At 45.6% G+C, this 72,089-nt stretch overlaps 3 protein-coding genes across 4 annotated transcripts; 1 reads left to right on the top strand and 2 right to left on the bottom strand.

Annotated features, from left to right (window-relative positions):
* Window positions 1-19,392: 19,392 nt before the first annotated feature.
* Window positions 19,393-26,717, bottom strand: LOC109732008 (tau-cadinol synthase). 2 transcript variants are annotated; one of them, XM_020291193.4, is made up of 7 exons: window positions 26,439-26,709; window positions 22,958-23,216; window positions 22,429-22,801; window positions 22,025-22,243; window positions 21,742-21,877; window positions 19,936-20,184; window positions 19,393-19,812 (listed from the first exon to the last, which is right to left on the bottom strand). In XM_020291193.4, exons 1-7 carry the CDS (start codon window positions 26,661-26,663, stop codon window positions 19,522-19,524), a joined length of 1,752 nt encoding a protein of 583 aa, XP_020146782.2. In that variant the 5' UTR covers window positions 26,664-26,709; the 3' UTR covers window positions 19,393-19,521. The 2 variants fall into 2 exon arrangements, with proteins under 2 accessions (XP_020146782.2, XP_073361476.1); XM_073505375.1 differs by having other exon boundaries at window positions 21,742-22,243; window positions 26,439-26,717.
* A 3,022-nt stretch (window positions 26,718-29,739) lies between these two features.
* LOC109732007 (desmethyl-deoxy-podophyllotoxin synthase) lies at window positions 29,740-32,802 on the bottom strand. Its single transcript, XM_020291190.4, has 2 exons — window positions 31,821-32,802; window positions 29,740-30,635 (listed from the first exon to the last, which is right to left on the bottom strand). The coding sequence occupies exons 1-2, from the start codon at window positions 32,712-32,714 to the stop codon at window positions 30,003-30,005; spliced, it is 1,527 nt and encodes a 508-aa protein (XP_020146779.1). The 5' UTR covers window positions 32,715-32,802; the 3' UTR covers window positions 29,740-30,002.
* Window positions 32,803-34,102: 1,300 nt separating this feature from the next.
* Window positions 34,103-35,856, top strand: LOC109731999 (acyl transferase 15). The gene has a single exon (XM_020291180.3). The coding sequence runs from the start codon at window positions 34,246-34,248 to the stop codon at window positions 35,527-35,529; it is 1,284 nt and encodes a 427-aa protein (XP_020146769.1). The 5' UTR covers window positions 34,103-34,245; the 3' UTR covers window positions 35,530-35,856.
* Window positions 35,857-72,089: the final 36,233 nt, after the last annotated feature.

Here is a 72,089-nt window from a genome sequence, read left to right as displayed (position 1 = left end):
TTAATAAAAAGCAAATCTACAAATGACAGTCACTATTTTCAGCCAGTATGATGTAGTACCAAGATTCAATTCGAACTTGTCCACTATATGAGCCCAGTTAAAAAAATATAATTATCCGGTTAAGAAGTTTAGGGAAAATACACAATGAGAATTTTTAGCCTTCCCTCATATAAAATAGTATGACACTTTAGTTTGGATGTTCTTTTCCTCTACTGCAGTACACATGATGTAAATTATACAGCAATTGTAGGGTGTTCATAACCACTGAAAACTTATGTTTTTTTTCCTTTTATTCAGAGATTGAATTAATATTTGGCATGAGGCGGTGGAGGTGATGTTGATCCCTAGAGGCCTACTATCCTTCTAATTTGGGAAAGGATGAACTTGAAGATTCCTATTTATTTCTCTTCTGGTATGTGTTTTTTGGGTCAAACTTTAACTTGATTTTATGCACTGTGTGATTTATTTGAGATTATATTCTACAGGTTTAACCATTCCAACTAACATGTACTACAAGATGCTTATTGGATGGACTAGCCAAAAGATCAAGGATAGCTATAGTTCAGAACCTATTAACTTCAAGCAAGGTACTTTCTTGAAAAAGCTTCTCAGTCTACCATATGCAAAAATTATAAATGTTCAGTCAGCCCTTCAGAAGAAGACCCACACTTCAATCTTTGGCATGAGAAGAAAATTTAGTTTTCTTATAAGAAAATTTCTAGATAGATCTACTGGATATTATGTCTGCTTGTCCATTGTGTTGCTTCTGAGCGAATGTTCTTATTTGTAGTGTTGAAGAAAAACTTTTGTGAGACCTATGCACTTTTAATAAATATGATATTTTGCTTCATTTGTAGTTCCTTTACCGGAACGACATTGAAGGTTTTCTCACATTGCAGTTTGCCCCTTTGACCGTTATTCATTAACGATCCCGAACTTGTGCACTTTTTTGAACACCTGGTATGATTAGCAGTGGGCTCCATAAAAAATATTGGTTACACTTCCAGGGTATTGCCCTCTCAGAATTTGTGTTCTTTTTTCATGTTTGCTAATGGTGTAAGAATATATATATTTTGTCGCTAAATAAATTGCTCCTGTTGGCTTGTTAGTGCTTAGCACTTGTTCTGCTATAGTGGAGAACATGAGATGTCTACCCTTTCTTATGCTTTAGTGAATGCTTACCTGCTTGGAGATGATGTCTTTCTCTTGGAGTTGAATGTTGCTTTATAGTTTGTACTTTGTACTCATCGCTTTATGTGCCCTATGCTCATTGGCCTTTTCCTGACCATTCCTTAAATTATCATAAGCATGTTTTCTTTTCGTTCATTCTATGTGCCTTTGTTTGTCGCTTCACTATCTTCTGTCATATGACGCTCCAGGTTCATCTAGCATCTAGGATGGTTTGGTTATAAATTAAAATTTTGTTTTCCATAATCTGAATTTCCTCCTTATACTTGTATCTTATAGAAAGTCACTCCTAACTCGGTTAATTATGTATATAGTTGCATTGATACTAAACTATGACATCCCTTGTCTTGACTACCATGAACTGTTTGTATTGAATCAGAAACATCGTTGGCAATTCACCGCTTGCATTTCCCATCGCATTTAACTTATCAACGCTATTATTTTCATGAGCTGACTCCACAACAATTCAGTTCTTTTACAGACCACTTATTGTACAAAACAAGAGATTCCTAGCCTATGCAGAAGCGGACCGGAAGTCACAAGAAGTGCATGGGCTAAAGGACCCTCCCCTTGCATACAGTGTTTCCAGATAGGTTCCCCTCTTACTTCCATGAAGCTACCATCCCAGGTCAGGCGCCGCCATGGATGACAAATCCTCTGCAATGGCTGCCTCGTTTCTCAAGGTACTAACACATGATGACCTGCTGGTGAAGGGCCTTCCTCCAGTTAGTTTTCAGCTCTTTCTCATTTCATGGTCCTGTTAGGTACTCAGTTTCATGACCCATAGCGTACCGATATGGATATTTTACCTCTCCTTGAATCAGAGCTATCTCCCATCTGTGTCACCATTAGCAAATAGTTCATACTTGAGCGAGCCATAGAAATAACTGGTGGCACAACCCATCAGTTCACCTTCACCAACATAGGCAGCGACGACCTGGACGTCTCTGTCTCCATTGACCTACCCCAGCACAGCAAAACCATATCAGCCACAAAAAAGAAATTTCACGGACAATGCGTTGAATCTACGTGTGTTGCGGCCCTCATATACCTGCAGAACACATGTATAGTCATGTGATGCAGAAGCAGAGCCGCGCCGTCCTGGAGGAGGCACAAGGAGGGTTGCGCCTCCTTGGAGGCGGATCCACGCCTCTGTCGGACGGGGCCGTCTCCTCCATTACCGACCCCGTCGCGAGCGGGCGCAGAAGAGGGCCGCGTTGCCTTGGATAAGGCACCGAAGGAGGCTGCTGTTACCAGGTATGTGTGTCTCTCCTCATCTCTCTCAGTTCCATCATTCTTAATGTTCTGAACTGCAGTAGAGGAGAAGAACCTATACTGTTTCTCAGTCAACCACATGCAAAATGATTTTTAAAAAGTACATTTGATTGAGCAAAAAATCTAAATGTTCAGTTCAGCCTTGAAAAGAAGACCTGCACTTCAACCTTTGGCGCCGGGTGTGCTCTCTTTCAATTGGATTGTTCGTGTCTAATTTATTTCAGATCTCATTGCCTGCAGGTCGCTTGTTCTTGCCGTTGCTCCGTCGGATCTGTTGTTGACGATGGTTGATCTGTGGGTAGGCCTTTATTTTGACCCGTTCTTTCTTGTTTGATATAGTTCTAGTTGTGATTTTGACATTGCTTTTGTTGGCAAAAATAAAAAATAAACACACGGCCTTGCAGGTAGGCATGATTTGCTTGATCAGCCATCTTATTTAGTTTTACATACCGCTGTTAATACGGTCGGTTGTTTTTCCAGCTTCCCACCATCGTTACAACGGAATGGAGGAAAGCACTGCCTCAAACTTTAATGGATTTAGGATCAGACACATTTGTACCGCCACATAACTTGTTCTTGCCCGGTGTATGTATTGTGATCATATCAGCTCCGCCACTTTTATAACACCACATGATCTGTTCTTGCCCCGTGTATGTATTGTGATCATATCAACTCCCTATGAACGTGAAATAAATTAATTACTGTGTATGTCTACATGGAACCCCTCTGCTATGCTACTTTACATAGAACCTTCATGAACTGAGGTTCCCACACTTTTGTAGCTCCACCAGACTTGTAGTCACACAATCGATGTATTGTGATCATATCATCTCTCTATGTATACCAGATAGAGTAATTCCTATATGTAACTACATGCATTTTACATTAAAACTTTATTAGCTCTAAACAATTAACGGTACGATGTATGTTTACAAGACGCTGAGGTCATCTCCATTAACATCTCAATTTCCTGTCCCTTGCCCCGCCGTTCGGCGGGCAATGCGTGGCAAGCCGCGCCTCCTATCTAGCTACTAGTAACTACTCCCTCCATTCCATAATATAAGAGTGTTTTCTTCGTTTCATAATATAAGAGCGTTTAACACTAGGGAGTAATAACTAACCAATCATACTAGACAACTACTCAAGAAAAGTCATCTTCCTTTTTCCGCCATCGTCATCACCGGTCCACCCCACCTCCGATGGCCTTCGGCTCGTGGAGGTGCGGAGGATCTCGGCATAGTTTAGGAAGGAGGTCTAAAAAAGAGAAAACAATTAATAATCAGACTATATATACGTGGCCGACATCAGAGCGACGTAATGACTAATTAACGAGGAGGTCGTTCCATTTGTTCGTTTCAAAAAAGAAACGTGTACGCATCGGAGCGAGGGGATTGGAAATGTGCATACTGAGCGAGTCAACAAACAAACAAATGTGCGTGCTTTCTTCGGTTCGTTCGTTCGTTTTCGATCGCAGGCAGGTGGATCAGTTCCTCGTCAATGCCCGCTGGCATGGAAGATCGTTCATGAAAGAAAGGACGACAATCAGGTAAGAATTCTTACAACACATAGATCATTTTCCAAAATCCTTCAACGGGGTCGACAATGCTCTCTCTACCTTCTTCACAAAATGAAAAGAAAAAGGACAACACTCTGTGTTGATAGTAGCTACTCTCCTCAAAATCAGTGAAAAAATAGCACGCTATAGCGCCGCTAATAGCACGCCATAGTGTTCTGAGCAACGCCCTCGCTAAAAAAATCGATATATAATGTCTCGTTAATAGTACACGCTATTTTCATTTTGTGAAGAAGGTAGAGAGAGTGTTGTCGCGAGGGCCACGCTAAAATAGCATGATAATTTTTTATTTTAAGGGCCACGCTATTTTGCCTTGCATAGCATGCTATTTTTTCATTTCTCAAAATTGGTTTAAGTATATTTTTAGTAGTTATTAAGACGACAACATTACTCATTTCTGAATTGACATTTACGATGGCAGCTTGCATTGGCTGCTTAGGCTGCTTGTAATTGGTAGTATCATACGTTATTGTATCATGCATAGGATGCTAGTGTGTGATACTACCTCCCTAGTGCATAGTATCATAGTATATAATATAGTATAATATGTGTCATGCATAACAATAAATAAAGTCATCTACTAGTAGCATAGCATTTATTATGATACAGTATTATGATATAATACTCAACTATCTCTTTCTTTATTTAATTCTAAGCTACCTCTTTAAAATTGTCTAGTTGGCATACATGATACTATATATGATACTCTTACTGCGACCAGACTTATTATTTTAAGCGGAGCACTATTATTCAAGAATTTCGCCACCACAACAGTACATGCAAAACAGAAAGATGATTCAAGAAAATTAAAGCTCAACGCAATACTATGTTGACTCTGTACTTCCAAAGATGCAGAGGCCAGGAGGTTTGCCCTTCCTTTTTCTGTAAACAAAATCTAGGATCTATGTGCGAGCTGCAAACTCTGATTTTGCCGATGAGTTTGGTCGGCGCGTTCATCACATGTGTGCATCCCCCGGAACTGGGATCATATATTTGTAGCTCCTGCGCCATCGTCGAATCGTCATAGTAATAGCAGAAGAGCAGCCTCCCACTAGGATGCATCATTCTCAATGGCATCAGGAAGTGGATGGGCTTATAACCCATCTGGATTGCGTAAGCATTGATCCAGGTCACCCGGCTAGGGTCAGTCAAGAGCCACATACGGACCACGTCCGGCGTCTTTTGAACCACGCACACGGATCCGTTGAGCTCGGCTATGCTGATCTTCTCCCCCGCCGCGTGGCTGGAAACCTCCGGTGGCCCTTGGATAACCTTCCACTCCTCTGCCTCGAGGTAGAAGCACAGCACGAGCACACCGTCCTCGTCCAGGGACAAGAAGTGCACGTAGCCGTTGAAGGTGAATGCTTCGCTGTAACCGTCGTAGACGGCAGAGATCGAGTACGGTGGCGGCTGCGTCGGCCTCCATTGGGCGCCTTCTCCTGCTGTGAGAACCACACAGTGGTAGAGGCCGGTTATCGTTGACTCGAGGACGACGCCCAAGATATTTGGCGCGCCCGACTTGATGGCGCGTCCCACGCCGGTGCACCTGTCTATCTGTTAGCTCAGTAAGCTCCAGGTGACGTTGGTAGTTCTTTCGTTTGAATAAGCTGTGTGTGTGTGTTGATGTGACGCGCGCATGCAGCATGCACGTAGGATTAGCCAGGGGGACGAGTCGTGAGCACGATCGCCCCGCACTTGTTTTCTGTTTGCCTTTGCCCGGTCAGTGTGGCGAGCTAGCGATGTGGACATCGTGGGATGGCGCGGTGAATCCGGATCGCAGCATGCTGGCCGGGCTAGATAGTTATGCTTCCTTGTAAACAGAATAACAGATGAGATAACAGAGAGAACGGAAAAGCTGGGTTTCCGCCCGGCGACCAAAACTACTGTCTTGTTCATCCTCCTCTCGCTCGCTCGGTTCGATCGCATTGACTAAGACACTATCCACCTGCCGGCGAACTCAGCCGGTGTGTTGCACGTCATGAGCTTCTCCACGGCGGCTAGATCAATCAGCTGGTTCTGGGAACATTTGTGGGAGAAGGTGAGACAGGCGAGGCCATCGTAGCTCAGGCAGAAACTCCGGAACCAGCCTCGGGCCTGCCCCACCCGAATCACATTGCCCTCCGTGTCCATCAGCTGCAGCAGCACTCTTGGCGTACCGCCCATACCGGTGGAGGCGCGGGTCATGGCGATGAGGAGCGGCTCAGCGCGGGAACTGTGCGCGGCGATGAAGGCCGGGTTGGAGATGAGGGCGCGCCACTTGTTGGACACACACCCGGTTCGGCACAGGGACTTGGCCGGCAGCCAGGAGAGGATCTCGAAGATGACGTCATCCGGTAGAAACGAGACGTTATTGGCGTCGTATTCCGTCGGCGTAGTCGCGCCGGTTGTGGCGAAGGCTAAGCAAGGATCAAGGCAGCCTTGTCCAGGCATGGGCGGAACCTGAAACGGTGGCGACGCCATGGCAGCGCGCGCCTCTGACAAGCTGAGCGCTAAGAGGCCTTCTCGGTTGTCTCGGTTGATATATTGCTCCGAGATCAGCAGGCAAAGATGGATCGCTCTTTCGCCGAGTTATTTATGGTGGTACTTAAATACTCAAGCCCAACGATCGAGATCAACGTGGATACGGGATGCAGCAACGATGCGATTTCGACCCTTGTCCTATTACCTTCGTCCCTATTTTGATCGGGCACAACTTACTCGTCCGATGTCTGTCTAAGCATTTACCCAAACAATGTTGAACAGTTCTCAATGAATAGTACTCCCCCCTTCCTAAATATATTATGGAAAATGTATTTGGCAATCCTGTGACAGATTGCAAAAACGCCACACCACCTGGATGCCGTCGATTTGAATCCAACGCGCGAAATTGCCACACGCTCTCGTCGTTGTTCGATCCAAATCGCTCGAGCACGCCTCGCCCCTGAGCGACGCACAATACCGATACGCCGTCCCCTGCAGCGCTCGAGCGCGCGCCGCCCGTCTTCGTCGTTCAGCGTCGCTGCCTTCTCCTTCGACGAGTCGTCGCCGCTGCCGCCCCCTCGGCTCCTTTTTATTCCCTTCATCCTCCTTCCTCCCTCGTCCTCTCTCGTCTTTTTCTACTCGCTGCTATCACCTTTGAAAGGAGCTCCTCTGCTGTACCCCTTTCGCCCAGATGGCCACGACCTCCGGCGACTTCCTGAAGACCGCCGCTGACCATCGCCTGCACCTCTTCGCCGGCCGGACGGCTCGATCTGGTACTCGCTGCGGCAGGAAACGCAGCTCTGCCTGACGACTATGACCACTGGTGCCTCCATGACGACTGTCATCGACCCTGCCTGCACCACTCCGTCGGCCGTGTGGCTCGCTGGTGTGGATTTTGCTCCCGTCGAGCTGCATCGAATCAGAGCTACTGTTTAGAGCAGAAGATGGAATTCTTCAGAACTGCAGTTCAGGTATTTAACTGGATGCTTGTGTGGATCAATTGGCTGTTACAAATGGAGACTGTGTTGCAAACTAATGTTGGTTGTCAATAGCTACACTTCTAAATCAAAGAGGTAAATAGCAAGACAGAGAAAAGAGAGCATACTATGGTGGCCAAGATGAAGACTAACGGTGACAGTAGCCTCTTGAACGACCAAAATGGCGATGAAATCCAAGACAACAAACACAACCATGGAGCCGTCAGCCAAACTTGATAGATCTGCTCGGACAAACCAGAAAGATATAATTTTGAAGAGTTTACGAGCATGGTTAGTAAATGGCCAAATGCTCCAATGAAGATGGGTCATAACAGGATAATAAGGACAACAAAACTTGAGAGATCAAGAACAATCCAGGCAAAGCAAAACAACAACGAAATTACCAGGACAAAGGGTTGTAACCAAGCTGAACGCCTTCTACTTCAAAGTGGAGAGCCATAATGCATAACTCAAGCACATGCAGAACCACAATGGTGAAAAAGGAGATAATGGTGCATTTGCTTCTAAGAAAAAGTGGAACCAAATGCGAGTACCTTGGCACTAAAGGTGGAGAGCGAGTCGATAAACACGGATAATCGGAGTTGTTGTGCAGAGTGGTGAATGATGTGTCATTACTAACTTCAAAATACATAAGAAAATTATGGTGTAAGCAAGCTTGCAGAATTGCCCTCAGCTACAATGACGCCGAGGACATGTGTCTAATAACTTGCTTTCCCCCACTCTCTTTTTACTTTCTTCAGTTTATTCAGGGAATGGTAGACATCCTACTGTTTTTGTGTTGTGCCTTTTTTAACGGTTGATAGCTGATCAAACGAGTTCAAGTAGAATAGTTGCCACCATATTTAGGTTATAGTTATCACCGTGCCGTTAGCTCGGTTAAATTTACCACTATGGTGAATATTAGTTATCTTGCCGTCGATACTATTCAGTTACAAATTTATTCATGTTAAGGTTATCATCACATAATTGTGTACCTATCCAACTTTTATTGTAAACCGTTTATGTACAAGGAAAAATTCAACAAAAATTCTAAAATTTCACAAATTTTCGATTATTTCGAGGGTGAGCGAAATATTTGTATTTTCTTCAATGGGGGATGTATATATTCTTCTTGTACAAACCAAATAAGTCATGGGTCAATAATTTCTATTGCATGTAAGAATACTATTTTGTTTTTTTTCTATAGTAGGAACTTGAGCAAGTTGTGGAAAAATTTATTCAACAATAACCGGTAACTTATGTGTAAATAACATGATAATATACACACTGCAGACGTGATAACTTACATACAAACATTGTGGTAATTTTTGACCGGAGAGAAAATATTTGACCTGAGAGGAAAGGTTGTTGAAAACATACCCTCAGTAACTTCTATGTAAATAGCATGGTAATATACGGACCGTAGATCTGACAGCACTTACAAACACCGCGGTAACATTGACAAAAGGGGAATTTTTTTTTTTTGAAAAACATTCCCCTGGTAACTTCAGTGAAAATTCCACGATAACTAACATGTCACAGGTGTGGTAACTTATGTAGCCCACGTGCGGGACCTTTAGCCCGGAAGAAACAAGTTGTTGAAAATATACCCAAATAACATGGTAACATATGCACCACGGGCATGATAACTTATCCACAAATACCTCGATAACTTTTACCCATGAGAAAAAAGTTTTTGAAAAATATACACCGGTAACTTATGTGAAAATAGCACGGTAATATATGAACTGCATACACGATAAATTACGTACAAAGACAACGGTAAATTTTACCAAGAAGCAAGAAAATGGTTGAAAAACATATCATTGATAAATTATGTGAAAATAGCATGATAGTACGTATACGAACCACATACCCGATAACTTACGTAGAAACACTACGGTAACTTTTTTGATTGAAATAAAAAGTTGTTGAAAACATACCCCCGTAACTTATGTGAAAATAGTACGGTAATATGCGACCCGTTGTCCCGATAACTTACGTACAACCACCTCGGTAATTAACTTTTTTGACCGCGAGGAAAAAGTTGTCGAAAACATATCTCGATAATTAATGTGAAAATAACACGGTAATATACGAAACACATACTTGATAACTTACATAGAAACACCGCAGTAACTTTTTGACCAGGAGAAAAAGTTGTTGAAGAATATAACCTCAGAAACTTATGTAGAAATAGCACGATAATATACAAATCACATACATGATAACTTAGGGCCCGTTCGGAAGTGCTCTGGCTTCCCAAACGAGCCAGCTTCTCCAGGAGCCAGCGCTAGCTAGCTTCTCGGGGGAGCCAGCGATCGTTCGGTAGCAGAAAACGCTTCGCCGGGCCCTGTAGCGAGAAAAACGGTTCACCGCGCCCTGCAGCGAGAGGAAAACGCTTCGACTCGAGGCACTTCGGGAGGGCATTCCATGTAATATCCGGCAACTCCCGCTTCTCGTATTCCAGGAGCTAGGCGAGTGTCGCTTCTGTTTTTTGCACTGCGGGCCGAGCGGATTCCAGGAGCGGGCTTCTCGAAGCTGCAGCATTCGGCCAGCTCCTCGCCCGCTTCCGGAGAAGCGCGGAGCCGGAGCACTTCTGAGCGGGCCCTTAGTACAAATATTGTGGTAACTTTTTAGACCGGGAGAAAAAGTTGTTGAAAACAATTTATGTGAAAATAACACGGTAATATATGAACTGCATGTCCGATAACTTACGAATAAATACCGCAATAAATTTGACCAACGGGAAACAAAGTTGTTGAAAAACATACTCCAATCCTCGAGGTAACTTGTGCGAAAATAGCACGGTAATATGTGAACCGCATACCCGACAACTTACCAGAAACACCACGGTAACTTTTTTGACCGGGAGAAAGAACATACCCCGATAACTAATGTGAAAATAATATGGTAAATACGAACCGCATACCGTATAACTTATGTACAAATACCGCGGAAAGTTTTAACCAAGGGGAAAAAGATTTTGAGAAACATCCCCCGATAACTTATGTGAAAATAGCACGGTAATGCATGAACCACGTACCTACTAAATTAAGTACAAACACCTGCGGTAACTTTTGACCCGGGGTGGGGGGTTGCTGAAAAATATAACCCCGGTAACTTATGTGGAAATAGCACGGTAAGTTGCATACCACAGGCTTGGTAACTTATGTAGCCGAGGCACGGTAACTTTTGACCCGAAAAAAAGATTCGTTAGAACACACCAACATGGGATCTAGTTTCGAAGATCTCATCGCGACCAATCTTTTATGTGAAAACGGTTTTTGCATCGGACCAACGGTTTAAGCTATAAAACATTTTGAATTTTTGAAATATGAGAGAATCTAGGATGACATCAGCTTTTTTGTCCTCTAGTGCATGTATGTAATTAGAGAGAGGGATGGACGTGGAAAGAGAGTTAGTCACACCCTAATTTATATCCTAATGCATGCATGCATGTATTTATATGGGAGGAAGGAGGAGTGTGGTAGTTTTGCTATCGACCACACATGTGCCAAATATCACGGTCCATATATTATTACTAGAAAATTGTTGACAAGTCCTGACATTTTGGAGCCAACACCCTAAAGTTTATCTTTTCTTACAAACAAGGCCTAAATTTTGACGGGAAATTTCGACAACATAACGGGTGGGGCGGGGTGGGGAAGAATCGCAGGCACGACACCGCTACTATCGCTCCACGACCATCTCATCTATTTTGTTCTTCACCCGGAAGGGAAACACCGCATGTCTTCCTAGCTGGCCATTTTAATTATATCGAGTGTTAGAGGGTTGACTTAAAGATGGTGTTACATCCAAATATATATGGCTACAATTACGAAAGGGAAAGTCTACTCTTTTCTGAAAACACCAAATTCTTTCATTATATTCTTGATATAGCAATTACACACAATTTTTCTTTCATTAGAATTAAATACTACTCTGACAGAGTGGCACTGACTTTACTGTTAATCTTTAAAAGAAAATTGTTTTTGTTGGTAACAAGAGATAAGGTCTTATAGGAACCCCTTTAAGACTATATCATGATTTTGTGTGTGTCCATGATGAGAATCAAACCATGCAGCACATAACTTAGCTAAGCGCACGCTTTCGTTATCTGAGGGGTGCCACCCGTGGCTCATTCATCTCCATGATTCTGTACTTGTTCTTAGAAGCATTGAATTAGAGCAATAAAGCAATGTGTTTTACCCTAAAAATGCAAGATTATCATCATGATGTACGCTAAAAAAATATCATCGCGACGTCATATTCTCCCGAAACAAATTCACAACGTCATAGTCACATATCACCTTTTGTTTGAAGGTCACAATGTCACTTAGTACAGTAACCACAAGGAGGATTTTTTTTCAACCATATATTGGAACATAGAATAGTAAACTTGTTAACTATATGCTCGAGTTCCTTCCACGTGCATGGTTATTTCGACGCACCCCAGTAGACTATATGGCCAGTTCACTCGAAAGATCACCCCTCCTCAATTCGAAGTTTCATCTTGCTAATTTCAGCCTTTGTTAGAGACTTGGAGTAGAGAAAATGCTCCAAGTGAAATCTGCAGAGCCCGACTCCGCCGAAGATGTCATGTACTTTATCCATCACTTTGGTACATCTCTTAGTTTGGGGATCATAAACTTGTAGCACCGGCGTCACTCTGTGCTGGAGAAAGCAGTAGAAGAGCAATTTTCCATCATCACGTGTCACCATCAACGGCGTCATGTTATTGGCGGTTGGGGCCATAAGGATTGTGTATGCTTTCTCCCACACGTCGTCATAATCATCGAAGATCCAAATGTCTGTGCGGGCATGGTTAGTCGTTTGTCCATGTGCATGCACCATGCACAGAGCCCCGTTGAGCTTGGCTATGCGGATTTTCCCGATGTTGCGACTCTCTTCCAGTGGACCTCTCAACACCCCCCACTTCTCGCTCTCAAGGTCAAAGAAGGTCAAATGACACGGGTAGGCGAGGGAATGCACGATGCCATTGACCGTGACGATGAAGCTGTCGTGATCTGTGTTTTGGTTTTCGTTTTGCAATTTTTTTCGCCCCTGGACGAGATGAACGAAATTCGGCCATTTCAAAAATTTCGGTCAAATCTCGGACGAAATTACAAAATCAAAATTTGAATTTTAAATGAAATTTGACCAAAATCTGGCCGAAATTCGGCCAAAAATTTGAAAACAAGCAGAGCAAAAGTATAGCAGTAGAACAACACTAAGGAGTACGTCTATACGTATATGTTTACCAAACTTTGCATCAGTCCAACATCACCATCAGCTCCACAAAGATTGAAACAAGGACGGGGAGATGTGCTGCAGAGTTGAGGAGGAGTTGCCGCTGGATTCACCTGCAGCCCGCAGTCGGCAGAGGTCAGCAACAGGGGCCGGGCCGCCGGGACGACGCGAACGGGCAGGAGCGGCACACTCGAGCGGGGAGGCAGGCGGCGACGAGTGGAGGAGCCGCGAGCCCGCGACTTGGCGCAGCGCCGCCGCCGCCGCACACGGGGGGAGCGGGGATCGTGAATCGTTTAGGGTTCAGGCGTGGTTCGATAGGCAAACCGTGGGGAGGCCTCAGAAGTTGGATTGGGCCAAAAACAAGTTCAAACTGGGCCGAAAATTTCGGCCGACGCAGACAATTGTCGGACCCAGGCGAGATGGACCAAATTCGGCCGAAAATTGTTTTTTTCGGCCGAAAATCAAAACACATCGTGATAGGAGACAGAGACTCACTTTGCTTCCATCCGGCATTGCCTCCTAACTCCAAGACCTCGCAGGTCTGCGGGAGACCGCTGTTCCTGCCATGGTCAATGAGGCGGATCACTTTGTATGTGCCGGACGGAGTGGCACGCCCAAAGCCGAAGGTGTAGTGTGTTGTTAGTGATCTCTCCTCAGATTTCGGGCAGTTCACGAGGACTGGCCCCGTGGCCAGGTCAATTATGTTGGCGCTGCATGAATTTTTTACTTTCCGTCACGCATACAAGGTCGTCAATCGTCGGGCAGGGCGTCCAGAAGCCACCGGCGTCCTTGATCTCCCTGACCACGTTCCCGGCCAGGTCCATGACCCGCAGGCCGCTTTCCTGGACGGGTTCCTCTCGGTAGTAGCGGGCGACGAGGAGGGGCTACGGCTCGGCGCGGGACCTGTGTGCGGCATGGAAGGCCGGGTGGGAGACGATGGAGTGCCACTCCCTGCACACCCACCGGAGCCGCCACAGGGACTTCACCGTCATCTGGGAGATTATGTCGAACACGACGTCCCTCGGCAGCGACGGAACAGCGGCGGGGGCAGCTCCGGCCTGTGGAGACCACGTGCTGGTCGAGGCGGCAGGACGGCAGCGGCGACCATGATGGCGGTGGCCGCTACGGGAGGGCGGAACCCTCGGCGGCCGCGTCATGGCAGGGCAGGCAGCGCGCGGCTTCGGTTGTACTCCGTACGTGCAAACAGACGGGCCGATCGGTGGAGATCGAGCTAGGGTTTCTTCAACCGGATGGTTTTCTATTGGATTCCAAACTCTGGTTTTGGAAGGGTCTATCGTATTCGGCTGGAAGTCTGGACTCCATCAACTTGCGACATGTTTATGTTCGGATGGATTCAATCGCATCGTGTTATACTGTAACACAATTTATTTATTTTGCGGGAAACTACTTTGTAACTTAATTAATTATTATCCCACTTCCAGATAGAAAGGATCTATCAGCGTCTGGACCACTGATTGAGAATATCAAGAAAAGGCTTCGGACGTTTCATCAGGAATCAAAGGGTAAAATGTTCAGCAAATGAGGCTGCACATTTGCTAGCTAGAGAGGGACTTTGTTTAGATGGACATATGATTTGGGACAATGGTCATCCACACTGTATTTTTTAAACGAAGGCACCCGGCTTTGAATTAACGAAGCCATCAACCGGCCAGGATTACACACACTGGCGGAGGACCCCAGTGGGCAAGGTATGGCAGCCGCCACACCTTGATTCCGAGCAAAAGAAAATTTATACGTATGTATACGCTCGATCAACGGCTAGCTAGAGCCGGAAATAATCACTGATAAATGAAGAAGGCCGTCGCTGCTTTATATGGGCCACCCAGCCACATATAATTGGGCCTAACCTAAGCGGCTAAGCGAGCGACTTCACGGCCAGCAAGACACGAACGAATCGAGCGCAGCCAGCGCCCCAGTCCAGTACACGCACCCACACAGCCAGTCGCCAAGAACCCTAGCTAGAGCAGCGGCGGCGACGACCAAGACCAAGCGGAGTGGCGGACGGTGGGACGGCGGAGCCGCAGAGGGCGGCTGTGGATGTCGAACAAGCGACAGGGGCGGCTGGGCACAGCCGCGCAAGGCGCAGGCGGCGGCACGGTCGCCAGCTCCGCGTCCTTCATATTGTTTTTGAGACCAAAAAATTCGTTGTTTCATTGTTTCTTATTATTTTTGACACAGACAAATTCATCAGAAGGTTGAAAGCAGGGTGGTTCTTTTCATACAAAGCTAAAAAAGGATAAGCTTGTAGCCTACCATCTTTTAATAAAGTGCAAGCCAGTAGAAGATGGAGAGGAAGGGGAAGGGCTAGCAAAGGGGAGAGGTATATTTTCTGAATTTTAGTAGCATTTTAGATCTTAGAATAGCTTCTAATATGTAATGTAGTGATTTTAGTGACAATTTAATGTTGTGAATTGCAGATTTGACAAGATATTTTTGAAGTACTTGGTAGTGGCAGTGGCTCTAATCCAGGTACTCCATCAAGATCAAGTGAATTCCGTGAAAGAAGAGAATGCAAATTTTATGCCAGCCGAACAAGTGGAAGAATAGATTGCAGATTCAGTTGAAGCTATAGAGGAAGAGAATGTTGAGGTTCTAGGAGCTGAAGGTATAACTGTTTTTCGTCTAGATTACATAAATGATGATCCACGACTTTGCATTCCAATTGATAGATTTGTCCCCAACATTAGAGATGATGTTAAATTTGCTTTTGCATAAAGAAAAAAAATTATGCTTAAGAGTTCGCCACACCTTAATTTTTTTCCGTCCTCCGCCTCTGATTACACGAGGCCACCAAGCAACAGCGACCGAAAGATACAATGGAGTTGAGTGAACAACTAACAATGCCACACACATTACAGCTGCAAGAAAAATTACATGAAGAGCCCTGCTAGTAATGTTGAAGCCTACTGCACATAGCCAGCAGAGAGAGGAGCAACAGAGAAGCCTTGATGATCAGCCGATAACCAGAGAGAGTTGAGCACTGTCTGAAAACAGGGACAAGGGAAGAACATCGCTCCCAACGCTGAAGAGGAACCCTTTCCTCTCGCCTAGGCTCGAAGGCGCCGCACCGTCGGATCGTTGGCGCTCACCCGAGAACTAGAGCAGATGCCAGCCGGATCCCCATCGCAGACAAGAAGCACTACCCCCTCCACGCCGCTGGCACACACCACAGCTGCACTGCCACCTCTCCTGAGCCACCATGAGCAGAAGGATAGCCGTTGTTGGGAGGTCGCTGGAGAAGAAAGCCGCAGACGCCGAGAGGCGGAGCATGGGGAGCACCAGGTCCCGTCCCAATGTCCGCAGAGAACACTTGCAGGAACGAGCACCGTCCATAGAAAAAACGCAACCTTGGCTTCGCAGCCGACAGACACCCACCATCCACCTCGCCCCACTCCCGAAGAACCAGACACCCCAGACGGCGCCTCCAACGAGGACGCGACGCGCTAGGCGCCGCCGCCGGCCAGCCCGAGACGGGCTTTGGGTTTTCACCCGGGGTCTGGGACGGGGGTGAAGAGGAGAGCCCTCAACGACGCCTCCAGGGAAGTACACGACGCGCACACGCGCCGCCGCCGTCGTTGCCGGAGGACCGGCCAAGGGTTTCCCCCGGGCTCAAACCTGAGCACCCGCACCCCACCAGCACCGGATCCGGCGACCAAAGTCACAGAAGGGCACAACCTGAGGGGAGGAGAGAGCAGGGGAGGGGGACGCCTGACCTTTAGATCTGGGACAGAGGAAAATTCGCGCCGCGACCGCCCACCGAATCCTCGCTGCCCGGGCAGCCGAGGATGTCGGCCACCACTTCCTGCGCGCGCCGCCCGTCGCGGAGGCAGCGCCGCCTCGCCGACCGGGGCCGCCGCCCCGGCTTCCAGGTCCTTCGCGGGGGCACGAAGCGACGCAGCACCTCACCGCCCAGACTGTATTTTGCATAGTATTGCCTCAGAGATTTCTGAGAACTTTGTTTAAACCTTTACCTAATAATAAAAGGGCTATCGCTTCGTTTTTCGTACGTTCGCTCGTCCTGTTTGCAGGTTTGTAAGTCAGATGAGCCAGAATTTAAATTTTGTTATGGGCCGCGAAAAAAATAACGCTTGGGAATCGATCTCACGGCCTGCCCTCCCCACCTTATGGCTGAAGCAAACTAAATTTTCTTTTGCCTATGCTAAAATTCCAGATTCTAATTAATAGTCCCACCCTGCTTTTTTACATCAAATCATACCAAGTTATATACGTTTAGGAGTTATGATAATCAATAAGCCAACAAAAAAAGGGTGATATAAGCATGGGTGCGCTAATTTGCCATTTGAGCAAATAAAATTCTAAAGAAGGAGACAGAGTCCAGGTTGAAGATAATGAAAAGATTCACGCCAACCTTTGATGGGCGCGCCTAGCCTAATAGAAAAAGGTCGAGAGAGAAAAGACGGTTACAGAGATGGACGAGCCCGGTAGCAAAGCGCCCCTGGATGGGGCTGGACAACGACCACGCCGGATCCGAACCCCTGGTGCAGCGCCCCCGCCAAGTAGCCAACCACCCTGAGCAGGCCGACCGCCAGGTGCCCATAGCCGCACACCGGCCCCGCAGCCCCCGTCGCCCAGCCACCCACCGGAGAGAACTTTGTTTAAATAAAATACTAATCCAATTTGGCTCCCGCGAGCACGTGCTCCTGCGCGTGAAAATGATTTTTGAAATGTTAAAAAAATCCCAACAATTTTTTTATATATTAATAGTCACATCCAAATGCTACCTTGCAATTTTTTTAGGAAAAAGGTTAAACCTTTTGAAATGTGCAAATAAAACAAATTGAACACCAAATGTTACCCCAAATTTGCTTTTTTCACCGACGAAACACTACTGCTCCGTTTCACATGAAAATTGTCAAGCATGCTTGCAACACTAACATGAACATGCACAAGAAAATTCAGATTTTTTTAAAAACATTTTGCTATTTTTTTAAGTTACTACTCATGCAGGAGCAAATGCTCCCGGGAGCCAAAACACCACCCCTATTTTCCCTCAAAAAGATAAAATAGATCATATGGTGACATACTTACTCCTTCCCAAAATGTTTTATGCAATCATAATAAACACAATTCAAGAATAAAGTGTGTACAGTATACCCGCAAAAAAAGGTGTGTATAAACTGTTTCGGGTTTAGTTCCTTTATTTGTCCATGCTGTAAGATGTCAAATTACTAAATGCAGTTATATGATGTGCTCCCTCCGTCAAATCATATAAGAGTGTTTTTGACACTACACTAGTGTAAAAAACGCTCTTATATTATGAGATGGAGGGAGTAGTGTTCTAGCTTGAAGTCTTCATCTCTTTTTTCTTTTTTGCGAAAACCATCTTTCATCTTCATCAATCAAGACTGTGTTTAGGGCTAGCGGTCATGTTCGAAGCCTTCCCTCGCGAGGTCCGGGCGTTAGTATTCATCCAAGCTCTAGAGTGTGTATCTTCATCAGCGACGCCTTCCATCGAGGACAAGGGTACATGGGCCTCAGTTGGGATTCGAAAAGGATGATATACCGTTGTGCCGGTGTGCCAAGGAGTTGGCAAGGAAATTTTATATTTTAAACATAATACATGCCCAATGATATTATGTTAGTTATACATGAAAAACAATCTGCTGATTAGTGATCCTCAGTACTAGATCAGACTGTCGAGTTTCTTCGGCATGCGCATCCTTGCCCGTGGGTTTTCACCTCTTGACTGAGTCGACATGTTCCTCTGCTTTGGTGATCCGTTCACGAAAGAAGGCCCCGATGCCTTCATGTTTCGCGTCAATTTTACTTACTGTTGTTTATTTGTAGTTGCCTTGTTAGCCGTTCTGGGGCACCTTTGTATCCAACTATTTGGGGCTTTATTGTTAGTATAAGCAGGATTTTCACGCTCTGTCTAAAAAACATCAGAGATTTAACTTTTCTAGAAATATAGGAGCTGACAAAAAAACATTTCGCATTATATGTATTATCCACAGAATGCATATCCACTGCCATTGTGTGCTAGTTATCTCTACTACTTAAGAAAATGTAAGGTTCCATGTTTCACTTTTGTTCTCACCATCCTTTCGTCCAACCATCCTCGAAGGATAATCAATCACCTTAATTTACATACCTTCAGAACCAATTTCATTTTAAATTACTTACCAAAATTCTTATCAAAATATAAGGAAATCACAGGTAGGATTTGATTTTACACAATCACATTAATATGGGCAGGTAAATCACTAGATAACGTTAACGTACTAGAATATTTATATCCCGTTGCAACGCATGGGCATTATCCTAATAAAAATGCCTAAATACAGTGATGATTTAGCTAGTTGGTGACGGCTAGATCAGAATACTAAGTTCCTTCGACATACTTCTTTCGGGACTCCCAGTCATATTGCTAGCACTCGGAGGATAGCTCCTATCAATTCTAAGCTTTACCTTTTAATTTTAGCAGCTCTCTGAGATTCGGACTAGAGAAAATGCTCCAAGTGAAATTAGCAAACCCCGACTCCGCCGAAGAGTGTAGAAAAATATCCAAGAGTCAGCATTGGAGATGCCCTAATAGAAAAATATCCAAGAGTGTAGGATGGCAAGCATTGGAAAGGTTTTGTCTTTAAACAACGGTTGTTGCCAACAGTTACTGAAACGACCATGGTCATGTGTTTGGAACTGCCTCTGATCATGGTTTTCTTAAGCAAATAACAATATTTATCTAAAAAATGAAGCAAATAAAATTTTGGTGTATGTACAAGTTTATTTGCTACAGTGTATCAAATCCCTAAATTACATAGGAATTGGATTCACAAAGAGGATCTCAATAGTTTCACGAAGACGTGTGCTGACTGTGAATGCATCGTTTCCCCCGCCATAATATAGAGGGAAGCTTAGAGCAAGGTTGATAACCCTCTGCACCGCTGGGAGCAACGCTCGATCTCCAAAACGTGCTTGGTTCAGACTTTTCCAACCATCTTCAATTAGTGACCCGATCTTTGCAATGGCAACCTCCCTTGTGACCCCATGCTCTGCCATGTAACACTCCACGGAGCTCGCCGCGCCCCCCTTGCTCTTTACACGCTACATTCACGTATGTTTAGCAATTTCAGACCAAAATACGAATTAGATATGCATTTCCATATGGTTGCTATATATCCTTTCCTACTAGAAACAAAGCTTAGTTAAATCCAAGGGGACACGTACATTAAAGGCAGCAATGTCATTCATGAAGCGGGCAATCTTCCCACTTGCTATGATGGCATCAGGGAGACCAACTACCCAGTCCAGCGCCTCCTTTGGCATTGCATCGCCCATGGCAGCCATGCCACACACAGATACTGTTGGAACACATATGGTCATGACACCCAGATTCACCTGCTCGTCAAAGCTTGGTTTGTGACACTTGTGTGTCCATTGGGCTTCTTGAAGATAGTAACTGAATTGATTTTGGAACTGTACACAATGAAGCAAAATTGCTCCACAAAATTATCAACTAATTAATTCAGAAATAACGACATTAATTGTCTTGTAGTACAAGAGTACTATTAAAGCATCTCAATTACAACGCTTTAATAAATTTACCCATCAGAGTATTAAAACATGGCTAAAAATATAGCCATGGGATGGTTACCCGATGTATAAGAACATGGCTAATTTACAAGTTGTATTCTTGAATTATTTTCCAATGCGTATGTGCTTAGTTTGGTGTAGCTCAACTTATTTCATTTAGTTGGATCTTACGTGGACACTTAAGGGGCAACAAGGGGAAAATTAAAAGGGATGAGGATGAGGGATCCACATATGATGAGAATATGCATAGGACTATGTGCCTAGCACCGGTTCTTTCTGGAGACACCAAAATCATCTCTCTCTCTCTCTCTCTTAATTGCCCTATCGCATCATTTTTTACATACCATGGCTTAGCACCGGTACAAGCTTAACAAAAGCTTAGGCAATTTGACCCTGTAAATAATTCAAGAATAGAAAGTAGATGCAAGAAATAAAATCAACTAGAGTATTTTGTTAGAGCATGTATAGTGGTTTCTGAACCTAAAAATGATGAAATCATAGTAGTATGCACTCCCTCTATTAAAGAATATAAGGTGTATTAATATTCAAAAAATTCAAACTATTCTATGTTGCACAGAATATAGAGAGGAAAATATCAATAACTACGGTACCAAATCAGTACCATTAGATTCACTTCACATATATTTTCATATTTTGTTTATTTGGTAGTGTAGATGTTGATATAATTTTCTATACACTCGTTCAAACATAGAAATGTTTGACTTTGTAAAAACTAATACACCTTATATTTTGGAATGAAGGGGGTAATCAGTTACTCCTATTATTTTATGTTACTTTGTTAAAAAACAATTTTGCGGCTCTTAAAATATATGATATTTAATTTAATTTTGAGAAGCCAAACCTTTTTCTTCTCTATCTTCCAGGTGAGTAGTTATGTTAGTGGCATCGCTAAAGGGGGGATGATATATATGAACCCACTATGTGTGCCTTATGTCTCTCCTATAGGTCAAACATGTTCAGAATCGATTGGATATATACCATATCATAAAATAAACTTGTCAGAATCACCCTAATAATCATACTAAAATTTCAATCTCAAATTAATCTAACTAGAACACAAGTTTTGATTTTCAAAGTATTTCAATTATTTAAACTATGTTTTTTATTCTATTTTTATGGGGCTTGGTCTAAATATAGGTATTAGTGAACCTAAAATATTTGATCAATTGTATGCCTATTTTAACGTTATATATATTGACTTATATACTAATATTTAATATATTTTTGTCATGCATATATCTTCCTAGAAAATTATGTCTGGTCAAACTGTAAAAGACATGTAAGATTCCCTACCAAGGTGAACTGTTCTTAATATATTATGCACACAAGGTAAACATGATAACCTATTAAATGAGAGTGTTTAGAATGTCTGAACTTGCAAAACCTGCTAGTACTAGAGATGAGATACCTATGGCGTACCTGCTTCTTGATGTAGGCGATTTTGTAGTTGCCACTGGTTGCCATTTCATCGCCAATCTCCTTAATGTTCCCCAACAATTCTTTATAGAACCTTTTCAGGTACTCTGGTAGAAGAGAAATAGCACTCCCATCCCATCTATGTACATGGTAAATTGCAATGCATGCAAATAAGCCAGAGAAGCGAGTTAGACCACTGCAAATACTTAGTAGTGCAAGAGAGTTCAACACTTTCATCGATAATTGGGCATTAGCCCATCTAGGAATCAGAATAGGAAAATCCAACCTTTGTGCGGCTTCATGTAGCATTTGGCATTCCTCTATGGTCGCATGGTCATCATGTGTGTCATCCATGATGGTAAGTAGTACATTAATTTTGGCAGAGATAACTCGTGCAAGCCCAAAATGCTCCTCGTAGTGCACCACAAAGGACCAAAGGTAGTTCTCCACCACACGATCTCGAACATAACTAAGCCCGATGAATTCAGAAAGTTCCTTCCACCACCTGTGAATAAATTAAATAGTTACTTGGGGTTAGATTTTTTTAGCTGGATTTAGGTGAACTGAAACACATTGTTTATAGGTTCTACTATTTGGTGAGTATGCCTGTGAAGGAGCCACGATGAGTCCTCAACATTTTAAGAAATTAATTGCTTATTGGATATAAATGAAGATCAGGCTAGCATGTACTTTGTCATAGACTTGAGTTCCTTCAAGTGGAGATGTTGGTGAAGGTTGAAATCAAGCTTAGCAAGCTCTAGTAGAATTGGGTTATGCCCTTCATCTTCTTTGTATTCGGAGATAAAATGCACTGTTTCTACCCTCCTGTATGTCCTTGGCAGTGGAAGGTGCAGAGCACGTTTGACTTGCTTCGCTAACGGGGACTTGAGACTACCCCTCATTGATTTAAGATGATGCCTTGCAAAAGCGATAGCTTCTTCCAATGATGTCTCACCATGTACCAGAAGATGAGCCGCGTTGTATAAACTTAATAGTCCTCTTGGTTCTTTAGTAATATCCTCTCTAAGGCTTCCATTTTCATCCTTGAATTTGTCAAAAACATCTACATGATGGACACAATTAATTAATGCTAACATTGTCAAGTATACATGCCAAAAATGGCTGATGCTTGCTCTGAATCACCTAAGGGCTAAAATGCATGTTGCATCCTCAAGGTTTCTTTTATCATTGAGTATTGCATTATATAGCAGGTAGATACCTGGAGATATCCAACATCCATGCTCCCTAAGCAGGCGAAACCTAAGAGCAACATCGTGGAGATTGTAGCTGCTAAATTCACTCTCGAGGATTTCGCTTAATGCTGTGTTGATCTGTTCTTCAAAGTGGTGATCTAGTCCAAGATGTTGGAGTACATCCACTAACATCATTTTCCGCACCGCCCGGTTGCAACCCTTAAAGAGCATGCATACCTCCTCCTTCAACTTTATGACCCTCACTCTCATCCATTCCTCACAACTCTGCATGCATGAATGTAATAGCCGAGACTGCTTAACCAAAGAGATCACTTAATCAAAAGATACAATAACATGTAAATATAAACTTATGTAGCATACTACAGAAAACTAATATTGGATGGCACATGGAGTATCTGCTCCCGGGTGCATATGCACCTGGCCTCATAACGAAAGGTTTATCAAACCACCAGTGTTGAATATAATATATCAAAGTTTGAAATTTTGACCGTATTCCCTTACAGAAAACTATATCTAGTCAAAGGAAGATTGCAAATTGCATAGCCGTTCATTACACTCCGACAAATTTATTGTTTCTTAATCTAATTCTTTTACAAGACATAATCAAATATGACATGCTTGTACTCGGACAAAACAGCTTAACAGAGCTCAATAATCACACCTGTTACAGTATATGTGGATTGCACTAGCCCTTTCCATCAGTTCGGACTTTTGGTTGCGTTGGCTAGTGCATGAAGCTTAACATGGTATCGGAGCTAAGGTCTTGAGTTCAAGTCCTGGTTTGCGCAATTTATTAAAAATTGTTGTTGCCCCCCTTTGTGTCCACGTATAGGCCTCTTGAGTCATACGTGAGTTCCGCGCGCCGTCGCTCTCTTCCGGTTGCACTTGTTGACTTGTCTTCCCCGTCACACGTGAGAGGGGGGGTTACAGTATATGTGGATTGCACTAGCCCTTCCCATCAGTTCGGACTTTTGGTTGCGTTGGCTAGTGCATGAAGCTTAACAACACCGACCTAGAACACCTACAGACATAAAGAACCAAAGACGTTGGACTCTAGGTGTGTACTACATTTTTTCAATCGGACTTAGGCCCCTGTGCAGCAGTAGCGATAAGTTCTAGCATTGCATAGTGCTGGTGTGTGTACTTGCGGGTCCCATCCAGCAAACAAAATAACCTAGATTTGTTGACAAGAATAATTCTGGCCGACGGGAATATGCAACAAAGACTTTGCTTCATATACAAAAAAGGATATTGCTTCAAAAACTGTGTTCCATAAAAATTACAAGTAAACAATTTTTCTCCTTTTACTGCAATAATTAGAAGCCGGATTCAATTCTAAAGACACATTTGATTAAATTGAATTTGTAATGTCCAATGTTCGTCCTTACTGTTTTAACTGATTTTCATTGAATGATACTCCCTAAGCTATCGTTTAGTGTTGACCAACTTTGGACCAAAAAACCGAGTTGTCTACCAGAAAAGGGTAATACGATTAGATTCGGATTTGAACGATATTTTCAACAGTATACTTACTACAAAACATATACCTCGTCTTTTCTTAGTTAAATCAGCGACCAAAGTTAGACTTCAAATCGACAGGGCCTTGTATATGTTTACAATTCTCCAGTGGTATTAGTATTTTTTTTTGTTGAGCATGTATAGATACTACTTCCTCCGTAAAGAAATATAAGTAATGATCTAAACACTCTTATATTTCTATATAAGAGGGAATACTCACTAACGGGACCTTCATGGTTTACCTAAATTGTGGTGCCCAAAACCAGGTGACCCAGGAATTCCGAATTATTTTTCTCAACAGATGAATTAAATAAGCACCAACTTGCACTTGCCGCCCGGCAAGTACTGTGCATTTGTCTTGGAGCAAAAAGCATCGTTGCCCTGTATAGAATACATGCAGCCTAGTGACCGTCCAAATTTTTTAATTGCAAATGGTCTCTTGGACTAGGGCTAGTGACCATGTCAAAAGCTAGTACAACTGCTACCAGCAAACAAGCTGCAGCTGGCACCCTAATTAAAAAGAACAAACAACTTATTGCAAGTAAATAATACTACTAACAAATAATGGTTGGCCGCCGTAGTAGATTCGCATGCATCACGGAGAACATTATTTTAGCATAGTGACCAAATATAGTAGCATACTGGTACTCGGACAAAACAGCTGAACGGAGCTCAATAATCGCACCGGCCGAGAACACAAACAGGCATAAGGAACCAAAGATGATGGACTCTAGGTGGAGAATGCAGAGACTATAAATTTTCAATTTGACTTGGGCCCCTGTGCACCTACCAACAGTGATAGGTTCTAGGCTTACATGGGGGAGGTATGTGTACTTGCGGGTTCCACCCAGCGAACAGAACATATATAGATTGTGTGATCAGAATAAGTTTGATCCACTTCCATATGCAACAAGACATTTCTTCATTTAAAAATAAATAAATAAACAGGATATTGTTTCAAGAACTGTGTTCCATAAAAATACCCTTTAACCTATTTGTCTTTTTACTGCAATAATAGGAAGCAGGTCTCAATCCTAAGTAGACACATTTGATGGAAATGAATTATCATCTTTCCATGTTAAGCGTCATCATATATCAGGTCTAACTTTGACCACCAATTCAACAAAAAGATACGGGTTATATACCACAAATAGTATGACATTAAATTATATTCGCATATGAAAGGTGTTTCCAATCGTATACTTACTGCAAAACACGAGGCTAATTATCTTAGTTAAATCGGTAAAAAGTTAGACTTGAAATTGCCAGGGCCTTGTACACCGATTCGGAGGGGACTAATGTTGTTTATGTTTTGCTAATGTTATTGGTAATATTTTGTTAAGATGTATATATTACTTTCAAATGGGACCTACATGCTTCACTATAAATTTTTATGCCTAAAACCAGCTGATCCCAGAGTTCCCAAAGAACAAATTAGGGTTTTTTAGGGGTAAAGAACAAATTAGGTGAGAACCAGCTTTCACTAGCGGGCCGGCAAGTAACGTGCATTTGTCTTATAGCAAAAAGCGTCATCGCTCTGTAGAAAAGCATGCCGCCAGAGACTGTCCACAATTTTTTTATTACAAATGGTCTCTTGAACTAGGGCTAGTGACGTGTCAAATTAAAAGCTTAGTACTCCCTCCGTAAACTAATATAAGAGCGTTTAGATCACTAAAATAATGATCTAAACACTCTTATAGGAGTATTAGTTTACAGAGGGAGTACCACGAAACAAACTGCAGCTAGCACCCTAAGAGAGCAAAATAACTTATTGGAAGTAAACAACTGCAAATCATGGCTATCCAGGGCGAACAGAAGAGGTTCGCCCTCACGAAGATCAAATATACACTAAAAATCATCGCAAAAAAATACAGAGTATAAACTATGTTTTGGAGCACTTACGTCAATCAGTTTGAGCGAGGAGTGAAATGTGAACTTCAAACCCTAGATTCGAGAGGTCTCTCTTACCTGCAGTGGTTGTGGCTCATAGTTGATGAAGAAGTCACCCCAGACTGAGGGCTCAAAGCTGGACGGCTTCCCTGGAGTGGTTGCACCTCTTGACGCCATGAAGTATATGTTTGCCGTGTTCGCTAGATTGTTTCGCCAAGGACAAGGCAACCTGCAGCCTTTAAATAGAACATGTGTACCTGCAGCTGCAGTAGTAGCCAGCGAGCTAGAGATTAAATTTATCATGAAAGAGACACTAGATAGGCATAAGCATTTCAACAACTGAAAAACAAAGTCTCCCGGGTGGCTCTCGGGCAACTCCGGAGGCCATCCCCGACACCCCAAAAAAATGACCTTACAGCCGCCCTGCCCCTCGCAGTTGCGAGTGGTAGCCGTCGGTACTGACGTTAGTGGCGGGGCCCTCTTGCCTTCGCACTCCCCTGTTGTGATCAATGAAGCCTATCAATTTAACTTGTCGTGGTGCAAACAGATGAGCGACAAGGGATGATCTACAATGAGTCAAGATCGGAGAAGCACTGAAGACAAGGGTCAAGATTAGAAAGAGATTGTTAGAGATAATCTTGAGAAGTTTAATTAGTCTTGTAATTAGCTGGGTACGTGAGTTAGTATGGGGCTATGTGTCCAGCCCGTTTGTACTAGGATGCATGTCCGGCTAGGATTAGCAGCTGGCAATGGTCTACGTGATAGGAATTAGTATTTGACATGTTGTGGTAGGAGTCCGGTTTGGAGTCTTCGGTCGTAGCTAGCAGTGTCCGTGTGTGGGCTAGTACGTCTAGGTTGTCAAAGGTCGGTGGCTGCCTATGCATATATATGTAGCAGGGAGACATCAGATTGCATCACCGAGTAAAGAGGGAAGAGTAAGGCACGACAGGTGCCTTTGGCGAAAGTTTTTATGTGCGTGTGTTCTCGTGATTTGATGTGATCGATCCTGTGGGTGAGTTCCAACATCCCCACCCTTCTTCACCACTGCCAACCTTACTTGTATGGTTGTCTCCTCCTCTCTTGTCGCCACTCAACGCGGCGTGGCCATGGATCCGCTTTCCTTTGTGCTCCATGCAGGGTTTGTTGGTGATCCTTGCTCGGGCGACCAATATATATGGCATTCCACCTTCAATTCGGGATGGCCCTCCTCCCCTTTGTGTTATTGTTGTGTTAGTTGTCGGTGCTAGTTTCCCTCGCCATGCCCATGACATGTCGGATCTAGTTTGTTCAATGCAATCAACACTTTGTATCCTCACATTCATAAATATACAGCTATAAGAATGATGTATGTCTATTATCCATTCGGGGGACTAAACATGTGTCAAACAGATGTGCGTTGTCCTCCACGATGTCCCTACGGGCACCACAATTTCTTCTAGTCTCCACGACCCTAACTTTCATCAAAGACCAATATGTCGTGAATCCCGTCGACGGTATACATGGACAATGAGTCCTTCTACAAGGCTCTACCCGAGGTTTTACATGGTCGGAAATCAAGAGTGGTTGTAGGAGACATCACGATAAATTCGGTATTCCAACCAAATAGGGGATCTCTTTCGTTAATCAATGCGAACTTGGAGTCCAATATGGTTCATCCTGGCCTGGTGGCCAAGAAATTACACAAATAACGAGATGTATGGCTATGCAAAAAGACATCTCTCAAGCAACTCACAAGCTTTGGCAAATTACGGTTTTAACATCTTCAACCACAAATTCGTCTTGTAATCCTTTTGATATTATAAAAAGATCAACACAAGGTATAGTAAGCATGGTTGCTACCCACGTTATGGGCATGTAGTTGGGTAAGAAGTGTCTTGCTTCTCTTTGTTCACATCAAACTATCCCTGACATAATCCCTGTATCTCCACACAAACATGTTTTATGTATACCCTTGTACACATGATCGACGCGATTTGTGGTTTAGTCATGGATGTGAGCGTAGGAAGTCAGACTCCAATGTCATGTATTCCAACATTAGTTGAGTTGGTGCCTCCATCTACCTCTCATACTCTACACATCGGGAACATGCAGATGGACGATGGATCGATGTGCACCACGCTACTGATGGGTCTTCCCGGGTGGCAACACCATAAATCATATGAGCCGGATGAATACAAAGATCATGCTAGTTCCATAAATCACATGATATTCATTATATTATGAGAAAAGTATATTTTTTCCCATCAAGTTTACCGAAAGTCTGCATCTAGTCCATCGGCTTTGTTAGGGCTACATTTCTTCCCACAAGTATCAAAAACGGAAAAATGTATTCCAAAACCAGATTAGAGGACAAAATCAGCCACCTCTGAGCTGTTTTCTCTCTCCTAATTGCCACGCTGGATGCATCGTCGGTCCAGTGACATACTAGTTCAAAGGAATGCCACTGCTATGCACCAAGCTCCTCAACCCCGTCCAGAGAGGCAGGGAGCACCGTCTCAGGTGCACCACTGCCATGGACGTTGGCATGGCTTCCCTCGATCCATGGGGAGGTGGTTGCGGCCATACATACCACGGGCACGGCTGATCCCGCCCTTTCCTCATGGTAGCAACACTTCCATTACGACAGAGGCGAGGTCATCACAGCCTAAATATCACCCTCCTCATCTCCAGCGACGAGGACGATGGAGCGGATGCCGCTACCACAAATATGTCATTGTTTGTGTTGGTTAGCGGCAGCAGGGATGCAATGAGATCCTCCTCCGTGGCTCCACTGGCGCTCTACCGTTGACCCCATATATGTCCATGCCACCCTCGCTAATGCACTCCTTCACGTATTTCATCTCCAACATTGCCTACTCTTGTTCCAGTCCTGGCAGAGGTAGAGATGGAACTACGCCCCCGTCACCCCGAGCTGCATGATGTTGCCGCGTGTCACCCCTTGTCATTTTCCTCCTCCGACTCCTGCACGATGACCGTATTCGGAGGCAAAGCATGCCGCTCTAGGCTTTTCCCCGCATGGCAACGGCGGTGGAGATCGACGAGGTGGTCGGCTTGGTATCGTAGAACACACACACACACACACACACACACACACACACGGAGAGAGAGAGAGAGAGAGAGAGAGAGAGAGAGCAGAGCCAAAATAACCTAACGGAAATGTCCAATATGGCAAATGAGGAGCCATAACACCGGTGGCACGTACGCGGTTTTCTCCTCATTTCTGGTTTCGAAAGTGTGTATGGTTTTGAAACATGAGGGAGTAATTCTCATCCAAATAAGATTAGGGCCTGGTTGTCAACTTCTGGTAAACTTCTAATAACGTTATTTAGACAGGCCAGCGGCTCTTATTATGCTGCATAAAGAATTGAAGATGTATTGTAGTCAATGTTTTAAATAGCGGGCTATTGCCAAATAGCGGCGGACCTCAAAATCAGCTATAGCGGAGCTATAGCGGGCTATAGCAGGCTATAGCGGGCTATTTGTATATGGGACCATTTAGCGGCACCCTAGTGAAAAGGCTATATAGCGGGCTATAGCGGAGCTATAGCCGGCTATTTAAAACATTGACTGTAGTATATACACATGCTGAAGATTCGCATATGTTATCATACATTGCTACATGGATATTACATGCTTTCTGTATCACTGCGAGCCCATAGTTTTCAAGCTCCCATGTGGAATAGCTCTGAGTTGCAAGTCACACCTTCTACTTACCGCCAGCCCAAATTTCTCGGACATATCAAATGTATCAAGGTTAGTCCCAATAGGAAACATCCACTCTAAGTGATAAAGAAGATATGCCAATGTGATGTTTACAGTCGATGTTCCGAACAACATGCCAGGGCACTGTCGTCGTCCAGCTCCGAAGGGAATGAACTCAGAGTATGTTCCGTTGTAATTTATGTTGTTGTTCTCAAACCTTTCTGGCTTAAACTCCTCAGGATTTTCCCAAGATCTTGGATCTCTGGAAATTGCGAAGACATTAACATATACATTGGTACCTTTAAACATGTCATAACCCATGATCGTACAGTCCTCCCTAGTCATGCGGGGGACTAGAGGACCGGGCGGATGCAATCTAAGGACCTCCTTGATGACCATCTGCATGTAGTGTAGGTCACCAAGGACGTTGTTCGTAATGACAGCTCCATGTTGACCTACCACCTCTCGGACCTCTAATTGTGCCTTAGCCATAGCTCCGGGATTGTTCATGAGCTCTGACATAGCCCACTCTAAAACAGTTGATGTGGTATGCGTGGCTGCCGCAAACATGTCCTGGAAACCACAGTATGGACAACAAAAAATTAGTATGAAACAATAGCACCCACGTTTCATGCATTTCCGGATATGCCATATATGCTACATCAACACTAATAGTTGCCTTGCCAGGAGCCCGGGGCATGGTTTTGAGAGACCAATTTTAAGATCCAGGATGCGCTTAATATTTATTTTTCTATCATGTTGGGTTGGTTTTCTAGACTGTCCGGTTTGTGTATGGGTACTCCATAGACCATACATTATTTCTCCCAGTTTCTAATAAATACCCACTTTTCTTCCTTTTTATGAAATCCCGGGGGGGGGGGGGGGGGGGGGGGGGGGGGGGGGATGGGGTTCGGGTAAAATCTACAATACATATTAATTTGACATGCCTCATTCAGATCGATTCCAGTCGCCGCTACGGTCACATCAATCCGTTATGGCTCGGACCCTCTTAGCAGCTGGATCCTTCGGGAAGCCATTGAATGGTTCATATTTTACCAGTAAGTCTTCCTACTTATTGTCACATTCAGGATCTGAAGTGCTCAGAATTTCAAAAAAATCTGCCTCACAAGAAAACCGTCCAAACATTTGATGTGGTCATCCCAGTCAGAAATGTGTATCTAATAAGGTCATACATATAGTTCATTTCTGCTTCGCAAAGAAAAAGCATAGTTCATTTTTGTCAATTTTTATTTAATTTTTATGCTCTGTGGAATGTGAATGAAACAAATAATTACCCGCGTTGATATATTTGGTGGTATAAGAAATTGGAAGGTTTAATTGCGCTCATAAAAAGTTAAAAGTCACTTGTTATGTAGTCCCTACGTCGCCAAAAAAGTATCGTAAGTTTAGTTCAAATGAGTCCATATTTAAACTAAAGTCATACCACTTATTTTGGGGCATAGGGAGTACTAGCGAACATCTTTCTTTAATTTTGTGAGGAATATCTACTCCCTCCATTTCATAATATAAGAGTGATTTTTACACTAATGTTCTTATATTATGGGACGGGGTAGCTAGGATGCTAACTTCTCTCACATGACGGAGGGAGTACTAGTGGACATCTTTGATATAATTAATGAGTTTGTACATCTATGTTACCCAGGCATCGTCGATGGGATCATGCATGGAGGCAGATCAGATCTGGTAATTTATAATTATGGTGAAACAATCAGTCTTAGGAAGTAAACTAATACTCACAAACAAGACGGCTCCCATAATCTCTTTGGTTAGAGGGAATTCCAGCGAGTCTTCCAGCTGCAGCCTGAGCAGTACGTCCAGCAGGTCCTCATCGTCGGTGCTGCCGCCGGCAACGCCGGCAGCCCGCGTGTCCTTGCGTTCGTCGATGATACCAGCGATGATGCGCTGTATGCGGCCGTAGCTCGTCCTCATGCGGCGCTCGCCGTTGCTGAGCCACCGCACGAGCCGCGACGACGGGAAGAGGTCGACGAGGCAGAAGCCGCCCACCAGCGCGAACGCCTCGTCCAACTCGCGGAGGTACTCGTCCTGCCGTGCAAACTTGCCGCCGAAAACCGCCCGGCACACGACGTCGTTGCTGAGCGCCCGCACCTTCTCACTGACGTTGACCGTGGCGCCGGCCGAGGCGGTGATGGAACGGACGAGGTTGCCCGCCTCCTCGGCCCTGACGCCCTCCATGCGTCTCACCTGCTTGGAGTTGAGGAGCTCCGTTACGCAGATCTTGCGCATCTGGCGCCAGTGGTCGGAGTAGGGGGCAAAGGCGATGCCCTTGCCGCCGCAGCCAAAGATGTCCTGCGTCGCGCTGCATGGCCGGCTAGCGAACGCACGGTCGTTGGTCTTCATCACCAGCGCTGCCGCCTCGGCGTTGGAGACTACCACGGTGGGGACTTCGCCTAGCCGGAGGAACATCAGCGGCCCATGCCGGCGAGACAGCTCTGTCATCGTGCGGTGCGGTAGGGCGCTGACGACGCGGTGGAGGCTGCCGATGATAGGGAGAGTCCATGGCCCAGGAGGCAGCTTCTTCTTGGACTTGTTCTTGCGGCTGGAGAGCTTGAGAAACAAAAGGGCCAGTACTGTGGAAAGGCTTATCAAGCACAAGCTCAACCACCCCGCCATGGCAGGCAGCTTGGCTTGTGCAGTGATGACAAATCTTGGGCTTTTGCAGCTTAGAGAGACGTGACATATATGACGACTAATCTTTGGCTTGCACAAGCTCAACCACCCCACCAAATTTGGTTCAAGAGCAAGCCCACGCAGCTGATCATTTTCTTGTATTTTTTAAGAGGCCTATGCAATGATGACTAGTCGTTTGTTTTTTTTTCTTCGAGAAAAGTATACTTTTCGTCCCTCAACTGTTGGCGGAGTCTAAATTTGGTCCCTCAACTCTGAAACCGGACAACTTTCACCCCAAACTACTAAAACCGGACAAGGTTCATCCCTGGACACGGTTTTGACCGCTTTTGGTGCTGACTTTTGCCAGTTTTGACTCAAATTCGCGTACTTTCTTCAAATCCGTTTATTTATTGAGGTCTGCATACCATTTTCAAGTTCAAGTGTTTATTTTTTCAAAACCGCGTACTTTCTATAAAAGTTCATGAATTTGAAGAAGTACACGGATTTACTTTTCTCTTATTCTTTCAAATCACTACAGAGGGCAACCCTGAGTGGGATGGCCCCGGCAGATAAGGAATTGGTCGGCGACGGGGACGACGAGGCTCGCCGCGGAGGCGAGCTAGTGGAGGAGAGGAAGGAGGTCGACGGAGCGGGTCCGAAGCGTAGGGGGGCTAGAGGCAGTGGCGGAGCTATATTGAGGCCGGGGGGACGGGGGCGCTACACCCCCAGCCTTGGATCAATTCCTGAAGAATTTTTTTTTGGAGGGCTTAGATTAGAAAAAAGATAGCATTTGCCCCCCCCCCCCCCCCCCCCCAAATACTGATGATGTGTGTTTCGCCCCTAGTGATTTTCGGCTAGCTTCGCCACTGTCTACAGGGATTGTGGTGCGGCACAAGAACAGTGGAGGAATAGGCCCGGGTAAGACGGCGTCCTAGTGGCGAGTGTTAGGTCAGTGCATTCTTCCAAATTTGAACTTCAGAAATATTTCAGCCATAGTCGAAATCACGAAATTTGATTGAAAGTCAGTGGTTTCAGTTTTCACCTCGGCAAATGGGTCAAAATTTCCCCTTGAATTTGATTGAGAGACATCAAACCACATCTTTCTAAAATAATTAATTTAAAAATATGTGTATACAAACGTGATTGCAGAAATATTTTGCAGGAAATACAATACTTTTCATATGGTCTAAAATGAAAAAGTGCTCAACTTTCAAATTATTTGTCTCTTCAAAATGAACAAACTTTGATATTTGGATCATCTTCATTCGAGCTCGTATGCAACCTCGACAGCCAAACCAGTGCAGCGCAACGAATAACACCTCTTACCGAGTGCAACACTCGGCAAATGCCACCTTTTGTGAAGTTTTCTTTTGTCTAGTATTTTGTCCACGACACTCGGCAAAGCACATGCTTGCCGAGGTTTGCTTCTTTGCCGAGTGTTTCCCGGAAACCAATCGATGAGATTAGTCAGCGGCTATATGAACAGCCAGAGGCCAACCGTGGCTTGAGAGCAGAAATAATAAATCACGGCATAATGAGCATTGGAGTGAGTAAGTCCTTGCCGGTGGTGGTCGTCGGCCCTTGCGCCGGCATCGTCCATCTCTCCTCTTTCGACAGGTGCATAGCTCCTATTCCGGTCACGCTGCTCCTTGTCTTCGACCAACCAATCGACGGCCCCGTCGAGACCATCAAAAAAGCGCTGTCGCGGGCACTTGCGCACTACCCCCCGATGGCCGGCCGCCTCGCTGCCACCGGCGACGACGGGGAGCTCCACATCGCCTGCACCGGCGAAGGTGTCTCTTTCGTGGGTGCGGCAGTTAGCTGTGCCCTGGACGACGACGAGGTCACGACACCGGCGCTGCTCCTCGGCGACCTCGCCGTTGGCTACCCCGCCGAATACTGCGGCCTCAGCGACGCCTTTCTACTGATGCAGGTGACCGAGTTCTCGTGCGGCGGATTCGTCGTCGGCATGACATGGAACCACGTCATGGCCGACGCGGCGGGGATGGCGCAGTTCCTGCAGGCCGTCGGCGAGCTCGCTCGGGGGATGCCGGCGCCGGCCGTCGTTCCGGTCCGGTCCGAAATCGACGGCTCGCTGCCACGCCTCCCGCCAGCGATGGTCGCCGCTGTGAGGTCCCAGATGCGCATGGAAACGGAGGAACTGGCGAGCCTCGACGTCACCATCCCCTCGAGCTTGGTCGGCCGCATCAAAGCCGAGTGCGCCGGCGACTGCACGGTGTTCGAAGCCGTCGCGGCCGTGCTCTGGCGGTGCCGCACCCGCGCGGTCATCTCCGATTCCGATGCTGACACCGACGACCCTGCGCCCCTCGCCTTCCCAAGCAACGTGCGCGGCCTCGTCGGCGCCAAGGAAGGCTACTACGGCAACTGCGTCACCATGCATCAGGTCCAAGCGACAAGCGGCGCGGTGGCGAGCGGCGACATCAAGGACCTGGTGAAGCTCATCAAGCTTGCAAAGGAGAAGGCGTCGGACATATTCAGGAGCAGCAGAGATGCCGTCAGCGGCGGCGAGAGCGAGACAGATGCCGGCAGCAGTGGAGAGCAGCCGCAGCTGGCACCCCCATGCTCAAGGTACAACACGCTCAGTGTCACGAGCTGGAGGAACCTTGGGTTCGAAGCCGTGGATTTCGGGCGTGGGACGCCGGCGCGCGTGATGTGGAAGGCGCATCAGACGGTGGGTTTCATCTGCGTTGTGTGCCCGCCGTGCAAGGGGGAGGACGGCGTCAACGTCGTGTCCCTCTGCGTCAAGCCGGAGCACGCCGACGCCTTCGTGGCGGAGTTGGCCGCCCTCAACATATAATGCGAACTGCAGAGTGCATTTACAATTCCCAGCTTTTCACATTTCAAAATTCAAATCTCAATGTGAGATCATCTCTTTCTAACCTTCCATCATCGAAAGGAGCATCTGAACCCCGCCCCCCTCGCGTCGCTCGCGGAGCGAGCGACCGAGAGGATAACCCTAGCCGTATGTGACTAGACATGGCGATAAGGGCATGTATCTTTCTTAAAGGCATTGTTTGCGAAAATAGTCAAATTAGTCATAGGTAATGGATCTGGCGTAATTGTCTATATTCTGTACTTTGTTTCTTCCCTCGTCGCCCGTGTATCAACTTAATAAAGATGGTTGTGTGCATTATAATGATGCGGAAGCCTAGACTTTTAACTCCTTTTTTGAAACAAGAAAAGTAAATCTATAAATCACATAAGCAATGAGGAAGTGGAGATGAAATACCCAAGCGTAAGTTGCAAAGGATGACTGTGCTCCCATCATGCCCGGACAGTAGCTTTCTAGCTCCCGCGTGGCTTTAGGCATCTCCTACGCGGACCCACAAAATGCCTGTAACTTTTTTTTAGAAATGGAGGAGGACCCCCGGCCTCTGCATTGTTAATTTTCACCAGAAGCCACGTCGTCTCGATCTCTCTCGGCTGGCTGGAACCGAGCGGAGCCTCGCCACAAAGACGTACGCCGCCGTCGGTACAACGGCGGAGATCCGTCATCCCCTCACCGGTCCGATCGGGGCGTTGGATCCGTAGCCACCGCCGTCACCATCTCCGCACAGATCAGCCAACCCCGCCGGATGGGGCGCTGCCACCGACGCCGTCCATCTCAGGGCCGCCGCTCCGCCGGCCAAGGAACTGCGGCCACCGCCGCGCGGCATAGGGTCGCTGCCCTCGGACTCCCACGAGAGGTGCTGTCCCTGCCGCCTCAGATGGGATCCCGCAGCCTCCGCCCGCCCAGGTGCCTTCGTCGCCGGGCCTGCTGCCACGAGGGGAGAGAGGCACGAGGAGGCGCGAGGGGTGGCCTGCGGCGCTAGGGTTGAGGGGCCCCTGTCGTCGCCCAGGGAAGGCGACGCGAGGGAAGGCGCCGTGAGGGGAGAGAGGCCTGTAATTGTATGGACCGAACTGTTCGAACGAATTTTGTCATCGAAAACGGTCTCATATTTGTACCTGGACGTGTCTGTCTGTCCGTTTTCCCGTACCATAATCTGGAAGAAAACCAGGTGGCTTTGCGGGCGTCTGAACCTCCGCCGCGTTGGACTCTGTCACCCCTGGTCCACCCAAAACCGAGGCAAAGCCTGTGCATTTGGAGCGGCCTGCATTGTTTTCATGCCAAAACCCACGCTTTCCGCACCCTCTTCGCTCCGATCATCGCCACCCTCCACCCCAATTCTAGGCTTTTTTTGTCCGTTGCCGCATGGACCTGTACCAAGACCTGCCAGAGCCGATGCAACTGGACGATCGAGAAGAAGATCAACCTCGAAGAGAAGGCAGAGAGATTCAACATCTTGATGGTGACGACCGAGAAGAAGATCAACCTCGAAGTGAAGAAGACCAACCTTGAAGAGAGGAAGGTTGAGCTCGCAGTCGCTTCTGACGATTCCAAGATGTTGACCATGAGAATGGATGAGTTGAATGTGGCGATGATCATGTGTTTCGTCCGTGTTAGGATGTTGAAGCGTTTAGTGGCTGAGATGGAGGCGACCAAGGAGGAGACAGCTTGTGAAGACATGGCTGATGAGTAGGAGGCGGAGGCAAAGTCAGCGAGAGGCTCGGACAACCAGTCTAGGTCGGAAAAAATGCTCTTTTTCCATGGACAATCAGACTAGTTCTTTTGTTATCGGGAGTATGTAGAACCTATAAAGAAATGGCTTTTGGAGGCCGAGCTCCATGGAGGCCTCCAAATGCAAAATTCAAAATTCATAAAAATTCATATTTTTACATTTTAAAAAATTCTGAAAAAAGACAAAGATAGATGAAGGCATAGTGCACAAGTGTGTAAATTTTTGGAGTGAAATTGTCGGTGTATAAAAGTAGGGGTCTTTCTGTACACCTTTACTTGTACACGGGCGGTCGTAGCCACACCTGCGGCCATGCTTGGCGGGGCAGAGGAAGGAAGGGTACGAAACTGCCAAGGCAGCATCCAAGCCAGAGGCATGAAGAGCAAAGGGGCAAGATGGACTTCTTGCCGGGGCGACCTACATAGCCCCGGCAAGAGCCTTGCCGGGGCGACTTGCCCAACACCAGCAAGGCCGCCACCCTTGAGCCTGAGAGTTCTGACACCATCGACAACGTCAAGACCAAGGCTCGGGAGCGCTTGCGTGGTGGCATGCAGATCTCTGTGAAGACCAAAGGCCCGCGAGTCTAGATGAGAACCAGAAGACGAAGAACCCCGGCAAGATCCTTGCCGGGGACGGCCGAAGACCCCCAGCAGGATCCTTGCCAGGGACACCCGCGAGACCCCGGCAAGACCCTTGCCGGGGGCATCTGCGAGGCCACGGCTAGGCCCGCACCCACCAACATTTCGCTGCCCCACGGCCGTTCCGACACGGCAATCCGCCCGTCAACTAGGCAAGCACCTACGTGGCGGCATGCAGCCTCTAGGCCAACTAATCAAGCACCTGCGTGGTGGCATGCAGATCTTCGTGAAGACCCTGTCACCGCACTAGCACAGCAACCAGCCAGCCAGCATGGCGCTGCATGCCTCGTCAGCTTGGACGCGCGTCGAAGCAAGGCAAGGCGGCGACGAACGGGACGAGCCCTGTTGCCGTCTGATAACCCACAAGTATAGGGGATCGCAACCGTTTTCGAGGGTAGAGTATTCAACCCAAATTTATTGATTCGACACAAGGGGAGCCAAAGAATATTCTCAAGTATTAGCAGCTAAGTTGTCAATTCAACCACACCTGGATAACTTAGTATCTGCAGCAAAGTATTTAGTACCAAAGTAATATGATAGTAGTGGTAACGGTAACAAAGGTAACAGTAGCAAAAGTAATATTTTTGGTGTTTCGTAGTGATTGCAACAGTAGCAACGGAAAAGTAAATAAGCGAAGAACAATATGTTAAAAGCTCGTAGGCACTAGATTGGTGATGGAGAATTATGCCGGATGCGGTTCATCATGTAACAATCATAACATAGGGTGACACAGAACTAGCTCCAATTCATCAATATAATGTAGGCATGTATTCCGAATATAGTCATACGTGCTTATGGAAAAGAACTTGCATGACATCTTTTGTCCTACCCTCCCGTGGCAGCGGGGTCCTAATAGCAACTAAGGGATATTAAGGCCTCCTTTTAATAGAGTACTGGAACAAAGAATTAACACATAGTGAATACATGAACTCCTCAAACTATGCTCATCACCAGGAGTGGTCCCGATTATTGTCACTTCGGAGTTGCCGGATCATAACACGTAGTAGGTGACTATAGACTTGCAAGATAGGATCAAGAGCTCACATATATTCATGAAAACATAATAGGTTCAGATCTGAAATCATGGCACTCGGGCCCTAGTGACAAGCATTAAGCATAGCAAAGTCATAGCAACATCAATCTCAGAACATAGTGGATACTAGGGATCAAACCCTAACAAAACTAACTCGATTACATGATAGATCTCATCGAACCCATCACCGTCCAGCAAGCCTATGATGGAATTACTCACGCACGGCGGTGAGCATCATGAAATTGGTGATGGAGGATGGTTGATGATGACGACCACGACGAATCCCCTTCTCCGGAGCCCCGAACGACTCAGATCAGCCCTCCCGAGAGGTTTTAGGGCTTGGCGGCGGCTCCGTATCGTAAAACGCGATGAATCTTTCTCTCTGATTTTTTTCTCCCCGAAAGCAAATATATAGAGTTGGAGTTGAGGTCGGAGGAGCTCCAGGGGGCCCACGAGGTAGGGGGGCGCGCCCTCCACCCTCGTGGACAGGGTGTGGGCCCCATGGTCTTCATCTTTTGCAAGGATTTTTTATTATTTCCAAATAGACGTTCCGTGGAGTTTCAGGTCATTCCGAGAACTTTTGTTTCTGCACATAAATAATACCATGGAAAGTCTACTGAAAACAGCGTCAGTCCGGGTTAGTTCCATTGAAATCATGCAAGTTAGAGCCCAAAACAAGGGCAAAAGTGTTTGGAAAAGTAGATACGACGGAGACGTGTCAACTCCCCCAAGCTTAAACCTTTGCTTGTCCTCAAGCAATTCAGTTGATAAACTGAAAGTGATAAAGAAAAACTTTTACAAACTCTGTTTGCTCTTGTTGTTGTAAATATGTAAAGCCAGCATTCAAGTTTTCAGCAAAGATCATGACTAACCACATTCACAATAACTCTTAGGTCTCATGTTTACTCATATCAATGGCATAATCAACTAGCGAGCCGTAATAATAGATCTCGGATGAAAACACTTTCTCAAAACAATCATAATATGATATAACAGGATGGTATCTCGCTAGCCCTTTCTGAGACCGCAAAACATAAATGCAGAGCACCTTTAAAGATCAAGGACTGACTAGACATTGTAATTCATGGTAAAAGAGATCCAGTCATAGTCATACCCAATATAAATTAATAGTAATGGATGCAAATGACAGCAGCGCTCTCCAGCTAGTGCTTTTTAATAAGAGGGTGATGACTCAACATAAAAAGTAAATAGATAGGCCCTTCGCAGAGGGAAGCAGGGATTTGTAGAGGTGCCAGAGCTCGATTTTGAAATAGAGATAAATAATATTTTGAGCGGCATACTTCCATTGTCAACATAACAACCAAGAGATGGCGATATCTTCCATGGTACACACATTATAGGCGGCTCTCAAACAGAATGGTAAAGTTTGTACTCCCCCTCCACCAACAAGCATCAATCCATGAATTGCTCGAAACAACGAGTGACTCCAACTAGCAACAGTCCCAAGGGGAGTTTTGTTTGCGATTATTTTGGTTTAGTTTGCATAAAGCATGGGACTGGGCATCCCGGTGACCAGCCATTTTCTCCTGAGTGAGGAGCGGAGTCCACTCCTCTTGAGAATGACCCGCCTAGCATGGAAGATACGGACAGCCCTAGTTGATACATGAGCTATTCGAGCATACAAAACAGAATTTCATTTGAAGGTTTAGAGTTTGGCACATACAAATTTACTTGGAACGGCAGGTAGATACCGCATATAGGAAGGTATAGTGGACTCATATGGAATAACTTTGGGGTTTAAGGGATTGGATGCACAAGCAATATTCCCGCTTAGTACAAGTGAAGGCTAGCAAAAGACTGGGAAGCGACCAACTAGAGAGCGACAACAATCATGAACATGCATTAAAATTAATAAACATTGAGTGCAAGCATGAGTAGGATATAATCCACCATGAACATAAATGTCCTGAAGGCTATGTTGATTTGTTTCAACTACATGGGTGAACATGTGCCAAGTCGAGTCACTTAAATCATTCAAAGGAGGATACCACCCCACTATACCACATCACAACCATTTTAATAGCATGTTGGCACGCAAGGTAAACCATTATAACTCATAGCTAATCAAGCATGGCATAAGCAACTATGATCTCTAATTGTCATTGCAAACATGTTTATTCATAATAGGCTGAATCAGGAACGATGAACTCATCATATTTACAAAAACAAGAGAGGTCGAGTTCATACCAGCTTCTCTCATCTCAGTCAGTCCATCATATATCGTCATAATTGCCTTTTACTTGCACGACCGAACGATGTGAAAATAATAAGAGTGCACGTGCATTGAACTAAGCTGGAATCTGCAAGCATTCAATAAGCAGGAGAAGACAAGGCAATATGGGCTCTTGGTTAAATCGACAATAATGCATATAAGAGCCACTTCAACAATTTAATCATGGTATTCTCTTAACGACCCCCAAAGAAAAGAAAAGAAAAGAAATAAAACTATTTACACGGGAAAGCTCCCAACAAGCAAAAGTAGAACGGAAAATCTTTTTGGGTTTTCTTTTTAATTATTACTACTACAGCAAGAAAATTAAACTAACTAAAAGCTACACTAATTTTTTTGATTTTCTTAAAGTTTATTAAACACACAAGAAGAAAGCAGGGAAAAGAAAATAAACTAGCATGGATATTACAGTGAAAAAGTATGAGCACCGACATCTAGCAATGAGTGTGTGAACATAAATGTAATGTCGGTGGGAAATACGTACTCCCCCAAGCTTAGGCTTTTGGCCTAAGTTGGTTTATTGCCACGGATGGCCTGGCGGATATCCATAGTTGTAGATGGGGTCGTACTGAGATGAAGAGGACTCTGACTGCCACTGGCTGGCAGTCATCTCCGGATCTCAAAAGTAATCAGACTGTCGTGGAGGCTCAAATTGTGGTTCCGGCTCCGGGGCTGGTGTAGGGTTCCGGTAAGCGTAAATGGCCGCCCACGGAACGAGATACGGACCTTCAGATAAATTAAACAAGGAAAGAGCATGCAAGGTAATAGTCTCAGGGTGATGTTTATCAAAGAACAATTTGTATTTAAGCTGCCCTTCCTTGTTCTTAACAATAAAGTCATGCGCTACCATACTCTATAATCTAAATAAGCATTAGGCAACAATTTTTCTTCTCTCTCATAGAGCCTAATAGGTATGTTATAATGTGTAGCAAGGCATGAAGCATAAATACCTCCAAAGATGGGACCCTTAGTACGGTTCAAACTTAACCGTTTAGCAATAATACCGCCCATACTAGCAGTGTTATCGGAAAATAAACCATGGAACAAAATGATAATATCAGGAACACTAAGGTTTCCATAGTTTCCGCAACCAATCAAGCAACGACTAGTAAATATAGCAAAGTAACGTAAAACAGGAAAATGTATGCTAGTGATTCTTGCACCGGAAACCTTCCTGGTTTCCCCCACAGTAATGGTGTCAATAAACTCGTCCACATCTTTACGATGTGGTTCATCTAAGGTGCCCTCGAAGGGTACTTTGCAAACCTTGCAAAATTCATCTAGTGGCATCTTCTTAACAACATCATATAAATGAAACTCTACTGAAGGAGGTGTTTCTTTAGGAAAATAGTAGAAGTTTTGCACAAAAGTATTGGTGAGTAAGAGATACTGATGACGTTGGTCGCGGAGGAAGTCGGTGAGGCCAGCATTCTCAGCCAATGAACAGAAATCATCATAAATCCCGACTTCTCTCAAGAAATCATCGGAAGGCCATTCACATGGCCGGACCTCCGCGGTGCGAGGCAAATTATATTTGGGCCTGTGTGCTTCCTCACTTTGCTTTTCATTCGAGCTTCGGCTCGATGAGCCCCTCAAAAATCTCTTCATAATTTTTTGAAAAATCTGAAGTTTTTAGTAACTTCAAACAAAAGTGAACCAAGCTCAATAAAATTGATAGCAACTACTCCTACAAGTGCCTAGAGCCTATATCATGCATTAGAACTACTTGGAACCATATAAATTTGACATGCAAGCTCAAGAACATGGTCATCTAGGCAGCACAAATTTGCAATGAATAAAGCACTAGAACAAAAACTAATTGGACCAATGGAGGAGTCACATACCAAGGAACAATCTCCCCAAGTAGTTTTGTGAGAGGTGCTTTGAGCAAGGAGATCGAAAATCGCAGCAAAATGAGCTAGAACTCGTGCTTGAGCTGGATATTGGTGTTTGTGGGAGGAAGAAGAAGTGTGTGGGTGCAGGAATAAGTGGAGGGGAGACACCGTGGGCCCATGAGGCAGGGGGCGCGCCCAGGGGGTAGGGCGCGCCCTCCACCCTCGTGGCCAGGTGCTTGCCCCTCCTGCTGTGTTCTCAGTGCCAGATATTCTCAAAAATTCTAGAAAAAATCATATTCCATTTTCAGGGCATTTGGAGAACTTTTATTTTCGGGGAATTTTTATATTGCACGGATAAATCAGAAAACAGACAGAAAAATACTGTTTTTACTTTATTTCAACTAAATAACAGAAAGTAGAAAGAGGGTACAGAAGGTTGAGCCTTCTAGTTTCATCCATCTCATGCTTATCAAAAGGAATCCACTAACAAGGTTGATCAAGTCTTGTTAACAAACTCGTTCCGAATAACATGAAACCGGAGAAATTTCGAATAACACTATGTTACCTCAACAGGGATATGCACATCCCCTATAATAAGAATATCATATTTCTTCTTGATAGTAGGAAGAGGAAATTCGAAACCTCCAAAAATAATCGATGGAATTTTTCCAATAAAATTGATACTGTGGACTTGAGGTTGTTTCCTCGGAAAGTGTACCGTATGCTCATTACCATCAACATGAAAAGTGACATTGCCTTTGTTGCAATCAATAACAGCCCCTGCAGTATTCAAAAAAGGTCTTCCAAGAATAATAGACATACTATCGTCCTCGGGAATATCAAGAATAACAAAGTCCGTTAAAATAGTAACGTTTGCAACCACAACAGGCACATCCTAACAAATACCGACAGGTATAGCAGTTGGTTTATCAGCCATTTGCAAAGATATTTTAGTAGGTGTCAACTTATTCAAATCAAGTCTACGATATAAAGAGAGAGGCATAACACTAACACCGGCTCCAAGATCACATAAAGCAGTTTTAACATAGTTTCTTTTAATGGGGCCTGGTATAGTGGGTACTCCTGGATCTCCTAGTTTCTTTGGTATTCCACCCTTAAAAGTGTAATTGGCAAGCATGGTGGAAATTTCAGCTTTCGGTATCTTTCTTTTATTTGTAAAAATTTCTTTCATGTACTTAGCATAAGCATTCATTTTGAGCATATCAGTCAAACGCATACGCAAAAAGATAGGTCTAATCATTTCAGCAAAGCGCTCAAAATCCTCATCATCCTTTTTCTTGGATGGTTTGGGAGGAAAAGGCATAGGTTTCTGAACCCATGGTTCCCTTTCTTTACCATGTTTCCTAGAAACAAAGTCTCTCTTATCATAACGTTGATTCTTTGATTGTGGGTTATCAAGATCAACAGCAGGTTAAATTTCTACATCATTACAATTACTAGGTTAAGCATCATCATGAACATCATTATTAGCATTTTCATTAGGTTCATGTTCATTACCAGATTGTGTTTCAGCATCAGAAATAGATATACCATTTGGATTCTCAGGTGGTTCTGCAATAGGTTCACTAGAACCATGCAAAGTCCTATCATTTTTCTTTTTCTTCTTTTTAGAAGGACTAGATGCATCAATATTATTTCTCTGAGAATCTTGCTCAATTCTCTTAGGGTGGCCTTCAGGATACAAAGGTTCCTGAGTCATTCTACCATTTCTAGTAGCCACTCTAACAACATAATCATTTTTCTAACTATTCATTTCATTGAGCAAATCATATTGAGCTTTAAGTACTTGTTCTACTTGAGTAGTAACCATAGAAGCATGCTTGCTAATGAGTTTAAATTTACCTTTAACATTAGCCATGTAATTACTCAAGTGTTCAAGCGTATCGGAATTGTATTTCAATTGTCTACCAAAATAAGCATTGAAGTTTTCTTGTTTGACAATAAAATTATCGAACTCTTCTAAGCATTGTCTAGCAGACTTATAGTGAGGGATATCACCTTCATCAAATCTACAGAGAGAATTTACCTTTACTACCTGTGTCGGGTTATCAAGACCATGAGTTTCTTCAATAGGTGGAGGATTAAGATCACAAGTTTCTTCAACAGGCGGTAAATTAAGACCATGTATTTCTTCAATAGGAGGTAAATTCTTAACGTCTTCAGCTTTAATACCCTTTTCTTTCATAGATTTCTTTGCCTCTTGCATATCTTCAGGACCGAGAAATAGAACACCTCTCTTCTTCGAAGTTGGTTTAGGAATAGGCTCAGGAATTGTCCAATTATTTTCATTTGTCAACATATTATTCAATAGAATTTCAGCTTCATCCGGTGTTCTTTCCCTGAAAACAGAACCAGCACAACTATCCATGTAATCTCTGGAAGCATCGGTTAGTCCATTATAAAAGATATCAAGTATTTCATTTTCTTAAGAGGATGATCAGGCAAAGCATTAAGTAACTTGAGAAGTCTCCCCCAAGCTTGTGGGAGACTCTCTTCTTCAATTTGCACAAAATTGTATATATCCCTTAAAGCAGCCTGTTTCTTATGAGCAGGGAAATATTTAGCAGAGAAGTAATAAATCATATCCTGGGGACTACGCACACAACCAGGATCAATAGAATTAAACCATATCTTAGCATCACCCTTTAATGAGAACGGAAATATTTTAAGGATATATAGGTAGCGAGATTTCTCATCATTAGTGAACAGGGTGGCTATATCATTTAATTTAGTAAGATGTGCCACAACAGTTTTAGATTCATAGCCATGAAAAGGATCAGATTCAACCAAAGTAATTATATCAGGATCAACAGAGAATTCATAGTCCTTATCACTAACACATATAGGTGAAGTAGCAAAAGCAGGGTCAGGTTTCATTCTATCATTAAGAGATTGCTGCTTCCATTTAGCTAATAGCCTCTTGAGTTCATATCTATCTTTGCAAGCTAAAATAGCTAAAGTAGCTTCTTTATCAAAAACATAACCCTCAGGAATAACAAGCAAGTCTTCATCATCACTTTCATCAATATAATCAGTTTCAATAATTTCTTTCTCTCTAGCCCTAGCAATTTGTTCATCAAGAAATTTACCAAGTGGCACAGTAGTATCAAGCATAGAAGTAGTCTCATCATAAGTATCATGCATAGCGGAAGTGGCATCATGCGTAACATGTGACATATGAGAACGAATAGCAGAAGCAGGTTGAGGTGTCGCAAGCTTACTCAAAACAGAAGGTGAATCAAGTGTAGAGCTAGATTGCAGTTCCTTACCTCCCCTCGTAGTTGAGGGATAAATTGTTGTCTTAGCGTCTTTCAAGTTCTTCATAGTGACCAGCAGATATAAATCCCAAGTGACTCAACGAATAGAGCTATGATCCCCGGCAACGGCGCCAGAAAATGGTCTTGATAACCCACAAGTATAGGGGATCGCAACAGTTTTCGAGGGTAGAGTATTCAACCCAAATTTATTGATTCGACACAAGGGGAGCCAAAGAATATTCTCAAGTATTAGCAGCTGAGTTGTCAATTCAACCACACCTGGATAACTTAGTATCTGCAGCAAAGTATTTAGTACCAAAGTAATATGATAGTAGTGGTAACGGTAACAAAGGTAACGGTAGCAAAAGTAATAGTTTTGGTGTTTTGTACTGATTGTAACAGTAGCAACGGAAAAGTAAATAAGCGAAGAACAATATGTGAAAAGCTCGTAGGCATTGGATCGGTGATGGAGAATTATGCGGGATGCGGTTCATCATGTAACAATCATAACATTGGGTGACACAGACCTAGCTCCAATTCATCAATGTAATGTAGGCATGTATTCCGAATATAGTCATACGTGCTTATGGAAAAGAACTTGCATGACATCTTTTGTCCTACCCTCCCGTGGCAGCGGGGTCCTAATGGAAAGTAAGGGATATTAAGGCCTCCTTTTAATAGAGTACCGGAACAAAGCATTAACACATAGTGAATACATGAACCCCTCAAACTATGGTCATCACCGGGAGTGGTCCCGATTATTATCACTTCGGGGTTGCCGGATCATAAAACGTAGTAGGTGACTATAGACTTGCAAGATAGGATCAAGAGCTCACATATATTCATGAAAACATAATAGGTTCAGATCTGAAATCATGGCACTCGGGCCCTAGTGACAAGCATTAAGCATAGCAAAGTCATAGCAACATCAATCTCAGAACATAGTGGATACTAGGGATCAAACCCTAACAAAACTAACTCGATTACATGACAGATCTCATCCACCCATCACCGTCCAGCAAGCCTACGATGGAATTACTCACGCACGGCGGTGAGCATCATGAAATTGGTGATGGAGGATGGTTGATGATGACGACGGCGACGAATCCCCCTCTCCGGAGCCCCGAACGGACTCCAGATCAGCCCTCCCGAGAGGTTTTAGGGCTTGGCGGCGGCTCCTTATCGTAAAACGCGATGAATCTTTCTCTCTGATTTTTTTCTCCCCGAAAGCAAATATATAGAGTTGGAGTTGAGGTCGGAGGAGCTCCAAGGGGCCCACGAGTTAGGGGGCGCGCCCTAGGGGGTCTGGCGTGCCCTCCACCCTCGTGGACAGGGTGTGGGCCCCATGGTCTTCATCTTTTGCAAGGATTTTTTATTATTTCCAAATAGACGTTCCGTGGAGTTTCAGGTCATTCCGAGAACTTTTGTTTCTGCACATAAATAACACCATGGAAAGTCTGCTGAAAACAGCGTCAGTCCGGGTTAGTTCCATTCAAATCATGCAAGTTAGAGTCCAAAACAAGGGCAAAAGTGTTTGGAAAAGTAGATACGACGGAGACGTATCAACTCCCCCAAGCTTAAACCTTTGCTCTTCCTCAAGCAATTCAGTTGATAAACTGAAAGTGATAAAGAAAAACTTTTACAAACTCTGTTTGCTCTTGTTGTTGTAAATATGTAAAGCCAGCATTCAAGTTTTCAGCAAAGATCATGACTAACCACATTCACAATAACTCTTAGGTCTCATGTTTACTCATATCAATGGCATAATCAACTAGCGAGCCATAATAATAGATCTCGGATGACAACACTTTCTCAAAACAATCATAATATGATATAACAGGATGGTATCTCGCTAGCCCTTTCTGAGACCGCAAAACATAAATGCAGAGCACCTTTAAAGATCAAGGACTGACTAGACATTGTAATTCATGGTAAAAGAGATCCAGTCATAGTCATACCCAATATAAATTAATAGTAATGAATGCAAATGACAGCAGCGCTCTCCAGCTAGTGCTTTTTAATAAGTGGGTGATGACTCAACATAAAAAGTAAATAGATAGGCCCTTCGCAGAGGGAAGCCGGGATTTGTAGAGGTGCCAGAGCTCGATTTTGAAATAGAGATAAATCATATTTTGAGCGGCATACTTCCATTGTCAACATAACAACCAAGAGATGGCGATATCTTCCATGGTACACACATTATAGGCAGTTCCCAAATAGAATGGTAAAGTTTGTACTCCCCCTCCACCAACAAGCATCAATCCATGACTTGCTCGAAACAACGAGTGTCTCCAACTAGCAACAGTCCCAGGGGGAGTTTTGTTTGCAATTATTTTGGTTTAGTTTGCATAAAGCATGGGACTGGGCATCCCGGTGACCAGCCATTTTCTCCTGAGTGAGGAGCGGAGTCCACTCCTCTTGAGAATAACCCACCTAGCATGGAAGATACGGACAACCCTAGTTGATACATGAGCTACTCGAGCATACAAAACATAATTTCATTTGAAGGTTTAGAGTTTGGCACATACAAATTTACTTGGAACGGCAGGTAGATACCGCATATAGGAAGGTATAGTGGACTCATATGGAATAACTTTGGGGTTTAAGGTATTGGATGCACAAGCAGTATTCCCGCTTAGTACAAGTGAAGGCTAGCAAAAGACTGGGAAGCGACCAAATAGAGAGCGACAACAAGCAAAAGAAGAACGGAAAATCTTTTTGGGTTTTCTTTTTAATTATTACTACTACAGCAAGAAAAGTAAACTAACTAAAAGCTACACTATTTTTTTTGGTTTTCTTAAAGTTTATTAAACACACAAGAAGAAAGCAGGAAAAGGAAAATAAACTAGCATGGATATTACAGTGAAAAAGTATGAGCATCGACATCTAGCAATGAGTGTGTGAACATAAATGTAATGTTGGTGGGAAATACGTACTCCCCCAAGCTTAGGCTTTTGGCCTAAGTTGGTTTATTGCCACGGATGGCCTGGCAGATATCCATAGTTGTAGCTGGGGTCGTACTGAGATGAAGAGGACTCTGACTGCCACTTTCTGGCAGTCATCTCCGGATCCCAAAAGTAATCAGACTGTCGTGGAGGCTCAAATTGTGGTTCCGGCTCCGGGGCAGGTGTAGGGTTCCGCTAAGCGTAAATGGCCGCCCACGGTACGAGATACGAACCTTCAGATAAATTAAACAAGGAAGGTGCAGGCAAGGTAATAATCTCAGGGTGATGTTTATCAAAGAACAATTTGTATTTAAGCTCCCCTTCCTTGTTCTTAACAATAAAGTCATGCGCTACCATACTCTTATAATCTAAATAAGCATTGGGCAGCAATTTTTCTTCTTTCTCATAGAGCCTAATAGGTATGTTATAATGTGTAGCAAGGCGTGAAGCATAAATACCTCCAAAGATGGGACCCTTAGTACGGTTCAAACTTAACCGTTTAGCAATAATACCGCCCATAGTAACAGTGTTATCGGAAAATAAACCATGGAACAAAATGATAATATCAGGAACACTAAGGTTTCCACAGTTTCCGCGACCAATCAAGCAACGACTAGTAAATATAGCAAAGTAATGTAAAACATGAAAATGTATGCTAGTGATTCTTGCATCGGAAACCTTCCTGGTTTCCCCCACAGTAATGGTGTCAATAAACTCGTCCACATCTTTACGATGTGGTTCATCTAAGGTGCCCTCGAAGGGTACTTTGCAAACCTTGCAAAATTCATCAAGAGGCATCTTCTTAACAACATCATATAAATGAAACTCTACTGAAGGAGGTGTTTCTTTAGGAAAATAGTAGAAGTTTTGAACAAAAGTATTGGTGAGTAAGAGATACTGATGACGTTGGTCGCGGAGGAAGTCGGTGAGGCCAGCATTCTCAGCCAATGAATAGAAATCATCATAAATACCGGCTTCTCTCAAGAAATCATCGGAAGGCCATTCACACGGCCGGACCTCCGTGGTGCGAGGCAAATTATATTTGGGCCTGTGTGCTTCCTCACTTTGCTTTTCCTTCGAGCTTCGGCTCGATGAGCCCCTCAAAAATCTCTTCATTATTTTCTGAAAAATTCTGAAGTTTTTAGTAACTTCAAACAAAAGTGAACCAAGCTCAATAAAATTGATAGCAACTACTCCTAGGCAGCACAAATTTGCAATGAATAAAGCACTAGAACAAAAACTAATTGGACCAATGGAGGAGTCACATACCAAGGAACAATCTCCCCAAGCAGTTTTGTGAGAGGTGCTTTGAGCAAGGAGATCGAAAATCGCAGCAAAATGAGCTAGAACTCGTGCTTGAGCTGGATATTGGTGTTTGTGGGAGGAAGAAGAAGTGTGTGGGTGCAGGAATAAGTGGAGGGGAGACACCGTGGGCCCATGAGGCAGGGGGCGCGCCCAGGGGGTAGGGCGCGCCCTCCACCCTCGTGGCCAGGTGCTTGCCCCTCCTGCTGTGTTCTCAGTGCCAGATATTCTCAAATATTCTAGAAAAAATCATATTCCATTTTCAGGGCATTTGGAGAACTTTTATTTTCGGGGTATTTTTATATTGCACGGATAAACCAGAAAACAGACAGAAAATACTGTTTTTACTTTATTTCAACTAAATAACAGAAAGTAGAAAGAGGGTACAGAAGGTTGTGCCTTCTAGTTTCATCCATCTCATGCTTATCAAAAGGAATCCACTAACAAGGTTGATCAAGTCTTGTTAACAAACTCGTTCCGAATAACATGAAACCGGAGAAATTTCGAATAACACTATGTTACCTCAACAGGGATATGCACAGCCCCTATAATAAGAATATCATATTTCTTCTTGGTAGTAGGAAGAGGAAATTCAAAACCTCCAAAAATAATCGATGGAATTTTTCCAATTGAATTGATATTGTGGACTTGAGGTTGTTTCCTCTGAAAGTGTATCGTATGCTCATTACCATTAACATGAAAAGTGACATTGCCTTTGTTGCAATCAATAACAGCCCCTGCAGTATTCGAAAAAGGTCTTCCAAGAATAATAGACATTCTATCGTCTTCGGGAATATCAAGAATAACAAAGTCCGTTAAAATAGTAACGTTTGCAACCACAACAGGCACATCCTCACAAATACCAACAGGTATAGCAGTTGGTTTATCAGCCATTTGCAAAGATATTTCAGTAGGTGTCAACTTATTCAAATCAAGTCTACGATATAAAGAGAGAGGCACAACACTAACACCGGCTCCAAGATCACATAAAGCAATTTTAACATAGTTTCTTTTAATGGAGCATGGTATAGTGGGTACTCCTGGATCTCCTAGTTTCTTTGGTATTCCACCCTTAAAAGTGTAATTAGCCAGCATGGTGGAAATTTCAGCTTTCGGTATCTTTCTTTTATTTGTAAAAATTTCGTTCATGTACTTAGCATAAGGATTCATTTTGAGCATATCAGTCAAACGCATACGCAAAAAGATAGGTCTAATCATTTCAGCAAAGCGCTCAAAATCCTCATCATCCTTTTTCTTGGATGGTTTGGGAGGAAAAGGCATAGGTTTCTGAACCCATTGTTCCCTTTCTTTACCATGTTTCCTAGAAACAAAGTCTCTCTTATCATAACGTTGATTCTTTGATTGTGGGTTATCAAGATCAACAGCAGGTTCAATTTCTACATCATTATCATTACTAGATTGAGCATCATCATGAACATCATTATTAGCATTTTCATTAGGTTCATGTTCATTACCAGATTGTGTTTCAGCATCAGAAATATATATACCATTTGGATTCTCAGGTGGTTCAGCAATAGGTTCACTAGAAGCATGCAAAGTCCTATCATTTTTCTTTTTCTTCTTTTTAGAAGGACTAGATGCATCAATATTATTTCTTTGAGAATCTTGCTCAATTCTCTTAGGGTGGCCTTCAGGATACAAAGGTTCCTGAGTCATTCTACCAGTTCTACTAGCCACTCTAACAGCATAATCATTTTTCTTACTATTCATTTCATTGAGCAAATCATTTTGAGCTTTAAGTACTTGTTCTACTTGAGTAGTAACCATAGAAGCATGCTTGCTAATGAGTTTAAATTTACCTTTAACATTAGCCATGTAATTACTCAATTGTTCAAGCGTATCGGAATTGTATTTCAATTGTCTACCAAAATAAGCATTGAAGTTTTCTTGTTTGACAATAAAATTATCGAACTCTTCTAAGCATTGTCTAGCAGACTTATAGTGAGGGATATCACCTTCATCAAAGCAGCCTGTTTCTTATGAGCAGGGAAATATTTAGCAGAGAAGTAATAAATCATATCCTGGGGACTACGCACACAACCAGGATCAAGAGAATTAAACCATATCTTAGCATCACCCTTTAATGAGAACGGAAATATTTTAAGGATATATAGGTAGCGAGATTTCTCATCATTAGTGAACAGGGTGGCTATATCATTTAATTTAGTAAGATGTGCCACAACAGTTTCAGATTCATAGCCATGAAAAGGATCTGATTCAACCAAAGTAATTATATCAGGATCAACAGAGAATTCATAGTCCTTATCACTAACACATATAGGTGAAGTAGCAAAAGCAGGGTCAGGTTTCATTCTATCATTAAGAGATTGCTGCTTCCATTTAGCTAATACCCTCTTGAGTTCATATCTATCTTTGCAAGCTAAAATAGCTAAAGTAGCTTCTTTATCAAAAACATAACCCTCAGGAATAACAAGCAAGTCTTCATCATCACTTTCATCAATATAATCAGTTTCAGTAATTTCTTTCTCCCTAGCCCTAGCAATTTGTTCATCAAGAAATTTACCAAGTGGCACAGTAGTATCAAGCATAGAAGTAGTCTCATCATAAGTATCATGCATAGCGGAAGTGGCATCATCAATAACATGTGACATATCAGAACAAATAGCAGAAGCAGATTAGGTGTCGCAAGCTTACTCAAAACAGAAGGTGAATCAAGTGCAGAGCTAGATTGCAGTTCCTTACCTCCCCTCGTAGTTGAGGGATAAATTGTTGTCTTAGCGTCTTTCAAGTTCTTCATAGTGACCAGCAGATATAAATCCCAAGTGACTCAACGAATAGAGCTATGATCCCCGGCAACGGCGCCAGAAAAGTCTTGATAACCCACAAGTATAGGGGATCGCAACCGTTTTTGAGGGTAGAGTATTCAACCCAAATTTATTGATTCGACACAAGGGGAGCCAAAGAATATTCTCAAGTATTAGCAGCTGAGTTGTCAATTCAACCACACCTGGATAACTTAGTATCTGCAGCAAAGTATTTAGTACCAAAGTAATATGATAGTAGTGGTAACGGTAACAAAGGTTACGGTTGAAAAAGTAATATTTTTGTTGTTTTGTAGTGATTGTAACAGTAGCAACGGAAAAGTAAATAAGCGAAGAACAATATGTGAAAAGCTCCTAGGCATTGGATCGGTGATGGAGAATTATGCCGGATGCGGTTCATCATGTAACAATCATAACATAGGGTGACACAGAACTAGCTCACATTCATCAATGTAATGTAGGCATGTATTCCGAATATAGTCATACGTGCTTATGGAAAAGAACTTGCATGACATCTTTTCTCCTACCCTCCCGTGGCAGCGGGGTCCTAATGGAAACTAAGGGATATTAAGGCCTCCTTTTAATAGAGTACCGGAAAAAAGCATTAACACATAGTGAATACATGAACTCCTCAAACTATGGTCATCACCGGGAGTGGTCCCGATTATTGTCACTGCGGGGTTGCCGGATCATAACACATAGTAGGTGACTATAGACTTGCAAGATAGGATCAAGAACTCACATATATTCATGAAAACATAATAGGTTCAGATCTGAAATCATGGCACTCGGGCCCTAGTGACAAGCATTAAGCATAGCAAAGTCATAGCAACATCAATCTCAGAACATAGTGGATACTAGGGATCAAACCCTAACAAAACTAACTCGATTACATGATAGATCTCATCCAACCCATCACCGTCCAGCAAGCCTACGATGGAATTACTCACGCACGGCGGTGAGCATCATGAAATTGGTGATGGAGGATGGTTGATGATGACGACGGCGACGAATCCCCCTCTCCGGAGCCCCGAACGGACTCCAGATCAGCCCTCTCGAGAGGTTTTAGGGCTTGGCGGCGGCTCCGTATGGTAAAACGCGATGAATATTTCTCTCTCATTTTTTCTCCCCGAAAGCAAATATATAGAGTTGGAGTTGAGGTCGGAGGAGCTCCAGGGGGGCCACGAGGTAGGGGGCGCGCCCTAGGGGGCAGGCGCACCCTCCACCTCGTGGACAGGGTGTGGGCCCCCTGGTCTTCATCTTTTGCAAGGATTTTTTATTATTTCCAAATAGACGTTCCGTGGAGTTTCAGGTCATTCCGAGAACTTTTGTTTCTGCACATAAATAACACCATGGAAAGTCTGCTGAAAACAGCGTCAGTCCGGGTTAGTTCCATTCAAATCATGCAAGTTAGAGTCCAAAACAAGGGCAAAACTGTTTGGAAAAGTAGATACGACGGAGACGTATCATCATCCCCTATAAAGCAAGAGGGCACGTAGGCAGCGCATTAAATGCGTTTGTCCTATGGTGTTAGGCGATAAACTTGTACACTCTAGATAGTTTCCACCTCCTATGTGCCACTGTGGCGACCTCTTTGACCTATAAAAGGAGGCCCGAGGCGTACTGTGGAAGGATTCGGAATTTTTGGACTGGGCATGCACCGCAGCTAGTTCAAGAGCTCAAGAACACTAAATATACACCAAAGCAGGACTAGGGTTTTATGCATCGTTTGCGGCCCGAACCTGGGTAAAAATCCCCTCGCGCTGATCGCTAGACCTGCTTTTTGCGCAGCTCCACGCCCTGCCAACCGTAGAAGGGATTCCCCGGGATCCCATAGGTGTCGTTTCCCCGACATCTTTGCCGCGCCAGGTAGGGGGGAGCTGAGGCTATGAAAATCTGGTCTGGAAGTCAACGCATCGACTCCTTCATCGCGATGGCTCCGAAGAAGAGGGCAACAACAGCCAGCCACACTCTGGTGCCATGAGCCAGGCGGGCGGTGTCCTCTGCGGCCGCAACGACCATCCGCGTGGCGACGAAAAAGCTAAGTCACGCAAAACCTTGAGCAATTTCCTTTTTTGTTTATATAGGGTTATCTTCCTCGAAGGATTTTGCTCCTTGTATGGAAAACCTGCACGCAAGGGAACCCTTCCGCTATTGGCAACGCCCTTGTTCTGTTTCGAGTCCGCTCAACAGTTCAAGCGCTGCGCTGAGAATGGCAAGGTGATTTGCCCGGCAGCAAGCGCCCCCGGTAGGCTGCTAAGGATCCGTTCCTCAAAGCGCCACAGCGTGGGTTTACGCGCCGGCAAACCTATCCAACTAAGCGTAGGGTGTGTACATACAAAGAAAGATCAAACAGGAAGCTAGCATGCGCCATTTCAAAATACTACAAAGTTATGTTACATCAGCAGTTGCCGCGGTTCTAACTTAAGATAAAATTGTCTTGGCCATGAACCTGCACCGGCAATGAGATACGGGGTGGCTAGTACCGGCGCTGGCCTTCCACCCTCTTGACTCCGTCAACGTAGCTGATGATGGGCTCGTACGCCCTTTGAGTGCCTTGAGGTCCGCATACTCCGGCAACCTCTCAAGCGCGTTGGCGAAGTCGATGCTGGGGTTCCAGAATGCCACCTTGGTGAGCACCTTGGTCAGGGCGCCTCGGCAAAGCTTCCGAGCCTCATTGGCCAGATAAGTTGCTCGACTGGAGCAGAGCTGCTCTAAGGCATCGAGGACGCGCTCGAAAAATAGGGTCAACCTGGCACTAGGGCTCATGTTCGTGTCACGACCGGTTTTTCAATAAAATAATTATTGAGAGACCAATCCCTTTTACGGACCAGCGAGGAAGAATTCCTTCCCACTGGTAGACAATATCTTGGTCACAGAAGAAAAATACCAGGAGTACTAAATATAATACAAGGTTGAGCAGAGACTGCCCGACAATTTATTACATGCACGCCGCTAAAACAAGACGGCGGATAGGGTGGCAAACTACTAAGTCACGATAACAACGATGGTGGAAATATCATCGCGAAGCGAGTGATATGATTCCAGAAGACTACAACTCTTCGAGCGTCGGAGTGAGGCTCGAGAAGACTTATTGCGGGTGGCGGAAGCGTATACAAAACAAGTGACCAATAACCGGGATCGCGCAGGACTGACTGGGACTCCTCTAGGCGTCGGACGCGCTATCAAACTCTTCATCCAAGAGATCGCCTTCGTCAACATCTGGCCAAATCAACAAGCCAGGTGAGTACTATGAAAGTACTCGCAAGACAGTTCGGACATAAGGTATAACAAATGCAAACATGAAGCATATGAACAAGTTAACCAGTGCGATCAGACATAGAGATAATAAATACTGGGTGCCAAGCGAGGGTCTGAGTGACGCCTCGAGCGGAAACTGCAGAATAGTAATACTGGTGCCTAACGAGTGTCTGAAAGACTCCTCGAGCGGAAAATGCGGAATAATAATACAGGTGCCAAACGAGTGTCTGAAAGACTCCTCGAGCGGAAAATGCGGAATAATAATACAGGTGCCAAACGAGTGTCTGAAAGACTCCTCGAGCGAAAAATGCGGAATAATAATACAGGTGCCAAACGAGTGTCTGAAAGTCTCCTCGAGCGGAAAATGCAGAATAATAATGCCACAGTCGGGCGTCGAGGCGACACCACATAAAGGGCTTGCAACAGAAAATAAAGACAGTGCATGCCACAGACGGACGTCTGTGCGACATCACATAAAGGGCTTATATCACAGCTCAATAATACGATCGTTCGGGAACATAAATTATCACAAGCATGCGACAAATATAAAGTTAGTCCATCCACAGGAGTAACAATAAAGCTGGATTTACCACTTGAGCTTGTTCACCGGGGACAAGTTTTTCACACGGATAGATATGGATATAATGTTTACACTACTTGATCATGGATACGATGATTTGGAAAGAATTGACTCTGCAGAGTTTGTACTTAACCACAGCCAACGGATTTCAGTAGTCACGGGGACTAGTTCCGTCTACGGTGTTTTGGAAGAAACACGTCTAACCAGTACACACCCAATTCAACCATCCGAAGCCAGTGATCACCCTCGGCAACATTCAAGAAAAACCTTGAGACGGGGAGGCTACAACCTCGCGTAGCATGGGATCAAATTTCTATACGCGCGCTCTAAGGGGGTGCCCCCCCTCTCGGTCCCAACCGGAAACACCCATGCCCCCTGACCGGATGACTGGCTTTAATCCTGGGCCAAGGTACCATCATCCCGGCCTCTCTGTTTGGTGTGTACACGGAAAGAGGTTACCAACTTACTAAACCGCATCCTGGCAATGAGACATGTGGTAGCACGGAAAGGGGAAAGAACGGTAACGTGGCTCCAACCACGTTAACGTCGGAGAAAGTCGGATGACGCAAGGCTGGTATGCTACAACAGTACCACCTTGCTGCCCTTCATGTCACCACATGATTAGGCCATCTCTCATCGGAGATCAACGCAACTTTGGAACATGCGGGAAAGGAACGATAACGTGGCTCCAACCACGTTAACGTCGGAGAAAGTCGGATGACGCAAGGCTGGTATGCTACAACAGTACCACCTTGCTGCCCTTCATGTCACCACATGATTAGGCCATCTCTCATCAGAGATCATCGCGACTTTGGAACAACCGGGTCGTTGCCTTACAAGCAACGAGGTATTTACCGACACTCATATGCCACGCACAAACTTTCACGTGAACATGTAAAACACCTGTCATATCAAATGTTCAAAACATGCTTGCCTGGTTCGGAGAAGTCGGAGTCTAGCTCGGCGAAGTTCGCGGCTCCGTCACCTCTCCTGGAACCTACGGCAATCACGAAACGGGTACTAACGTGAAAACCAACACTTGCACAGAAACTTTTCCAAATATTTTTCAAATAAATCCCATAAAAAAACTAGACAAAATTTGAAGATTGTCAAAAAAGAATCACTCAAAAATTCCTTTTTATTAAAAAGTTATAAGGGTTTCTGTCCAGGGACTTATCTGTAATGAAACAGAAAAGTTCCAGGGTTTTAACTGAGAAAACAGAAAACGCTTCGGTTGGGAATGCGCAAGCGCAAAGGAGAAAACGTATTTTGCCCGAAGGCGCCAACAGAAAACGGTTCGCGAATAAAAGAACAGAGGCTGACACGCGGGGTCCACATGTCAGGTTTGAAAAGCTCACCGGCGCCCGAAGACTGCGGTGGACGCCGGCGTCGAACCACGGCGAGTTAGGAGAAACGGAGGGTACTAAGAGCTTCAGCGTCTTCTTCCGCGTCGGTGGGTGGTGGACTCGTCCAACAGGGAGCACCACGTCGACGGCGACACTATCTCCGGCGGACGGCGGCTCGGGTGAGGATGGGGAACTCCGGTGGATGGCTGCAAACTACGAATTGAGGCGCGGGTCAGAACGAGTGATGCAAGGTGAAGCTACTGGCAAGAGAATGGGGGCGGAGGAGCACACACGGGGGCGAATCGGGCTGGATCCCGTGGCGGGTCGCGGCGGCCGGAGTCAAGGAAGGAGACCTCCTCGGGGCTCTTCTAGTGGCTAGGCTTGCTCTAGGGGGAGTGCAGGGATGGTGGGTGCTCGAGTTGAAGCTCGGGGCCTCTATTTATAGGCAGATCGACGGGGTGGCCGTGAACGGAGAATCTCCGGCGAGTGATTACGGCGGAGCAGTGGATTTGCAGGTGGTTTGAGCGGCCAGGCAGCATCAGTGGAGGTTACTGGAGTCGTTTCACAGCTAAACGGAGATGGTCTTGGCGTAATGGCGTCGGTCCACGGTGAGGTGACCCCACGGGTCCGCGCCCTGCGGTTCAGGACGAGAGCGGCAGCGCATTCGGGGGAGTGGAAAGCCACGCGGCGAGCTCCGGTGGTTTGGGCGGCGCTGGGTGGCGTCGTCGGCGCCGTGTCTCCCGCTGGCGTCCGCAAAGCCGCCGCCGGCGTCGGTCACGGGGCGGCGCACCTTCTGCTGCTCGTCGCCGACGCCCGCAAGGCGCCAGGCGTTCGTGCGGTGCAGGAACAAGAGGGCGGGGACGAGGAGCAAGGCGACGCGGTGGCACTGGCGAGATCGACGTCCTTCTCTGAAGAAAACGACAGCAAGCCACTGCAGTATTCTCTGAGCTTTCGGAACTTGATACAGACAATGCACTGCAGGTGTTCGACAGAAGGTTTTGGCAATGAGATAAATTTTTCTGGAGCTGTAACTTGGTGAGGTGACCACTCCATGCACCCAGAGGCTGCCTGATTTTACTTGGAATTTTTGGAGAAGGTTTTGAATGAATTTCACCAAATTTGACAAATCTGGTCCAAACTTGCAGCAGGTGTAGTTTGAAAATTTTGAACTGAAGACCAGTGGTTCTTCATGGTTCTAGGTTGAGGGTTCAAATGACTAGGAGGGGAAAAAGGTTTGGGGGCAGAAATCAAGACAGAAAGTGGAGTTCCTTTGCAAATCTCCAAGTGCTGGAAAAGAAGGCAGAAATTTATTTGAATAGAATTTAAATGAAAATAATCATATGGGGAGGTTCAACTTGCTGGATTTGATGCAAATCATGATCTAAAGGTGAGGAAAGGGTTAGGAGAGGGGATTTGCACTAAGGCCATGGCAAGAAGGAATTGTTGAAAGTGGCAAAGGATTTTCCAAAAGCCATAGTGCAAATTTCAAGGAGATTTTCAAAAGTCATTTCCCAAGTGAAAATATTTTTTTGTCTTGAGTCCAAATGAAAAGCAAGAACCTCCAAGACTAAAGACAGATCTTGGTTGAATCCAAATAAAACTTTTGCCATAAAGAATAATATTTGAGAGTGAGAGTTCTCTTGAAGAAAAAAATTTTAAATCACTCCTCTCAAGTCAAATAAAATCTTTTGAAAAATCCAAATAAAAACTTGGGTGTCACAACACCTACCCCCTTAGGAAAAATCTCGTCCTCGAGATTTCTGCTGAACCTCAAATAGATATGGATACTCTGCCCGGAGGAAATCTTCCCTTTCCCATGTGGCTTCATCCTCAGTGTGGTTGCTCCACTGAACCCTGAAAAATCTTGTCGTTTTCTGACGGGTCCTCCGTTCAGACTCTTCTAAAATCTTTACTGGCCTTTCTCTGTAGGTGAGATCTGGTTGCATATCAATGTCCTCATGAGGTACATGTTTTTCTGGGTTGCTCACACATTTTCTTAACTGTGAGACGTGGAACACGTCATGGACGTCTGACAACTCCTTGGGGAGGTCCAGTTGGTAGGCTACCGTGCCTCTTCGTGCCTTCACACAAAATGGTCCAATGAATCTTGGGGCTAGCTTCCCCTTTATTTTGAACCATTGCAGACCCCTCATAGGAGATACTCGGAGGTATACGGAATCACCGGGTTCAAAGCTGACCTCACGATGCTTCTGATCATAGTAGCTCTTTTGGCGGCTCTGTGCTGTCTTGAGCCTGTCCCGGATTTGTTTAACTTTCTCCTCGGCCTCTTTAAGCATGTCTGGGCCGAAGATACGGCTGTCACCTGTTTCTGACCAATTCAGTGGGGTACGACACCTTCGTCCGTACAACGCTTCAAAGGGTGCCATTTGCAAGCTGGCTTGGTAACTGTTGTTGTAAGCAAATTCGGCATACGGCAAACTCTCTTCCCAACTGGATCCATAGGTGAGCACACAGGCTCTTAGCATATCCTCTAGGATCTGGTTCACACGTTCCGTCTGTCCATCAGTCTGAGGGTGGTATGCTGTACTGAAAGCTAGTTGTGTGCCCAGAGCTTGTTGTAGGTGATCCCAAAATTTGGAGACAAATTGGGTGCCTCGGTCTGATATTATAGTCTTTGGGACTCCGTGCAAACAAACTATACGGGAGAGATAAAGTTTTGCCAGTCTTTGGGTGGAGTAGGTAGTCTTCACGGGAATGAAATGAGCAACTTTGGTTAGTCGGTCTGTGATGACCCATATGGCGTCATTCCCACGCTGTGATCGGGGTAATCCGACGATGAAATCCATTCCTATTTCATCCCATTTCCACTCTGGTATTCTGTTTGGTTGGAGTAGCCCTGCTGGCTTTTGATGCTCGGCCTTGATGCGCTGACACGAATCGCAACAAGCAATGAATATGGCTATATCTCTTTTCATACCGTGCCACCAAAATCTTTCCTGAATGTCCTTGTACATTTTGGTTCCTCCAGGATGAATCGAGTATGGAGCGGTGTGGCTCTCCGTCAAGATCTGTTGCTTGAGTTCCTCAATGTTAGGTACACAAAGTCTGTCTCGGTACCATAATGTTCCTTCACTGTCGGTGGCGAACTCTGAAGTCTTGCTAAGATTCATTTTCTTCTTTATGCCTTCGATGCTGGGATGTCCCTGTTGAGCTTGCTTAATTTGTTCCACCAGGGTGGGTTGTATCTCCAGATTTGATACGGTGCCCTCGGAGACTAACATCATGTTGAGCCTAGCGAACTCTCGCTGAAACTCAGGCCTCAAATCTTGCTGACCGTCATTGTCTGGGCTGGGGTTTCGACTAAGGGCATCGGCCACTACATTTGCTTTCCCTGGGTGGTAGTGAATGCCGACGTCATAGTCTTTGACCAGTTCCAACCAGCGTCGTTGGCGTAAATTCGGCTCTGGCTGTGTGAAAATATATTTGAGGCTCTTATGGTCTGTATATATTTCACAGCGATTTCCCAACAGAAAGTGCCTCCACTCCTTGAGTGCATGTATGACTGCTGCTAGCTCCAAGTCATGTGTTGGGTAATTTTCCTCATGTTTTCGCAGCTGCCTGGAGGCATATGCGACAACTTTGCCATCCTGCATTAGCACGCATCCGAGACCTTTTCGGGACGCGTCACAATACACTTCAAAGCTCTTGTGTATGTCTGGCACAGTTAAGACCGGTGCGGTTGTCAGCTTCTTCTTGAGTTCTTGGAAGCTCTGCTCGCATGCTTCCGTCCATACAAATTTCTTGTCCTTCTTGAGTAACTGGGTTATAGGTTTCGCCACAGTGGAGAACCCTTCAATAAATCTTCTGTAATACCCGGCCATTCCCAGAAAACTCCGCACATCAGTAACATTGGCGGGTGGCTTCCAGTCCAATATGGCCTTGACTTTTTCCGGGTCTACGGCCACGCCTTCTTGGTTCAGTATATGGCCCAAGAAACCAACTTGTCTTAGCCAAAATTCGCACTTGCTAAATTTTGCGTACGACTGATGTTTCCTCAATTCTCCCAAAACAATTCTGAGGTGCTCAGCATGCTCTTCTGGTGTCCTCGAGTAAACCAGAATGTCGTCAATGAATACCACCACAAATTTGTCCATGAATTTCAGGAATACTTTGTTCATGAGGTGGACGAAATATGCGGGGGCGTTTGTTAGTCCAAAAGGCATCACTGTGAACTCGTATAACCCATATCTGGAAGTGAAAGCTGTCTTGGGAATATCTTCTGTCCGTACCTTCAGTTGATGGTATCCCGATCTCAAATCAATCTTTGAAAATACCTTAGCTTGTGCGAGCTGGTCAAACAAATCATTTATCCGTGGCATCGGATATTTGTTTTTGATGGTGACCATATTGAGGGCTCGATAGTCTATACACAGTCTCAGTGTCCCATCCTTCTTCTTGGCGAACAACACAGGCGAACCCCATGGTGAGGAGCTGGCTCGAATAAATCTTTTGTCCAACAATTCCTTTATCTGCTTCTTCAACTCCACCAATTCTGAGGGTGCCATTCTATACGGCTTCTTATAGATGGGAGCGGTGCCAGGTGCTAGTTCAATGCTGAATTCTATCTCTCGGTCTAGTGGCATGCCTGGCAGTTCTTCCGGGAACACATCAGGAAGCTCGCATACCACTGGAACTTTTCTCAGTTCTGCAATGTCCATTTTGTTCAGTTTTGGTTTCTGTAATCGTGGCCTTTCTTGAGCGGAAACTCTTATAGTCTTGCCGAGATGGTGAATGAGAATCACTGTCCAATTGAAACAGTCGATGAATCCTTTGTTGGTGGTCAACCAGTCCATCCCTAAAATGACATCCAGTCCTTTACTTTCCAACACGATGAGATTCGCGTGGAATTGTAGTCCTTCGAACTCAATGACCACTCCTTGGCAGTAACCTTGAGCGATTTGCTTATTTCCAGGGGACTTGATGACCATAGATTTTTCCAAGGGAAGTATCGGAAAACCGTGTTGCGAAACAAAACTCTTCGAAACTAACGAATGGGAAGCTCCAGAATCAAACAAAACTGTGGCAGGTACTGTGTTGATAGGGAACGTACCGAGCATGATGTCTGGGGCATTCTGCGCTTCTTCCTTGGTCACATGGTTCAGGTGACCCTTCCTGTGGTTGTTGCTGGGGTTGAAGTTGTTGCGCTTGGGGGCGGGATTGTTTCCACCATTGTTCGGCTTGGGTGCCGAGTCTCTTGGCTTCGGGCACTGTTTAGCATAATGCCCTTGCTGACCACAAGCATAGCAGGTGACCCCTGGACGGTATGTGAACTCCTTGTCCCTGGCATGAAATTGTCCGACGGGCCTTGGCTCAGTAGTCGTGGATCTCCTTGTGTCTGTCCTTGGGACCTCAGTCTTGCCTCGGTTGCTGCGGGCAAGAGTCGTCTTGTCCCTCTTCCGCTTGCGGATATCTTCCAGACTACGGCGCTCATTCTCCAAGGTGATGGCCTTGTCCACCAGCGTCTTAAAATCCGGAAAGGTGTGCACAATCAGTTGGCATCTCAGTGCTGGTGCCAGGCCGTCCAGGAATTTTTCCATCTTCTTGCTTTCTGTCATGTGCTCGTCGTAGGCATAACGAGACAGCTGGGTGAACTGACCATTGTACTCTGTCACTGACATGCGTCTTTGCTTCAGGTCATCAAACTCTCTCTTCTTGATCTTTAGGATGCTTCTGGGGATGTGTGCCCCACGGAAGCCTTCCTTGAACTCTTCCCAGGTGATGTTGTGTTCCCTGGGATGCATGTGTAGGAAGTTTTCCCACCATGCTGCGGCTGCTCCAGTAAGGTAGTGTGGTGCATAAAGCACCTTCTCATGATCTGAGCACTGAGCAATTATCAGTTTCCTTTCAATCTCACGAAGCCAATCATCGGCTTCCAGCGGCCTATCGGTGTGAGCAAAAGTTGAGGGGCGAGTCTTCTGTAACTCAGATAACTTGGAATGGGGTTGATAGGGTTCACGGTGGTTTCCCATATTGATGACATGGTTCATCATCTCTTGGTGCTGTTGCTGGCTTTGCTCGAAGAGACGGCATACTTGAAACAGTGCTGCTTCGCTGTCTTGTTGGCTGGACTGACCCTGAGTGAAATTGTTGCTGGTCTGTGTCCCGTAAACCTCTTCTGGCTGATTGGGCATGGAGCGAGTCCACGGGCGAGACATTTTTCTAGTCTGGGGTATTATTTGTAAAACCCAGGAGAAAAACTGTGTAGCACAAGAAAAATCTCGCAAAGGCAATAATCAAAAAGGCTTCAAGGTTTTTCAAGAAACACAAATGATTTTTATGGAGGAGAAGTGCTTAACATAAATCTTACATACGAAATGCAAACACAAGATACAGCACTCAGGATGCGCGTACACAATCCTGACATGTTATAAAAAACTAGCGTACTACTCCGGAAGGGAGCAAACACACCAATACAAACTATCATACAGGAATAAACAGCACATCATACAGGCAGACATAACACGCGGCTACTCGGTGCTCTCAGTCGGAGATGGTGAAGATCTCCTTCCCCTTGCCGATGGCAAGGCTCAGCGGTCCAGGAGAGTCAACCTCCACCTCCTCTCTAGCTGGCTCCTGGCGCGTGACGCTGCGCTGCGGTGATGGTGCGGGGGCGACTGGTGGTAGAGCGTGTGCGGCAGGTGGTGCGGCTCTAACTGGAGTAGGAGCGATGACTCGGTCGAACTCCTCAGTGGTAGGCAGACGGCGAGCTGTGGCCAAAACGGCCAGTGCATACGAGGCTGAAGACGAGACGAATGTCAGAGTCGGCGCCGTGTGGAGAAGCTCCTTCCTGCTGGCAGGACCGCCCCGGACTAAGTCCATGCGGGCAGCCACAAGATCATCTACGAGGTTGTCGAAAGACTCCTCCAGAGCCTTGAGATACTCCACAACCATCTCGATGGCTTCATCTCTTTCTCCCCGATGGCAGGCAAACGCATAGTGGCTGGTGTAGGGCACATGGCATGGGAGGTAGCGGTAGCGACGAGTCTTCATCGTAGGAAGGATGTCCCGAAGGCGAGCTATCACCTCACGGGCAGCCATCTACATGGCATGCCTCTCCGTAGGCATGGCCCTTCCCACGAAACGGAAGTGGCGAGCAGCAGATCGTCCTCCCTTGAACTGCACCACAGCTTGGTGCATAGACACGTCGTCACTGAGCTTGTGCTGATAGAGTGTGAACTCCGGGCGAGCTGCTGGCCCGATCGCGAGCTTGGTGATGGAGACGAGGAGCTTGACAAACCCCTCAGGCACGTTGGTGAACACTCGATTCTCACAGCTGCTGCCAGCCATCTACAAAAGTAGGCAAAAATTCTGAGTAGTCATGTCATAAATTTATGATGACCAACATAAAATAGCTACAATTGCAAAATGTTGAAAAAGCACAAAAGATGCTAATAACCGATTAGCGATCGCACCTAGTGGCTTCCTACAGTCAGCCTGGCTCTGGTACCAAGCTTGTCACGACCGGTTTTTCAATAAAATAATTATTGAGAGACCAATCCCTTTTACGGACCAGCGAGGAAGAATTCCTTCCCACTGGTAGACAATATCTTGGTCACAGAAGAAAAATACCAGGAGTACTAAATATAATACAAGGTTGAGCAGAGACTGCCCGACAATTTATTACATGCACGCCGCTAAAACAAGACGGCGGATAGGGTGGCAAACTACTAAGTCACGATAACAACGGTGGTGGAAATATCATCGCGAAGCGAGTGATATGATTCCAGAAGACTACAACTCTTTGAGCGTCGGAGTGAGGCTCGAGAAGATCTATTGCGGGTGGCGGAAGCGTATACAAAACAAGTGACCAATAACCGGGATCGCGCAGGACTGACTGGGACTCCTCTAGGCGTCAGACGCGCTATCAAACTCTTCATCCAAGAGATCGCCTTCGTCAACATCTGGCCAAATCAACAAGCCAGGTGAGTACTATGAAAGTACTCGCAAGACAGTTCGGACATAAGGTATAACAAATGCAAACATGAAGCATATGAACAAGTTAACCAGTGCGATCAGACATAGAGATAATAAATACTGGGTGCCAAGCGAGGGTCTGAATGACGCCTCGAGCGGAAACTGCAGAATAGTAATACTGGTGCCTAACGAGTGTCTGAAAGACTCCTCGAGCGGAAAATGCGGAATAATAATACAGGTGCCAAACGAGTGTCTGAAAGACTCCTCGAGCGGAAAATGCGGAATAATAATACAGGTGCCAAACGAGTGTCTGAAAGACTCCTCGAGCGGAAAATGCGGAATAATAATACAGGTGCCAAACGAGTGTCTGAAAGACTCCTCGAGCGGAAAATGCGGAATAATAATACAGGTGCCAAACGAGTGTCTGAAAGACTCCTCGAGCGGAAAATGCGGAATAATAATACAGGTGCCAAACGAGTGTCTGAAAGACTCCTCGAGCGGAAAATGCAGAATAATAATGCCACAGTCGGGCATCAAGGCGACACCACATAAAGGGCTTGCAACAGAAAATAAAGACAGTGCATGCCACAGTCGGACGTCTGTGCGACATCACATAAAGGGCTTATATCACAGCTTAATAATACGATCGTTCGGGAACATAAATTATCACAAGCATGCGACAAATATAAAGTTAGTCCATCCACAGGAGTAACAATAAAGTTGGATTTACCACTTGAGCTTGTTCACCGGGGACAAGTTTTTCACACGGATAGATATGGATATAATGTTTACACTACTTGATCATGGATACGATGATTTGGAAAGAATTGACTCTGCAGAGTTTGTACTTAACCACAGCCAACGGATTTCAATAGTCACGGGGACTAGTTCCGTCTACGGTGTTTTGGAAGAAACACGTCTAACCAGTACACACCCAATTCAACCATCCGAAGCCAGGGATCACCCTCGGCAACATTCAAGAAAAACCTTGAGACGGGGAGGCTACAACCTCGCGTAGCATGGGATCAAATTTCTATACGCGCGCTCTAAGGGGGTCCCCCCCCACCTCTCGGTCCCAACCGGAAACACCCATGCCCCCTGACCGGATGACTGGCTTTAATCCTGGGCCAAGGTACCATCATCCCGGCCTCTCTGTTTGGTGTGTACACGGAAAGAGGTTACCAACTTACTAAACCGTATCCTGGCAATGAGACATGTGGTAGCACGGAAAGGGGAAAGAACGGTAACGTGGCTCCAACCACGTTAACGTCGGAGAAAGTCGGATGACGCAAGGCTGTTATGCTACAACAGTACCACCTTGCTGCCCTTCATGTCACCACATGATTAGGCCATCTCTCATCAGAGATCATCGCAACTTTGGAACATGCGGGAAAGGAACGATAACGTGGCTCCAACCACGTTAACATCGGAGAAAGTCGGATGACGCAAGGCTGGTATGCTACAACAGTACCACCTTGCTGCCCTTCATGTCACCACATGATTAGGCCATCTCTCATCAGAGATCATCGCGACTTTGGAACAACCGGGTCGTTGCCTTACAAGCAACGAGGTATTTACCGACACTCATATGCCACGCACAAACTTTCACGTGAACATGTAAAACACCTGTCATATCAAATGTTCAAAACATGCTTGCCTGGTTCGGAGAAGTCGGAGTCTAGCTCGGCGAAGTTCGCGGCTCCGTCACCTCTCCCGGAACCTACGGCAATCACGAAACGGGTACTAACGTGAAAACCAACACTTGCACAGAAACTTTTCCAAATATTTTTCAAATAAATCCCATAAAAAAACTAGACAAAATTTGAAGATTGTCAGAAAAAGAATCACTCAAAAATTCCTTTTTATTGAAAAGTTATAAGGGTTTCTGTCCAGGGACTTATCTAAAATGAAACAGAAAAGTTCCAGGGTTTTAACTAAGAAAACAGAAAACGCTTCGGTTGGGAATGCGCAAGCGCAAAGGAGAAAACGTATTTTGCCCGAAGGCGCCAACAAAAACGGTTCGCGAATAAAAGAACAGAGGCTGACACGCGGGGTCCACATGTCAGGTTTGAAAAGCTCGCCGGCGCCCGAAGACTGCGGTGGACGCCGGCGTCGAACCACGGCGAGTTAGGAGAAACGGAGGGTACCAAGGGCTTCAGCGTCTTCTTCCGCGTCGGTGGGTGGTGGACTCGTCCAACGGGGAGCACCACGTCGACGGCGACACTATCTCCGGCGGACGGCGGCTCGGGTGAGGATGGGGAACTCCGGTGGAGGGCTGCAAACTACGAATTGAGGCGCGGGTCAGAACGAGTGATGCAAGGTGAAGCTACTGGCAAGAGAATGGGGGCAGAGGAGCACACACGGGGGCGAATCGGGCTGGATCCCGTGGCGGGTCGCGGCGGCCGGAGTCGAGGAAGGAGACCTCCTCGGGGCTCTTCCAGTGGCTAGGCTTGCTCTAGGGGGAGTGCAGGGATGGTGGGTGCTCGAGTTGAAGCTCGGGGCCTCTATTTATAGGCAGATCGACGGGGTGGCCGTGAACGGAGAATCTCCGGCGAGTGATTACGGTGGAGCAGTGGATTTGCAGGTGGTTTGAGCGGCCAGGCAGCATCAGTGGAGGTTACTGGAGTCGTTTCACAGCTAAACGGAGATGGTCTTGGCGTAATGGCATCGGTCCATGGTGAGGTGACCGCACGGGCTCAACGGCGGCAGAGAGCGTGCTCCGCGCCCTGCGGTTCACGACGAGAGCGGCAGCGCATTCGGGGGAGTGGAAGGCCACGCGGCGAGCTCCGGTGGTTTGGGCGGCGCTGGGTGGCGTCGTCGGCGCCGTGTCTCCCGCTGGCATCCGCAAAGCCGCCGCCGGCGTTGGTCACGGGGCGGCGCACCTTCTGCTGCTCGTCGCCGACGCCCGCAAGGCGCCAGGCGTTCGTGCGGTGCAGGAACAAGAGGGCGGGGACGAGGAGCAAGGCGACGCGGTGGCACTGGCGAGATCGACGTCCTTCTCTCTGAAGAAAACGACAGCAAGCCACTGCAGTGTTCTCAGAACTTTCTGAACTTGATACAGACAATGCACTGCAGGTGTTCGACAAAAGGTTTTGTCTATGAGATAAATTTTTCTGGAGCTGTAACTTGGTGAGGTGACCACTCCATGCACCCAGAGGCTGCCTGATTTTACTTGGAATTTTTGGAGAAGGTTTTGAATGAATTTCACCAAATTTGACAAATCTGGTCCAAACTTGCAGCAGGTGTAGTTTGAAAATTTTGAACTGAAGACCAGTGGATCTTCATGGTTCTAGGTTGAGGGTTCAAAGGACTAGGAGGGGAAAAAGGTTTGGGGGCAGAAATCAAGACAGAAAGTGGAGTTCCTTTGCAAATCTCCAAGTGCTGGAAAAGAAGGCAGAAATTTATTTGAATAGAATTTAAATGGAAATAATCATATGGGGAGGTTCAACTTGCTGGATTTGATGCAAATCATGATCTAAAGGTGAGGAAAGGGTTAGGAGAGGGGATTTGCACTAAGGCCATGGCAAGAAGGAATTGTTGAAAGTGGCAAAGGATTTTCCAAAAGCCATAGTGCAAATTTCAAGGAGATTTTCAAAAGTCATTTCCCAATTGAAAATATTTTTTTTTCTTGAGTCCAAATGAAAAGTAAGAACCTCCAAGACTAAAGACAGATCTTGGTTGAATCCAAATAAAACTTTTGCCATAAAGAAAAATATTTGAGAGTGAGAGTTCTCTTGAAAAAAATAATTTAAATCACTCCTCTCAAGTCAAATAAAATATTTTGAAAAATCCAAATAAAAACTTGGGTGCCACAGTTCGGCTCCTGAGAGTACCTGAAGTTCGGCATGTCCATGACGGCCAGCTGCGTGGTGAGCCTCTCTACGACGTCAACGAGGCGGCTGGTCCAGAGATTTATGCTGTCCACATAGTCCTTGTGGGCGGCGGCGTCATTCTGCCGCAGCTGCCTCTCGTCCCCAAGAGCCTTGTTCAGGGTCTCGTCACGGGCCCTGACCTCTGAAAGTGTCTGTTCCAAGGTGTCCAGTTTCAGCTTCAGATCATCGATGAAGTCGTTGGCCTCGGAGAGCATCTTGGTCTTGTCGGAGATGGCGACCTGCAAATCCGCCAGAGTGCGGTCAGCCGTGCCCTTGTACTCCGTCAGCCTTGAGATCTCCTTCTTAAGCTCCTCCCACTCCAGTTCCAGCTTCTCCACCTTGCCGGCTTGGTCCAGGGCCAGAGCATCAAGTGCATCCTTGTGCTTCTGCTCCCGCTCCTGGGTCCACTGCGCGACGATCTTCTCAATTTCCTCGTCCTTGCTGTGGAACGTGGCAGCAAGCGCCTGTTCACGAGCAACGAGGTCTTCCTCCTGGGTATCCAGCGAAGCTTGCTGCCGCCGCCGGTCAGCTTCGTCCTTGGCGGCATGTTCCTTCGCCGCCTCCTGGGCCTTTTTGAGGTCGGCCTACTTCAGGAGGAGCTCTCGCTTGCACTCATCCAGCTGGTCTTGGGCAGTCCTCAGTTCCTGCCGGGCCTCGCCGAACCAGACTTGCATCTGAGCGACGCGCTCCTAAAAATCTACTTCCGCCTTGTCCACGGCCACCGCCCTGGAGTTCACCTTGTCCTGGCAGGCACGGTGGAGCGCCTGAAGCTTCTAGAAATTGACGCCCATGGCCCGGAGGAGTTGCTCCTCTTGGGAACCGCTGCCGCTGGCGCTTGGTTCGTCGACAACCTGGAGCCCGGCGGTGGCAAGCGCCTCATCATCGAAAACCTCCCCTTCGGCTGGCGCTCTGGTGCTTGCCGTCCCTGGGAGGCGGATGAACAGATCATCGCCCACCTTCAAGTACCTACCCGGGGCGGGGGCTGCAGGGGAAGAAGGTTGGTCACGGCCACTCCCTCGCCGGCAGGCCCCTTTGCGGCCTCCTCAGCAGCAGCCTTGCCGGCCTCCTCGGCAGCAGCCTCGCCGGTCTCTCCGGCAGGCCCCTTGGCGGCAGCCTTGCCGGCCTCCCCGGAAGCAGCCTCACCGGTCTCTCGGCAGGCCCCTTGGCGGCCTCCTCGGTGGCGGACATGGCGGCTTCCCCAGCCATGATCTTGGTGGCCTCAGCTTCGGCATCCTTGGCGACTTCCTCGATGACAGTATCGATGTCTACCTGGTCCGTCGAGGGAGGGTCTGGAAACCAGAAAGGAGAATAGAGCGAGGCCAAGATGAAAGTTCGGAACAAAGAAAAGAAAGAACATCGCGTGGCAGAGATAGCAAGGGACGGGAGGCAGGCGACTTACCCGTGCCGAGCTGAGAAGAAGTGGTTCCCTCCCCGCCAACGTTCGTTGCCGGGACGGAGCCACCAGCACCCATGTTTGCCCCCTCTTTGTCCATGCGCGTGGGTTCGGCGGTGGATTCCCTTGCCGGTGACACCCCTCTGGGTGGCGTGGTTGACGGGGGCGGCGTGTCAGGGGCGGCCCTCAGCGGCTCCTCCTGTTGCCGCTCTCCTCTTGCGAACCCGGCAAGGCGAGCACCAAGGATACACGCCCCAACGCCCGTCGATGGGGAGTGAATAATGGACTCATGCTGGGGGCTGAAGCGGGGGCTGCACCGAGGGCTGTT

The sequence above is a fragment of the Aegilops tauschii genome, chromosome 7, assembly GCF_002575655.3.
Source record: "Aegilops tauschii subsp. strangulata cultivar AL8/78 chromosome 7, Aet v6.0, whole genome shotgun sequence".
NCBI lineage: Eukaryota > Viridiplantae > Streptophyta > Magnoliopsida > Poales > Poaceae > Aegilops > Aegilops tauschii.
Note: the sequence above shows the minus strand (reverse complement) of the source record. Positions and strands in the feature narration are given on the sequence as shown.

Excerpts from the sequence above, each read along its gene's own strand:
- LOC109732008 (XM_073505375.1), bottom strand. The coding sequence starts at position 26,663 with ATGATAAATTTAATCTCTAGCTCGCTGGCTACTACTGCAGCTGCAGGT. Across the intron at positions 22,244-22,428 it reads GAACTCAAGTCTATGACAAA|GTGGTGGAAGGAACTTTCTG; the intron begins GTACATGCTAGC and ends ATTTATTCACAG. Across the intron at positions 19,813-19,935 it reads ATGACATTGCTGCCTTTAAT|CGTGTAAAGAGCAAGGGGGG; the intron begins GTACGTGTCCCC and ends ACGTGAATGTAG.
- LOC109732007 (XM_020291190.4), bottom strand. The coding sequence starts at position 32,714 with ATGGCGGGGTGGTTGAGCTTGTGCTTGATAAGCCTTTCCACAGTACTG. Across the intron at positions 30,636-31,820 it reads TTATGGGAGCCGTCTTGTTT|GACATGTTTGCGGCAGCCAC; the intron begins GTGAGTATTAGT and ends TGTGGTTTCCAG.
- LOC109731999 (XM_020291180.3), top strand. The coding sequence starts at position 34,246 with ATGAGCATTGGAGTGAGTAAGTCCTTGCCGGTGGTGGTCGTCGGCCCT.